The sequence below is a fragment of the Protopterus annectens genome, chromosome 1.part0, assembly GCF_019279795.1.
Source record: "Protopterus annectens isolate FY-2018-M chromosome 1.part0, PAN1.0, whole genome shotgun sequence".
Lineage (NCBI taxonomy): Eukaryota > Metazoa > Chordata > Ceratodontiformes > Protopteridae > Protopterus > Protopterus annectens.
The window spans coordinates 737,515,133-737,587,221 of record NC_056725.1 but is presented as its reverse complement, the minus strand read 5'-3'; positions in this window follow the sequence as shown (position 1 = coordinate 737,587,221).

The following is a 72,089-nucleotide window of genomic DNA, read 5'->3' as shown; positions in this document are numbered from 1 at the left end:
TGACAGTAATTAGAGTTATTGACTTCTTGTGTTTTAATTCACGTTCTCTTATTCTGTCAATATCTCAAGTTAATCATACTAATATTTTAAAAGTGTCCCTGGTTGTCCCTAATTATTTCTGGATTCATCCCCGATTGCATTGAAATGTGTCCCTGATTGGTTCAGTGCTATGTGTGGAACACTACCGCTCATACTGTTGAACAACTTACTAATAGCTTAGTTTCACTGCGGTTAAATGTAGTATACTTTATAAAACATTCCTTTGATGAAATATTATTATTCAGTATTTTTTTTATCATGGATGTCTGCTAAAACATTCCTAATACTGAATGTGCGACAGACCTTTTGGGTAACGAACATGCACTTTTTAAGACTCAGAATGGGGAGCATTCTAAGTAATGAGGTACACTTGAGAGGAATGAGTGGTTGAGTGGGATGAGGATGGCTCATACACATGTTTTACTACAGGAAACTCAACGGTTACAGAACATCATGATGGGGGAGGAGGGCACATGCTTTTCACAGGAAGCTGTGATGATAATATGTTACAGGCTGGTTGGCATCCAATGCCAGCATACCTTATGGCATAGCCGGAGTTAGGCACCAGCGAATCTTGTGGCTGCTGGGGGCCCCTACCCACAGCAAGTTATCTTATTCTGATATTTTGTAACATGTCTGTTAAACCAACAAAGACTAGTACAACAATCTTATATATTTAATAATCCAGGTGGGTTATAACTCTTATTTATATCATCTTAAAATTCAAATATTTCTGGTTGCAGTAACAGTGTTTTATCAAGTAACAGGTGGCATAATTCCATTAAATATTTTGGCACTGACATAGTGCCCCTGGCTTAGTTAAACCCTGCTGTTGGACATTTTCTCCACTAAAACTTACTACATAGCCAGCTTTAAGTCCCTGCAATACCCTTGGCTGCAGAGGCCCCCTTAATCATCCTTGACTGTGTGGGGGCCCCACAAAAGTTGCTGCTGGGTGGGGAAAAATGAGGAAGAAAAAACATATTCATTTCTTAATTATCCCCTTTAACCTAAACAGGGCTATGATATGACCCTGTTAGGATAAAGCTGATAATGAACATGAGCAAAGTAAACACTACAGAGATCAGCAGTCTTGAGTGACTGATCTCCATGCAAACTTTGAATTTTAGGAAGACCTGATGCTTCCTATCATCAGGGATAGTTTTGTCTTTGAGGGAGTTTTATAAATACTAGCAGAACACCAGAGACTATAACTCAATTTATTTGCTTAAAAATTCAGTGCAATGCCAAAAATAATAGAATAAAGGTTCAGAATCAGGAATACATTTAAATATTACTCTAATTCACTTATAAAGTTAAGAGAATAACACCTTTTGAATCAACGTGTATTTTTGGATAATGAGTATAAAACTCAGATGTCTGGATTGATTGACTGTATTCCTGAATGATTTGCTAGGAATTCAAACTTTTTACGAAGGATGAAGAAATGGTATGAAGAAAATCACGGGAGGGTCTATGAAATCAGGGACAGTGACAGGTACACATTACTCCTTAATGAGGTAAACAAAAGTGGCTGCATTGCTGTGTTTTGAACTGCTAAACAGCAGCACTGCACTGGTGGCAATACACACTTACGCACTGCTATTTTGCTGCTGTACTACTATGGCTTATGCTTGTGTCTGCTTGTGTGAAAAATATCACTGATTTTTATCTATGCATGCACCAAATAATGCCAGGACACATACATTATTCTTCTGGATATCAGTAAAAAATGTACCTAGCAAGTAATTATATTTCAAAAGTAAAACAAAAAATATATCAAAGAACATTCAGACACTTAGATCCTCCTGGAGTCTGGTGGCCTCCACTCACCAGAGTGTATAAATGGATACTAGGGGCTCAGTTAATCCTCCTTGACTCTGTGGGGGCCCACAAAAGCTGTTGCTGATTGGAGAAAAATCAAGAGAAAAATTTATCGGTTTGCTGACTGTGCAGTTTAACCTGAACAGTGCTGAGATGTGACCCTTTTGGGATAAAGCTGATAATAGCCTCTGTTTTCAACCACACCCATTCTAACAGCCCTGCTCAGATGTGTGTGTGTCTGTGTGTGTGTGTGTGTGTGTGTGTGTGTGTGTACAGAAAGCTGCTGTAGGTTATGGGGATTGGGGTTATTACGAGTTTAAATTTTCATCACAGCCAAAACTTAAAGCTGTGCACATGAAGTCATTATAGCTTGTGTTAGAGCTGGGGACAGTGTGGTCATTATTTATTTACTATAGCGTGTGTAGGGGCAGTGTACTGTCAGGAGCAACAGAGTAGAATATATTACTGAAATAATTTTCACAATCACATGTCAGGCACATATAGATGTGGCTGCCTTTGAGGGTTAGGGGTGAGGAAGCACGCTATGTATATGTAAATCAGCAGTCACTTGAAATATATGACTAAAGCAAATTGAACCTCTGTTTTCATTCCAGTTTAACACTAGAAGGATGCATAGGCAGTGACTGTCTTTTGTGGGGGGTTAGGGAGGCAGGCAGGTAATATTCCCAGATAAGACCTATGTATAAGATGAAGAGGACAGGAAGAAATGGAAACAGTTGATCTGCTGTGGCGACCCCTAACGGGAGCAGCCGAAAGAAGAAGAAGAAAAAGATTCTCACAACTGTCTTATTATTTATTTATTTGTTTATTTATTTATTTATTTATCTATTTTATTTTACATTTGTTGACCGGGTTAGTCTGGCTGGACATGAACCCTTTTTCAGCAGAGACCTGGGGAGAAGAGCTCCAATACAGTACAAAAATAATAGCATTCAAGTATAGAGATTATACAGCATGGTGTAATAAATAAAGTAATAAAAAGATTTAAACAAACTATTTACAGTAAATTGTAATCACAGCAGTGATAAAAAAACAGCTTTTTACAGTCTAAGCAGTACAATCTGATAAGGCAGGAGTTTTAAATGGACGCTTAAAACATGCAGTACAGAAGTAAGATTTGAAAAGTGGGTAGAAGTAATTTAGAAGTTTGGAAAAGCTATAAAGAAAGAGAGGTGGTTGGAAGTAAGAAGCAGAGGGAAGCAGGGCTAGGTGGAGGGGGCTAGAAAAGGATAGAAATTTAATAAAGGAAAGTAAGATTAGAAAAGGTACAGGAGGTTGATAGTAGAAACATTTTTGTGGAAATACAGGAGAGTGGGTAAGTAAGGTAAGAATGTAAGAATAGCTAGTAGTGGGGGTAAGGGTATAAAATAGATATATATTTTATGGTGGTTGAGTACAGTGGCAGTACCAATGATTTCTGAGGTGTTCCTTTAAAGCTGTTTTGAATAATTTTGTGTTGGTTTGGGACATTACTTCTAGGGGTAGCTTATTCCAGGTTATAGACGGGTGATAACTGTACAGTTTACATCCTGTTTTGGTTTTGGGTTTATGGATTTGGAGTAAGTTTTGATTAGAGCTTCTGAGTTGTCTGGAGGGAGAGTAGTAGGAAATAAATGGTGCGAGTGCTGGACAGTATGATGGCAAGTAAAGGATGGAATGAATAATGGAGAGTTGAGAGAGTAGAAGAAGGTGAGGTACTTCTAACCAGTTCATTTGTTTAAGTGGGATGCAGTGATGGAATCTGTAGTTTTGATTTGCTGCAAATCGAGCTCTTATTGTAAGTGGTATCAAGCTTGGCAAGAAGGGTAGAGTCAAGATTAGTAAGGATCTGGGAGCCATACATAAGACTGGGTAGGAGGTATGACTGTGAGTGTAATTTTGGCATTGGAGGAAAGGAAAGGAATTTCTTTGATCTGTAGAGCAGTCCAAGTTTTTGATGGGTCTTTTTGATACAGTTATTGATATGCATGTCAAACTTTAATTGGTCATCTGTAGTGATTCCTTAGAGTTTGGTGCTGTATTCAACTTGTATGGTAGTGTTGTTAAGGGATAGAACGGAGAAAGTAGATTTGATATAGGACAGAGTTTTAGGGAGAAACAGTAGTAGTTCTGTTTTGTTTTTTTTTTTGATTGAGAATGAGTTGATTGTCAGTAAGCCAAGATTCTGAGTTAAATGCAGTTTGGGTGGCAGAATGGAGCTCTGAGAGGGAGCTGGCTATAGTAGTAATGGTCGAGTCATCAGCATATTGAACTAGGGAAGTTGAGGGGGAAGAGGTGGTACATATTGTTAGTGAAAATATTGAAAAGTAATGGTCCTAAAATGGAGCCTTGAGGGACAGCCATTTAGACTGGTAGAGGTGGTGAGAGTTTGGTCTGCCATTTAACGGATTGGGTTTGATTGGAGAGGTAGTTAGAGAAACAAGAAACGGCTTCAGGGGAGAAGTTTAGTTCTTGTAAATTATTTAAGTGGAGAGGATGAGAGACAGTATCAAATGCCTTGGACATATCCAGAAATAAGCAAGAAACTAGCCTGTGGTCATCCCTGGCATGAGAGACTGTGTGGAGAAAGGATAGGAGTGCAGTGGTAGTGCTATGTCTAGGTCTGAAGCCATGTTGTGTAGGAGGTAGAAGGTTGTGCTTAGAAAGATATTGCATGACCTGTTTATGAACACATTTTGCAAGGACTTTGTAAAGAGGGGACAGGATAGCAATGGGACGGAAGTTAGAGATATCTGGGGAGTTGCCGCCCTTGTGTATTGGAAGGGTATGAAACTGCTTCCAAATGGATGGTACTTCTCCTTCTGAGATGGAGTGATTTATTAGAATGGATACAGGTAGGGCAAGGGTCTCTGATGCAAGTTGTAGAAAGTTTATTGTTAAAGTTATTATTATTATTATTATTATAAAGTTATTATCGTTAAAGTTTATTAGTTTATTGTGAGCTACTATTTTGTCAGCTTTGAACATTAAGCCTTGGGCACAACCTATGCCTTCCTTAAAAAAAAATGGCAAATTCTTTTCTTTCTCATGATTTTTGTTTAGGCCATCATTGTAGTAAAAGGCTGAGAAAATACTGTAAAATGCATCCCAGACCATCTGTAAACCTATAGCTTCTTGGGCCCTGGCTTATTTGAGTTATTTCCTAAATGGTTATTACTGGGCTGTCTTGTTCAGGAAAGGTGTGTTGAAAGGATGCAAGGAAAACTAAAGCTGAACAGCAACAGTGAATTTCTTTCCTTAATCATAATTTCTGTTCAATCCATTATTGGATGAAAAGGTTGTGTAAAAATAAAAAAAAAACTTTAAAATGCACTTCAGAACATATAGAAAGTTATGGTTTCTTAAAAAAGCTGATAGTAATACAAAATGTGAAAAAAGGACAAAAAAAGTAACGTGAATGGTGTGGGGAGTACAAAAAGGGGGCGGGATCAGAGGAGAGGACTGGAGTGTGTGTGTCTGTGTGTGTGTGTGTGTGTGGGGGGCGGTTGAAACAGTAGTCTAGGCATCATTTCACTTAAGTCTAGACCTGTACATAGAGGTGTGTGTGGGGGGGGGGGGTTGAAACAGTAGTCTAGGCATCATTTCACTTAAGTCTAGACCTGTACATAGAGTTGTTGTAATGTATCATTGTTGCAACTAAATGCCAGTATCTAAGTGTGCTTTTGTTAGACAGGTGAACACAGTGGGGTACATAGGCCTGTTGTAATGTAAGAGCATTGTAGCTACAGGTCTGTCTGTGCATACTACTCCTAAAAGTTTGCAGCATGAACTAAAAGGGGGGTGGCATTGAGAGGGTGATATTTATACTGGAAGTATCTGGGAAGCCCCCAACTTGACATTTGCTGGGGGCCCCCAAAATGCTGGTATAACATATTCACCCCACCCCCAGACTTGTAGAGTGGTCTATAAAAAATTACTTGCCAAACCAAGCACTGTCAGGTCCTTACAGTGTTAAACAGGTCTATAAGTCCCTAACTGTCAACCTGCTGACACCAAAGGCTCTTCTTAATCCAGCCAAAAACTCTGGGTGTCTAATTAGCACACAATTTGCATAACAAACAGCACATGACAACCATCACTTCCAAAAGGAGCGTGGAATTCTACTCAGTACGTTTGAAAAAAAATGTAAGTGACAAAAATAAGGCAGGCAAACAAAAATATCATCAAAGACACAGAGAAGAAAATATGTCGATGGCAGCAAATGTTATTGCAAAAATCCACCTTACAAAGTTTTATTTGTACTTTGCTAGGGTTACCATGTGTCCCTCTTTGCAAAAGACTGCCCCTATTAGGGTGCTTGTGTCCTGCAAAAATAAAAAGGGCAAATATCATGAAATTTTATGAGAAAAAAATCATACGCCGACAATAGTTGCATAAAACAATTATTTTGTAATCTAATCATGTAAATATTATATGGAACAACAAAAGCAACTCAAATGCTTAAACATTAGGTTTTTAGTTTGGAAAAAAAAATGTGTTATTTAGTCCTTTGCAGTGGCTGTAGGTAGGATTGTCCTGCAAAATCTCTTGTTTTCACAAAAAAAGTCCCAGGTTAAGCATCTGAAAAGGAGGCAACCCTATTTGTTGACTGAGTGGGTTAATCCCACTAGGCTAATGGCCTCTTCAGTGAAGATATGATGTGGCATTTATACTACTAGGGGAAATTTGGTCAAAGCATCAGGAGCTTCTACCCTTTTTGACAGGTGCCATGTGATCCTTTGCCACCTGAGCTACCACCACCTCAAGCAGATTGGACCACAGTTTGCATACATCTCAAATGTCCCTGATTTGGACTCGGGTTTTAGCTCTGTCCCTCTTAATCCATCCTAAACCTAATGACATTTAGAGTGCCGGTGGTGTATTGCACTTTATAACTATAATTATTGCCAATATTAACTTATTTTACTTCAGAAAACATATACTAATTTACATTCACTTCATAGGTTCATAGGGATTATGAGGCTAACAACTTTAAGGGTCCTTACAAGCCTAATCAATATAACCTGATTTTACACAATATATACCCCTTGGAGCAAGAGGATGGCATGGATTTCTGCCTGTGCATTGAATATCTTACAGATTGCACCTGTCCATAAGAGACATAGGCACTACCCCAGGTGTAGATTTCCGATTCTCTATCCATTGATCTATTTGAAGAGGGCCAGGGAAGGGCTCTGCTTAATGTGAATAGGAAGCCTGTTCCAAAGAAGGGACAATCTCCGAGACACCTATCTGTCTCTCCAGCATGTTTTGTTTGAGTTACTAAGTTTAGATCCCAGATCGGGCGACCCTCATGCTTTTTCACTTGTGGATGTATAGCACCACCATGCATTTGTGAGTGCCTTGTAGTTCGGGCATAAGTCACCGCTTAACAGTCGGGAGGAGACAGAGTTCAGGGATAAGGCTTTTAGCCTATCCACGTGGTTCACATTGTTTACACCTTGTATTTTATTTGTGAGGAAACTCTGAGGTCGCTCCAGCTGCTTAAGTGCCTAATCATGTACATGCCAAATGGCACACTGTACTCTATTTATATTGGTCTAATGTCTCATTTATTATTTATTGACATTTGGTAACCGGGAAAGTCCACTAGATCAATGATCCATTTTCAGTGGAGGCCCGGGGAGAAAAGCTCCAAATACAAGTTACAAAGAAATGGCATATCATGTATCAGCAAGTATATACCGTATATAAAAAGAAACTGAATAGCAGTTACAATGAGACAAAACATAATAATTATATAAGATGAAAATATATATATATACAAAAGGCATGTATTGAATATATTCAGTTTTTTTTTTTTTTTTTGTTAGATCATCCAAGAACAGGGTTAATCTACTAAGCTGCTAAGATAGTCCTAATAGGCTATAGTGAAGTAAGTCTAGGACAAAGCTATAAAATGGGAAGAGTGAAACATTGAATAATTATATAATATTGTTAGGTGGTTTCTATTTAGCTTGTTATGGTCATGGTTGTTTAGGCCAGTTGTTGCAGGAGCATGTTTGATTATCAAGGTAATGGGACTTTAGTGCAGTTTTGAAAGCTCTGATGGAATCAGTTTGAGTAATAGAAGAGGGTAGAGTATTCCAAAGTTTGGCAATGGAAAAGGAACAGAGGCTTTGTCCTGCACATTTGTTGGGTTTTGAAATGCTTAGGAGGAGTTTATTTGAAGACCTGAGATGCCTAGTTGGGGTGTATGTTTGTAGCATGGTTTGAAGAGATGGGCAATAATTAGGATTTAGTAGTTTATGGGTGAGTATTAGTTGAGTACTGTAGGTAATGGGAATATTCGAGACAGTTTAAACGTTTTAAGGCTTGGAAGTGGTGTGTTCGGGTTGGCATAACAGTAGCAAATTTTGCTATTTTGTAGTAGCAGGACTGTAATTTATTCTTGAGAGTTGTGCGTAGGTTAGTGAAAATGGGGGTACCATATAGGAGAGTAGGGAGGAGTAGACTATTAGCCAGTTTTATCTTGGTGGGCCTATTCATAAAGAGTTTGCGCCTATACAGCTTACCAAGTTTGAAATTGGTCTTCTTGATTGTATTATGAATATGATTTTCAAAGGAAAGTTTGTCATCAATTATAATACCCAGAAGTTTTGAAGATTTTACTAGATCAATTTCAGTATTGTTTTGAGAGCAAATCTTAGTCTTGAGTTAGTAGTTTTGATGAAAATATTGAGTTTAGATTTTTTTTTTGGATTGAGTAGAAGTTGGGCATCATTTAGCCAGGATTCAACAGAAGTAAAGGCTTTTTGTGTTAGAAGTTGGAGATCTGACAGGTTGTTGGCAGAGGTGATTATTGCGGAGTCATCTGCGTATTGAATTAGGCTACTAAGATGGGATGCCTTGTGTAGGTTATTAATGAATATGTTAAATAGTAATGGGCCAAGAATGGACCCTTGGGGAACTCCAGTTTTGGTTATGAGATATTTGGATTGCTTGTTTTGCCATTTGGAAAACTGTTTCCTGTCAGAAAGGTAGTTGGAAAACCAAGCAAGTGTGTATGGAGAGCAGTTTAGAGATTTGAGTTGTACTAGTAGTTTAGGGTGTGATATTGTATCGGAAGCCTTATATAGGTCGAGTAGAATAACTGAAGTTAGCAGACCAGCATCTAAGGCTTTGTTTACAGTATTGGTGAAGGACAATAGGGCTGTGGTTGTACTGTGGGCAGGGTGAAAGCCATGTTGGGTGGGGGCAAGTAGGTTATTGTTGGTGAGATACTTTAACAACTGAGTATGAATACACTTCTCTAAGATTTTTGATAAAGGATATAGTATAGAGATAGGTCGATAATTAGAGAAATCATTGGTGTTGCCACCTTTATGTAAGGGTGTTATAATGGAGTTTTTCCAAAGTTGAGGGATGCATGATTCAGAGATGGGACAATTGATGAGAATGCTGACACGGTAAGCAATAGCATCTGCAGCGAGTTTTAGGTATTCTGCAGGAAGTTGATCTGCAGAGGGGGAACATGGTTTCAGTTTAGTTAGCAGTTTATGCACCAGGCAGGTGGGCACAGGTTGTATTGTAAATGTTGGTTAGGGTGGACTACAATTTGTGGTGCCATTAAAGGGGGAAAGTGAGTTACCTTTAAGAGATGAGAGATTTGTGTTGCTTTCTAAACTATTAGAGTTAAAGTTTGAGTAGATAAATCATTGATAAGTTTTTGAATGGTTTCAATAAAGTGAGTGTTAAAGGCTTGGGCAGTTTCTTGTGGGTCTATTTCAGGTGCTGGTGTGGGATTTTGTTGAGTACCCGGGTTGAGGAGTGAGGAAACAGATTTCCAAAAGTTTTTGGGGTTGCTGTTTTGGGAGTCTAGTTGAGTGGAGAAGTAATTTTTCTTGTCAGTAATGACTAGTTTTTTGGCAATGGTATATAGTTGTTCCTACTTTATTGCACTTTGTAGGGTTCTCCGTTTGTACCAATCATTCCAGGCTTTATCCCTGGCAATGAGAAACTGTTTAGTATGTTTTGTAAGCCATGGGGCATGGTTATGCTCAATTCTTTTAGTTCACATGGGAACGAGGCTGCTGAGTGTAGTAAGAAAGACGAAGTAATTTACAGCATCATCCAGAGGAAGAGTTTTAGTAGGGTTTCAATTGTGGGCTTTTAAAGTGTCTATATAAGAGTTCTTTGACTGAAATGGGTAAGATTACTAGAAGTTCTGTATAAATGGGATTTTGTAGTTTGCATGTGGGTTCTATAGGTGAAGGCGGGTAAATGGTTACTTGAGATATTAGGGAGGGTTCCTGTATGGGTATATTTGTGAGAGTGTGTAACAAGTATCCAGTCTAGGGATGATTTGGTTTGTTTGTTTACTATATGAATTGTGGGGGGTGGCTGCGGTGGTGCAGTGGTTAGCATTGCCACCTCACAGCAAGAGGTTCTCCGGTTTGATCCTTGGCTGGGGTGCCTTCTGTGCGGAGTCTGCATGTCCTCCCTGTGGTCGTGTGGGTTTCCTCCGGGTGCTCCGGTTTCCTCCCACATCCCAAAGACATGCTGTAGGCGGATTGGACACTCAAAATTGGCCCTAGGTGTGTGTGTGTGCCCCTTCTGTGGAAGGTTGGGCGCTGGGCTTGCAACTCGACACCGTAAAACTCCACTGCCAATCATGAGCGGACAGGTGATCTGCTGTGGCAACCCCTAACCGGGAAAAAGCCGAAAGAAGAAGACGTTTACTATATGTATTGGGACTGTTATAAGTTTATACTATTTAATGGGTAGTTAGAGATGAGAGGTTGCCACTTTATATTAGTATCACCCAGAATGACGGTTTCCATAACAATGTGCTGGTTTGTCCAGGATAGAAGATCTTCTAGAATAGGTATATTTTGACCTGGGGGAATGTAAAGTATTGACAATACATATTTGCTTTCTTTTGTTGATATGGAGTACAGTTGGTAGGAATTCTATGTTTTCAAAGGTGGGAACAGGTTTGGAGAATGGAGTGATAGTTAAGGAGTCACTGTAAATTAGTCCAACACCTCCACCCTTTTTGTGGAGCCGTCATTTCTAAGTATGTTATATCCTGTAGGGGTTATCTCGGGTCAGATACATGTAGTTTTAACCAGGTTTCTGTAAGTGCCACAGTATGTGGGGAGTATAGAGAAAACCAGGCATGGACTTCCTGATTTTTGTTACAGATACTTTGAACATTTACAGTAGTGATAAATAAGTCATGGGTATTAGATGTTTGAGGGTTGGAAGCAGAATTGCCTGGACCAGGACTGGATTGAATGTCACCACTCTGGGTGAGAAATTGAACAATTGTTTGCATTGTAAAATATAGGGTTGGAAGGTGAGGCCTATGAAGGGGATTAAGAGTAAATTTATGTGTGGAGCTAACTGTGGTGTACTTTAATTTAGTTGGGAGAAAAGTATAGTAGTTAAATAAAGATGGGGAGATGTTGGAGAAGCTGTTGCAGTTATTGTTAAGGTTGTGTGGATAAGGTGGGAGATCTTGGATAGGAAGTATAAGTGTGGGGGATGGAAGTGGAGTAGGATAGGAGTAAGGGAGAGAGAATGCCTTGTCTTATGTTAAAGGGCATCTTACTTATAGTGGGAGAATAGAAAGGAAAAGGGGTTAATTAACTGGTGAAAGATAGGATACACTCTAGATCCCTATCTCCTAAATGAAAGGGAGGGTGCTAGGTTAGAGTTAATTGGCAGAGTCGCTAAAATGGGAGCAGGACTGTGATTGGTAGATAGAGATGGGGATGTGGTGCCAAAGTATGGGTAGGGTAGGGGAGCAGAGTGAGCCCGGAGCAAAGCAGAGGGTGAACAGAGAGGGTAGAGCCCAATTCCTAGAGCGGTTAAAGTCAAGAAAACAATCACCAAGGCAAAAAATCTTTTAGGTAAGTGGAAAAGGTAAGAGTTGTAATCAAGAAAAAGACACTTGAATAAGTAGGCAGGTGATGCAAGGGCTATAAGCAAGAAATACCCCGAATAGGTAAACAGACAAAGCACCAGAGTATAAGAGATAGCTATATCTGGGAGAACAAAACAGCACTAGAAAGCCACTTAAGTGTCCATGCAGCTAGGTTGGAAATGTGCTGTAATGTGGCTGTGTAAGATAAATTAGGGGTGGGAAGAAAAGATGGGCAAGGATAGAGTCAGATAGATAAAAAGTTAGTGGAGGCTGAGGGTCACTAGCATCATGCTTTGTACAATAGCTAAGACATGTTACGATTTTATTTATTTTATTACATTTGTTAACCGAGTAGTGTCTGACTGGGCCAGAAGTCCATTTTCAGCAGATGCCCAGGGAGGAAAGCTCCACATGTAGTAACAAAGCTTACAATAAAAAGAAGTTATGTCTTACCATAACGTTCCATCTGTGTTGTAGATCTTTATTCATTCATTACTGATGGGACTTCAGTTCTGTCCTCGGAACCAACACAGCCATTTCCAAGCTTACGCCAGCCAAAAACTCTCAGCTAAGACCTACCCATAATGCCCCCCTCATAGTCTCTCCAGATCGAGTTTGCTCGCCCCTCTATTTTATAGAGATAGTAAGAGAAAGAGTAGTCTAAGCAAATACCTTAACCAGGAGTTCCTGAAGTCCACCAGGAGTCCAGGCAGGGGTAAGGAGGGGGGAAGTAATGAATGAATAAAGATCTACAACACAGATGGAACGTTATGCTAAGATGTAACTTCTTTATCTGATATTATAAATCTTTATTCATTCCTTACTAATAGGACCGAGTCCCCAGCTACTTGAGTCCTGGGTGGCCCTAAGGAAGGATATTCCTGAGCTCCATAGAACCAAAAGATACTCATCCCCTGGAGGCGAAATCCAGTTTGTAATGACTGATAAAGGTATGAGGTCTTGCCCAAGTGGCTGCTGCACAGATATCATTCATAGAGGCTCTGGAATGAAAAGCCACAGAAGTAGCCATTGATCTAGTAGAATGAGCCTTTATTCTGGAAGGTAAGGATAGTTTATTCTGTTGGTAGATAAAGGTAATTACGTTTCTAAGCCAGGAGGATAGAGTCACTTTGGAGACAGGTTTACCCAATCTGGGTCCCGCAAAGGCTACAAACAATTGGTCCGTTTTCCTGAAAGATTTAGTCCTGCCCAAAAAAAATGAAGCTGCCTATGGACATCAAGGGTGTGCAAAAGATACTCCCCTCTGTTTGAATGCTGAGGGAAGAAAACCGGCAGGTCAACAGATTGGTTAATGGAAAATCGAGAAATTACCTTGGGTAAGAAGGAAGGGTCAGTATGAAGGGACACTCTATCCCTGTGGAAGTTCAAGTAAGGTCTCTTGACACTCAAGGCCTGCTACTCAGATACTCTTCTCGCTAAGGTAAGTGCTACCAGAAGTAGTCTTCCATGATAAAACTTTTATATCGCATGAATCAGAAGGCTCGAAAGGAGGGCTTGTTAATGACTGAAGTACCAAGGTCATGTCCCAGGGTTCTGGGGGGGCTCGACAGGAGGTTTAATGTGTAATACTCCTTTCAAAAAGGTTTTGCACAGACTGCATAACATAACAGAAGAATTATCAAATCCATTATGAAAATTTGCGATAGCTGCTAAATGCACAGTGATTGTCGATGCTGAGGCTCCTGCATGTAGAAGAGTAGTCAGGTATTGTAGGATCTTTTGAATAGGCATGGAGAAAGGGTCTAAGTTGGCTCAAGTAGAGAACCTAGCCCATTTACTAGAATAAATTTTCCTGGTGGAAGGTTTGTGTGAGACCAGAAGAATCTCACGAATGGAAAAGGAGATATTGGGCAGCTTGGCAATCATTGGAAGTGGAGGAACCAAGCTGTGAGCTTGAGGCTGTGGAGATTGGGGTGAATCATTCCCTGAAGATGAGATTGCAGACCTTGGGAATGATCCAGGATCCACGGGCTGTGAATCAAATGAGGCCATAGGAAAGGAAACCAGACTTGACAGGGCCAGTAAGGGGCAATGAGGATCACCTTGCTTCCCAGCCTTTGAGCTTTCTGGAGGAATTTCAAGATGAGGGGAAAAGGGGGGAAAGGCATACATTAGACCCAGGGGCCAATCGTGCATTAGAGCGTCCCTTGGCGATTCCCCCCTGAGGGGGGAATCAGGGCAAAGTAGCTTCTGCATTTGTTGTTTAAAGGGGAAGCAAACAGATTATAACAAGGCCAGCTCCAGCGGCAGAAGAACTGATCCTCTATTACAGGATTGAGGGACCACTCGTGAGGCATCAGGATGTTCCTGCTCAAATTGTCCGCAATAAGGTTGGAACTCCTGGAAATGTACGTTGCTATAAGAAAGTGGTTGGAAGCTATCACCCAGTGCCAAATCCTCATGGCTTCCTGACACAGGGGTAAGACCTGGTTCTGCCTTGTTTGTTGATATACCAGACGACAGACATGTTGTCCAATTGAATTGCAATGGCTTGGGGAGACAGAACGGTTGACACCAAAGATTCGATTCTGGCTTCATCCACCAAAGCATTTCTTTCTTGCAAAGGTTTGTAAGATGTATCACGTGGTTGAGTGGGTGGGTTAAGATCGACCATTGTGAAGAAAGGAGCCACTGTAATATTCTCATGTGCAACCTCACCAGTGGTACTACAGTAATGGCAGCTGCCATGGAGTCTAAGTGTTGCAGTACAAGGCGTGTGGTACAAAGGTCTGTGGAAGGAGGGCTTGGATTTGATGTCTTATTTTCAAAAGCCTGTGAGGAGGGAGGGAAGCTGGACAGGATGTTGTGTCGAATACTGCTCCAATGAATTCCAGTGTGTTTGTTGGGAACATTTGAGATTTGTCCTTGTTGATCATAATCCCCAAGCGGAGAGCGAGGCCTTGAGTGTAAGAGAGGCTGTGGGTTAGAAGATTCCTGGTCCAGGCGGTAAGGAGCCAATCATCTAGATACGGAAACACCCAGGCTCCTTGTAGTCTAAGATGAGCTACTACAACTGCCATACATTTGGTGAATACTCGGGGGGGTTGTCGAGAGACTGAATGGCAGTGCCCTGAACTGGTAGTGATCGGCTCCCAGCCAGAAGCGGAGAAATCTCTGGGAGCGCTGATGCATCATTATGTGGTAGTATGTGTCCTGGAGAGCTATAGAGCACATGCAGTTGGTCCTTCCCTAGAAAGGGGAGAATGGACTGTACCGTGACCATCTGGAACTTTTGAGGATTGATAAATTTGTTCAATAGGCTGAGATCCAGGATTGGTCTCCAGTCCCCTGTCTTTTTTGGCACTAAAAAGAACCTTGAGTAAAACCCAGATCCTCTCTGGTCTGGTGGGACTGGTTGGATGACTCTTTTTCTTATCGGCTTTTCTATTTCTAAGGCTGCTACCTCCCTCTGATTGGGGGTACATCAGGGATTCGTTTGACGGGTCTGGGAGTTAAATCAAATGGTATCTGGTAGCCTCTGGATATTATTCTCTGCACCCAAACATCGGTAGTAAGTTGCCAGGCTGGTAGGTGCAGAGAAAAACAACCCCCGACTCCTTCCAGAGGAAAGCAATCAGGCCGCTGCTCAGGAGCACTGGTAGGGTTGGCCAGAGAAGGAATCTCTAGTGCCCTGGTTATGCATATCCCCTCTTTACCACGAAAGGGGAGTCTTCCAGATGAGTTGCCCCCTCTGCCCTGGGGGAATTGCTCACCACGAGTGTCGCGAAAAGATCCTTGGGATTTCTTGAACCACAACTTCCGTCCCATCTGGTTCCTGGAATAGGACCTCTGGCGGGGGTGGAAAAATGTATGCCCACAGCAGACAAGGTCTTTCCATCTTTCTCACTTTGTGCTAGTGTATCTCGTACTTTGGGACAAAAAAGTGCATATGCGGGACAGGCGCATTGATGAAGGAAGATTTAAAGGGGTCTGCAAAATCACACAAATGCATCCAAGCATGACATCTCATGACAATGCCTGATGTGGCAGCTCGAGTTGCCTCCTCGGTGGTGTGAGATATCAAACACATCGAGGAGCTAGAGATAGATAGATTCAAGGGTAGCTAGCTGCGAGGCGACAGTGTCACACAACTCATCAGGCAGTACCCCCACCAAAGAGGAAGACATTTCAGAAATTAGGTCTCTTTGGAGGCAAGTGAAGTGTGCCAGATAGTTCATCAGCGACTGAATGGCAAAGTTTGCTGAAGCATAGGTCTGCTTCCCTGGTCTGTCCATGGCCCAAGACTCCCTGTTCGAAGGATGGACAGTGGAACTATCTTCTGCCAGTTCCCACTTGGTGGCCGCCGCCACAACCATGGAATCAACTGTCAACTGCTTGGACCAGTTCGGCTGGTCTTCGGGGGTGGATAGGATTTTGTCGAGCCTCTGGGGGACAGGTTCTACGTTGTCTGGGGCCTTCCAGGCACGCTGCACAATCAGCTTTATAAGCTCATCCGCAGGTGGGGTCACCCAGGAAGTAGATGATCGGGCACGGAAAGCTTGCAAGAACACAGATTCCTCCGAAGGGTTAGAGGACTTCCAGTCTCCCCACTGCTTGAGGATTTCGAGAATGTCTCCAAATGAGAAGTCATCTGAGGGAGACCGTGGGTACCCTTCTCACTCTTCGCAATCGGTGTCCTCAGTGATAGATTCCTCAGGGAAATCAAGGTGCTTCCTCTTGTACCATTTCTTCTGGGGTGGCTCCCCAGGTGGATCTTTTGAGGAGGACTCTGGAGAAAGGATTCCCTTCAAAGGAAGCCCAGAACTGAGCAGGACAACCTCAGAACCGGGGTCACACCTGCCCTGAGGAGCCCACCTCCAGGTGAGGAGCTCAGAGGACCAGAAGCTGATGGAGTCGTGGACATAGACGGCGCCAGCAAAAAAATTGGCACCGGGCTAGGTACCAAGTCGCCAACAGTCCAAACACTGCTCAGAGAGTGTACCAGCTCCAATAGAGCCAATGCAGCAAGGGAGATCGATGCCAAAAGGGAAAACTCCACAGTCAGAACCGAGACAGTATGGTCATCGGTACCAAGATGGCCTCGGTAGAGGCCGGAGGAGGATAAACAGGCGAGTATGCTGTGAAGGGTTCCAAGCCAAAGGGGATGGAAGGTCTAGCCAGGGTGGGCAATCCCCTAGCTGCCAGAAGCTGGTCCGCAACCCGCACTACATCTTGTTCAAAAAGGCTCCTGGTGGATGTATAGGAGACTGCTGAAGGAGAGTCAGGTCTTTCAAGAAAGGGGCTAAACTGATGCCCCAAAAAAGCGTCGTAAGTTGGACAGTATCTGGTTCTTGGGAGATGTTCAACCTTGGAAACCGAGGTCAATCTGTGGAGCCGAATAAGCTATCGGCACTATGGCCGGGGATGGTGCCAAAGCGGGTATGGTCTTCAAAGCTGGTGTCAAAACCAAGGAAGGCACTGAACCCGATGGTGCCAAAGCTGGAACCAAAATAGGAGTCAACATCACAGACAGCACCAAGGGGTAAGACATAGGGCCTGGTGCCAAAGACTTCTGAGCCGAGGGTGCTGGAGAAGCTCGGGGCCACCTCAGTTTCGTAACTGTCGGGGATGTAGAAACAGAGTGACTCCGTTTTTCCTTGTGTTTCTTGGTTTTAGGAGGTGGTGTGACCTCTGACCCAGAGAGCCTCCGAAAAAGGCGTTTTGACTAAATCTTTCAAAATTAACTTGTTTTTGGGCCCTGCTAGAGTGCAATTGCTAAAAGGGTCTATTACATTCTCGAAAGCAGACAATGTCAAATCTGACATTGTCGACACGAGAACAGTGAAACTGCAGAACATCGAACAAGTAAACGGAAATCTCCGTAACGGAAGATTTCCATTTACTTCAATGTAGTGCGGTCTCAGAGTTGGTATATTTAAGTAGAGGGGAGTGCAGGGGGGCTTGCCCCCCCCCCACCTACACCATTTAATTTTTTTTGTTTGTTTTTATTTTTTTTTCCTGAACATTCGATGCTTTAACAGTTCGATCACTAAAGGTCGACCTTTAGTGATTCAAACTGTTAAATATTCGATGTTCTAATATAGACCCTTGCTAAAATTACAGCAGATGTCACAAGCAGCATTTATATGGTCCACGCCCAAACAGTAAACACAGCGAGCGTGACCGTTCAAGATGGGCATCTTTCATCCACACTTGTCGCACTGTTTAAACCCCAACTTAACTTTGTCTGACATAGTACTGACAACAAAGAGTTATCCACAAGGAAACAACAAGTGAAGAGAAAAAGGGAGTTTTTTTTTTTTGAGAGGATAAAAAGGAAAAGAAGAGAATACCAACAATGGTATTTAGAAATACAAGTAGTAAGGAGGGCCCTACCAAAGGCAGGAGAGAGGGACAGTACCAACGATGGTAAAAGGTTAACTACCAAAGGTAGAGGGTAGGAATTAGAGGCAGGTTACAGGCGAGGGAAGAAAACAGTGAAACTGACTAGAAAGAACAAAGTTTTGAGAGAAAACTACACAAAATACAAAATTTTCACTTAGCTTGAAAGAGGCTAGGCACGTCTGACGAGGAACGCGGCAAACGAGATCTGGAGAGACTGAGAGGGGCATTATGGATAGGTCTTGGCTGAGAGATTTTGCCTGGCGAGAGCTTGGAAACGGCCGTGTCGGTTCCGAGGACGGAACCGAAGTCCCATCAGTAAGGAATGAATAAAGATTTACATTAGATTACTTATTATACAGTAGACAGTATGAATACAAACAACGGTTTATGCAAGTATACAGAGTCCCAAGTACAAGCATTGCAAACTCACACAGAATATTAATTACAAAGACAGTGTGCGTAAAAGAAATTAAGAGACAGTAAACTAACTGATTCTGTTGAGATCTGGTCTTGAATCACAGCTCTGGTTTAACCTGGCACTGGGTTTAGTTTTCTGTGTACTAAACAGGTTGATGATCACACAAAAGAGCAACTCAAGCTTCACGGCATGAATGTACCACAGATGGCACCGGTAGTATCGCCGCCTCACAGCAAGACATTCTCTGGTTCAATAATCGGCTAGAGTGACTTTGGTGCAGAGTCTGCATGTCCTCCTTTGCCCCTGCAGTCGTGTGCGTTTCCTCCGGGTGCTCCGGTTTCCTCCCATTTTCAAAGACATGCATTTTGCGTTTGGAGCATTTCTCCCCGGACAGCCGCTGAAAACTGGCTTCGTTCCTAGTATGAGTTTCCGGGTTAAGAAATGTTAAATAAATAAATACATAAGCAAATGCGAGTCTCTGGTTAGAGAACTGCGGATTGCAAGCTGTAGTGCTGATGTCATACCATCGACCAATAGTAACATCCCAGGATTCTTAAAGAAATTACATAGTGTAAATCGGGAAAAGGTTATATTATACAGTTTCTAAAGGAAAAAGAAAGGGAAAAGCTGTAATTGCATTCATTGATGGATGTGTTCTTACCTAGGACTTTGGAGTAATGCTAGAAGTAGTTATGGCTAACAGCAATTGAAAAGTTAAAATAACGGAGGGTAATGGTTTAGCTTGCGAGCGAATCTTACGTTGTGTTAGAGTTCGCAATTATAGCGACCATTATTGTTTTGGGTGAGTTGTTAAGAACATCCATTTTGAGTGGTGTAACTAAATTCAAAAAAATTGGTTATTGCTATTCTGAAGTACTTTTTATTAGTTGTACTGCACAAGCAGAAGTAAGCATTGTTTGTGAAATGATTGGTGTTTAGCACTGTTGCTGTGCAACAGTTCTCACGATATCCACGCAGTTTGTGAATCTGATTGTGTTTAAGTCTGTTTGTAAACAGATGTTCAACCAGTGCCTTTGTTTACAAACATTTGCGCATAATAGTTTTTCAGTTTGGGATTGTTACAAAGTAACTGCAGAGTTCTTGATGCTTCATTGTGTTTTGCAACACGGGTAGAAATGGAAAACTAGCTTGATTCTGATTTCCAGAAGTAACTCTGTGTTGCAGCATTTAGTGCTTAGACGCATTCTTTTTGTAGTGCAGAGTCCGTGAATGTGGACATTTTGCCTGTTTACTCAAATTTTCTCCTTTGAGTCCCCATGGAAAGATAATTTGATGAGGATCTGCCAGTTCTGCAAAGTACAATAAATATAATCGTCGTTTAGCTGCAGAAACTTTACTTGACATGTAGATTGACTAGTGGTACAATACCCTTTTCATTCACAACCACGCGGGTCACTGACACATTATAGGGTTTGATAGTAACCTGTCAAATATTGTGAGCGTGGTACCGATATTATTTGTACAGAAAATATTTTGACAGTCCACCTAGAGTAGTTAAGTAATGTGCGCAAGGTATACTCTGCACCGCACCGGTGTTTTTGTGTAGTTCTCAGAACGTCACGGTAGTTGCGTAACACCCTAGAAACCACACAGCTCTCAACTTTACTCAATAAACAGGGCAATCCTAAGGCATAATATTAGACTAGTGCCTCGCAGGAAGCGCAGTAGCAAATCCCGACCCAACCACGCCTCCAGCCCGGCAATGGAGCAGTAGTCAGCAGCTGCATTTCTGGGTCGAAAGTACTATAATGAATATTTATGAGAGAGCCTCTATCTTTTCCACTCCTGACGGAATTGCTAGTTGGGATATTTCTTGTATTACTTCGCAAAAAGCATCAGGAAAGTCCCCATATTAACACAAGAACTATGAGGCATCATTCTTTGTCATTAGCAACCTTCTACTCAATGCATCACATCAACACGTTTTGGATGCCTGTCTAAGGAAGCTTGCTGTATTCTTTTCTCCTTACCTTAATGGCGGCAAGTGTTTTGCTCAATGTAATAATTTTGTCAGTCTACATTATTGTTTAAGTCAGGGGTCTGCAACCTTCACTATCAAAAGAGCCATTTTGGCCTTTTTCCTACCAAGTAAAATTCACCTGGAGCCACAAAACATATTTGACTCGTAAAATAAAGATAACACAGCAACGTTTTATATATAGTTATTACACTATATGTAAAATAACTAAGTTTAAAAGAGCAATATTTAAAATTTGTCCCTATTTTTGTTCCTTTGTTGAGATTTTTATTGGTACTGCGCGACTGATGTGTATGTGTGTGTCATACCTTTCATCCTCTTACAGCAAGAAATCTGGACAAAGCCATAAATAATGGGGAAGACAAAGGCCCAAAAATAGTGACACTTTTCTCTTACAAAATTAGAAAGTTGATAGAACAGGTTTTACATTAGCATTTTCTGAAGAGTATGAAGTCTGAAGCTCAGATGTCTGCCTATATTTTCTGACTTCAGCCCTAAATAATTTGCCAGTGATTTTCCAGAAAACCACAATTTTATAAGAAACAGACCAAAAATATGAGGCAAAAATCAGGACATTCTGCAAATATCTGTACAGTTGACAAGTAACTGTGTGCGTGTTTGTGTGTGGAAAATGCATGTTAACAGAAAGTGTTATTCAAGCAAGTTTCTAGGTTTATAAGAGCAATATTTAAAATCTGTCCCTATTTTTCTTCCTTTGTTCCCCCTTTATTTGTGGTTATGCCCAGATTTTTTGTGGTTAAGAATTTCAGAGGTATGGTGGAGAGGTACGGAAACCGTTCAGGAGATGCTGATGCTGCCAAGGAATTGCTCGATTGCTCTGTGTGGAATGCATGGTAAAATAAACCATGTAATCTAGCAAGTTTCTAAGTTTATAAGAGCAATATTTAAAATCCATCACTCAATCGCTCTGAGTGTTGGTGTCATACTGCAGAGTGGCCATTATTTTTTTTAAAGCTACAGGGAGCCACTGCAGAGGGATGCAAGAGCCACGGGTTGCAGACCCATGGTTTAAGTGTTAATAAAAAACACATACAATATATGCACTCTCATCAACACAGATCAGCAAGTAAGGTGGTGAAAGACCTACACTTTGTAGTGGAATACTTCTTTATTCTAGTAAAGTTATTTATTTTTTTATGGTCTGAACGCTCGCAAATGCAATACCTGTAAATTGAATTATTCCACTTCATTCAGGCTTGCTGCCACATGTTTAGTTGATTACTAGCTCTGGTTTTGATTTGTTTTAACAGTTTTTTGCAATGTCTTGCTAATAATTAGAGGAAGACATATGCAGCTGCATTCCAAGAAGGCAAATTATCTGTAGGGTTTATATTGAATCTGGTCTTTTGTTAGACTCCTTAGACAATAACGCCACTCTACAGTTTTAAACTGAATTACCCACAGCAAATCCATAAGGGATCCATATCATGTTATGCGCATCAAAGTGAGAAGTGCGCTTAGGTTTCCTGAATAACGTAGGTTTTGTTGTCATTCAGGAAATGCACTGCGAGTAGATTACTAAGCGGTTTGTGTCTTACGCTCGCTATTTAAACACTGTGAATGGACCTATTCCCAGCTACACTTACTGTTTGAAAAGGGGAGTGAGTTCAGAGCAGCACTTTGTAATGTTCTGAATGCTCGCTAACCATTATATTGTACAACTGAATGTAAATTGTTTTATGGAGAAACATTTGTAAGCTAATTGGTATTTCCCTGTATAACTCACCTTAAAACCTGGTACCACCCTGTATATGTTTCACAATTAAGAATAGCCTGGATTATTTGCCACTTTTATTTTCTTTCTTTCCCTACTCTCCCTGTTCTCCGTGCTAAAGCCTTGTGTATCCCCTACCCAGCTAATGCTTGTGTTGTTCTGCGCTCTCCTTACAGCTGTCTGTGCTGCTCTCTAACCTAACTACTACAGCCTAGAAATCCTACCCTATAAGGATATCCACTACGGGACCCTGCTAAAACCCACTGAGGAGCTTTTCAACAGATAGCCCCCCTCAAGACTTAAGTGTATGTACTGCTGCATATTGTAACAAGTGCTACTAATATTTAAACTTTCATAGTGCCTGTGCTTCTCCCCGCGCCTGCTAAGCAGCCTACTGCGGTCTATCTCTTTACCCCTTATTTACCCACTAAACTGTACTTCATATGTTTTGCCACTAGTTGGCCCTGCACACCCATTAAAGTTTCAAGTCCATTTCTTTGCCTTTTTCAGTTCTCTCCTGTAGCTATCCCCAACCTCTTAGCATATTGTCCCCACTGGCCTGCTTTGTCCTCTGCATAGTTCAGTTTCCTATCCCCCCCACACTCCCAAGCCTTGACTCACCTTGCTGTTCCTACTTCCTCCAAGCTCCCACTTTTCAGCTACAGCTGGTTGACTGGTTTCTGCCAGCCACCTTCTCTCTAGCTCTTCCCACTCAAGTCCCTATAAACTACTTGCCTACCTCATCTTTATACTTTATCCTGTTTCCCCTACATATTTCTGCCACTAAAATACACATGCACACCAGTACCATGACATGTCTTCTAGCTCAAACAATTCTCACCCCATTTATCTGCTTTCTATTCTTTCTCCCTGTGACGACTGGGGAGAGATGGGCGAAGGCTTCCAGCCTAGTCAAATAGAATTTGATATATAATTCTTGCATTTGTAAATAAATGTAAAATACAGGCATGTTTTCTTGAATGTAAAAGAATATTGTGAATTGTGGAACTGCAGAATATGTGACAACATTGCACTCTACTGGCCCAGTGAAGCATGTTGTATCCTTTCATGTTAGAATTCGGCTCCAGGGCGGCTAGATGAAGGTTTGATGTCCATTGTTTTAAGGCTAAAGTTTGTGACCAGAATTTAGATGTGGAATGTGCTGTATTGCTGTGGTTTGTGCTAGCATGTATATGTGAAATGTCTTCTGTTGTTGTAAAGTTCTGAGCAGGTGTTAGATTGCTAAATAATGCAGTTTGTGGCCTAAGAACTCAGACCAGGTGTTAAAGATGATGCAGTATGAATACTGGGAAAACCTAATGGCTTTAGAGACATGTTTGCTAGTAATGTTTAAATATTATTTCTCACAAGAGATTGAAGCATTTTGATCTTGGATATCCACTTATCAGCACTCTGCCTTATGCTCATATGTAAGTTTTAGCACTGTAATTTCTTGTAGGAATAGTTAAAAGCTAGTAAAGATTAATTAGGTATTTTTCTTTGAAATCAGACCTGTCCTACTGTATTATTTTAAGTTTCTGTGTGATCTCTGAATTCTTAGATATCTCTGTGGTGTAGTAGTTTTGTTTTGTGTTTTAATTATTTATTATTAACTATTTTTAAAACCTTCTACTTGTGGCTGATTTGTGTAGTGATAAGCTCTAGAGCGCATTGCATATTTATAGAGGCTATTGTAATAGGCCACTCTAAAGTAAGCCTTTACTGATAGTCATACTACCATTGGATATTAATATTGCACAGTAATAATTGGACACCCTTTTAAGGGCCTTATAGTAGCTGATATTATTAACTGGGTGGTGGCAGTAATTACTACCGTATAGTCTGGATAAAGGGGCACAGTTGGAGAATCTGCGTCAGCCTTTCCCAGGAGTGGCTGTGAAGTTGTATAAATACTTATCTCAAAGTGTGTGTGTGTTGTGTCAGCTACTTGGCAGGGACACGAAACACTGGTTAGACAGAGAGGGTACTGGAGGTTTTAGCTTGCCCAGTTAGGCTGAGACCTGGACCCTATAGTTGTGCCAGTGGGGAGTCTTATTGGGGACCTAGTGAGCAAGGGAGCAACCTGACTGACTGTGATCTCTGTGTGCACTTAAGGGAAATTGTACTTTACTGTGTGTATTGCTTATCCTTTCCTCTTTTAGGAGACAACCTTCCTGGTGTTAGTGGTGAGGATTAAGGCTCCTTGATTGCTGGGCCAGGGCACGGTCATCACAAGTGTTTGGCAGTGGTGGGTTCTACTTCACATACTAATTGGCTTGTAGTGGTGTGGGTAGAGCAAATTCCTGTAGCTTATGTACAGTGATCTCTAAAACAGCCATGCAGTGTATACTGCGAATTCAGATCACAATTGTTTTATTTCTTTTGTTAGCTTAGTGTTAGTCAGGGTGAGCAGGCTGCATGTCAGCAGAAGAGTATGGAAAGCTGACAAGGAGCCAGCTGGCGGAGATGTGTCAGGCTAGGGGATTGGTGCATGGAAACCTGACTAAAGCAGACCTGATTGCAGCCTTGGTTACAGCTGCATCAGAGAACAGCAGCCTGGAGGACAATCAGACTAACAGTGGAGATACAATATCCTCGGAGAATGGATAGCTCAAACTTTCTGCAGTGGACTTAAAAATCCAGCTGGAGCAAAGGAAACTTGAGTTGGAGGCCAGGCGTATGGAACTAGAAGCAGCCAAGAAAATGAGGAGTCTACAAGCTGAGGCAAATGAATGGCAGAGGAGGCATGACAGGGAAATGCTGACTCTTCGCCAGAGTCATGAAGGTAATGGGGAAGGGAGTAACCGGATCCCAGAAGCACAAAAGGTCAGTAAATTTCTTCCACAGTTTAAAGAGGGGGATAATTTTGATAGCTTCATTCATATGTTTGAGTGGGTATGTAAACAGTATGAAGTTGACCAAGGGCTCTGAGTACGGTTCCTGACCCCCTTACTCCATGGTAAAGCTGTAACTTCTTTAGCAAAAATGCATGACACTGCTGTAAAAAGACATTTATTAGAATGTTTTAAGCTAACACCTGAAATGTATAGGAAAAAGTTTTGTGAGCATAGACGCAAGGCAGATGAAAATGTATGTGAATATGTTGCTGAAGTGAGCACTTATTTTCATAGCTGGGTGAGTGGATGTCCGGTCACCACTTTTGAAGGGCTGGCAGACCTTTTGGTAAGGGAACAAGCCCTTAGCACTTTGCCTGAGGACATGAGGATCTGGTTAGCTGATAGACAGTGTGCTACTTCAGAGGAGTTTGGGAGGAAGGGAGACCTATACCTAGCAAGCAGGGCAGCCCTGCACAGGAAAGGGACCCCCAGTACTGCTCATGGGTCTAAAGGAACCCTTGGTGGGCAGCACATACTGCCCCAACAGAATCTGCCAGTTGCAGGGGAAGCCACTAGTCCAGGTACACGTCCAGGAGCTAGGGTGAAATGTTTTGAATGCAACCAGTGGGGCCATGCGGCATACAGATGTCCACGAAGGCAAGGTGGGGAACAAAAGTTGAAAGAGCCAGTAAGTGGGGAAAGACAAAATGCCAACAGTAAGTTGTCTTGAGACAACAGGGGTATGGAACTACCATCCTGCAGATGTCCTGAGAGGGAAGGATTTGGATGAGGCAGTACTATGTACTTATGCAGTTACATGCAGTGAGGCTAGGAGACAAGCATGCGAGTCTGGTAGCCTGGGGGAGACCCAGACAGACTGCACACTTGCAGCCAGGACTGCTGAAGTGGTTACTTCAGGGAGGGAGCTGCTCTGTAGCAGTGAGACTGAATGTGATCCACAGCTGCTTGTGGGTACTGATGTTCCCTTGGACATGGTAAATGCAAAGGTAGAGGTGAGTAGTAGTACCCAGGCTGACAGTGAGGCACCACTGTCAAGAGGATGCCAGACGTCCTATGGAAGGGGAGCTGGGAAGGGTTACAAGGAGAGACTTCAGACAGGCTCAGCTCTCAGACCCTACATTGCAAGGCCTGAGGCAGGTAGCCAGGGAGGCACCTGATTCTCAAGGGAAGTGGGATCTGTATACTGGAAGAAAGGGTTACTGTACAGAGAGTGGACCCCTGAGGGAGGGCTAGAAGGTGAGAGAGAACAGCAGTTAGTAGTGCCTAGAGCTTACCGTCTGGCGCTTCTAGCCATAGCCCATGATATTCCCTTTGCAGGTCATATGGGCATGTCATATGGGCATACAACGTACAAAGAGGTGTATTATGCGAAACTTCTATTGGCCTGGAATTTCCAGAGATGTAACAGGGTACTGCAGGACCTGTAAGCAGTGCCAAAAGGTAGGCAAGGCAGGAGACAAGGTGAGAGCTCCTTTTATGCCTTTGCCTGTGATTGAGGAGCCATTTCAGAGGGTAGCTATGGATATTATGGGTCCTCTGAGTACTCCAAATTCCACAGGGAAAAAGTATATCCTAGTGATGGTAGGTTGTGCTACATAATACCCTGAGGCAGTGGCTTTGTCCTCCATTGAGGCCGAGAAGGTGGCAAATGCTTTGTTAGAGATTTTCAGCAGGATAGGTTTCCCAAAGGAAATGCTGTCTGACGGAGGTGCCAATTTTATGTCAGACCTGCTGGCATGTCTGTGGAAGTCCTGTGGGGTGAAGCACATGAAGACCACCCCCTACCATCCCCAGACTAATGGTCTTGTTGAGAGGTTAAACTCTAAAATCAAGTCCATGCTAAGGGCATTTGCAGATCAGTTTGAGGGAGTGGGACAAATATTTTCTCCATCTGTTGTTTGCTTACAGAGAGGTTCCCCAGTAATTAACAGATTTTTCACCCTTTGAGTTGCTGTATGGGCATAGGGTGAGGGGACCTCCTAGATTTAATTCGAGATGAGTGGGAAGGTGAGTGTGAGTCTCACAAGGAGTCTGTTGTGGCATATGTCCTGAACCTCAGGACAAGGCTCAGGCAATGCATGGGCCTGGCCCAGGAGAACCTGTCATAAGCCCAACAACAGAAAAAGGTGTGGTATGACAGAAATGCTCGAGCTAGAGAGTATGCTGTAGGGCAGCAGGTGATGGTTCTCATTCCCCTCAGACCCACCAAGTTGCAAGCAGCTTGGGAGGGACCCTACAAGGTGGTAAGAAAGGTAAGTGATGTTAACTACATGGTGGAAGTGCTAGGCAGATGGCAGGGGCACAGATTGTACCATGTTAACATGATGAAACCTTACCATGATAGGGAGGCCCTTGTGCTGAGCATTTGCAGTGGATTGCAGGAGGAGTCTGAGGGAGATCTGGGGGCTGATCTCCTCAGTGAGGCTCGGGCTGACACCTTGCTGGAAGGGGTAGCAATGTCCCAGCAGCTATCTCCTACCCAGGTTCGAGAAATCTGAGCAGTGTTGCAGGAGTTTGGGGGCATGTTCACTGGGAAACCAGGGAACACCCACCTGGTGGATACAGGACACCAAAGGCCTATCAGGCAGGCCTCTTATAGGTTGCCTGGGAGAGTCAAACAGACTCTGAGGGAGGAGGTACAGGAGATGTTGGAACTAGGGGTGATTCAAGAGTCCAACAGTCCCTGGGCCTCACCAGGTGTACTGGTACCAAAGAAGGATGGCAGCACCAGGTACTGTGTGGATTACAGGAAATTAAATAGTCACACAGAGTCAGATGTTTACCTCATGCCTAGGACAGATGAAGCCCTAGAGCAGCTGGGTGGGGCTAAGTATCTTACAACCATTGATCTTACCAAGGGTTACTGGCAGGTGCCCTTGACTCCCAGTGCTAAAGAGAAGTCAGCCTTTGTGGCTCCTTTTGGCTTGTTTGAGTTCACAAAGATGTCCTTTGGGATGAAGAATGCCGTAGTGACTTTTCAGAGGCTGGTAGATCATATCTTAGCAGGAGCAAGTGGGTTTGCCCTTGTGTACATGGGTGATATTGCTATCTACAGCCATTCCTGGCAAGAGCACCTTCAGCATGTCAGGGATGTGCTGGGCAGACTACAGAGGGCAGGGCTGACCATTAAGCCGAGCAAATGTCAGGTGGGTATGGCAAAGGTCTCCTACCTAAGACATAGAGTGGGGAGTGGTAAGATAAGGCCAGAACCTGCCAAAGTGGAAGCTATTCAGGCATGGCCAGCACCTGTTACCAAAAAGCAGGTGAGGGCATTCTTAGGCACAGCAGGGTACTACAGAGAGTTGGTTCCCAGTTATAGTACCATAGCTGCTCCCCTTACAGACCTGACAAGGAAGAATAGGCCAGATAAGGTAGTGTGGACCGCAGTATGTGAGCAGGCATTTCAGAAGCTTAAGGAAGCTTTGGGAGCACCCCCTGTGTTAGCCAGTCCAGACTACAGCAAAGACATTGTTGTGCAGGTGGATGCTTCAAACTATGGGGTGGCGGCTGTACTTAGCCAGATTTCTTCAGAGGGAAAAGAGTACCCAGTGGTTTATCTCAGTCATAGGCTCCAACCCAGGGAGGAATGCTATGCATCAGTAGAAAAGGAATGTCTAGCCATAGTGTGGGCACTACAAAAACTTCAGCCTTATCTGTATGGAAGAAAATTCACTGTGGTGACAGATTACAACCCTCTAACATGGTTAAACAGAGCCAGTCAGCAAAATGCCAAGTTGCTAAGATGGAGTCTGGGGTTGCAAGCATATGATATGTCAGTGCAGCACTGCAGTGGGAGTAGCAATGCCAATGCAGATGGGCTGTCAAGACAGGGAATGGGGTGAGGTACACCCAGGTAGACCTGACACTCTCAAGCAATGTTTCTCAAGGGGCACTTGAAAAACTTGTTGAGTTCCCCGGGGGGGGGGGGGTGATGATTGGGGAGAGATGGGCGAAGGCTGCCAGCCTAGTCAAATAGAATTTGATATATAATTCTTGCATTTGTAAATAAATGTAAAATACAGGCATGTTTTCTTGAATGTAAAAGAATATTGTGAATTGTGGAACTGCAGAATATGTGCCAACGTTGCACTGTACTGGCCCAGTGAAGCATGTTGTATCCTTTCATGTTAGAATTCAGCTCCAGGGTGGCTGGATGAAGGTTTCATGTCCATTGTTTTAAGACTTAATTTATGACCAGAATTTAGATGTGGAATGTACGTTATTGCTCTGGTTTTTGCTAGCATGTATATGAGAAATGTCTTCTATTATTGTAAACTTCTGAGCAGGTGTTAGATTGCTAAATAATGCAGTTTGTGGCCTGAGAACTCAAACCAGGTGTTAAGATGATGCGATATGAATACTGGGAAAACCCAAGTGTCAAAAATGATGTAATTTATGAGGGCCTTAGAGACATGTTTATTAGTAATGTTTAAATGCTATTTCTCACAAGAGACTGAAACATTTTGATCTTGGATATCCACTTCTCAGCACTCTGCCTTATGCTCATATGTAAGTTTTAGCACTGTGATTTCCTGTAGGAATAGTTAAAGCTAGTAAAGATTAATTGGGTATTTTTCTTTTGAAGTCAGGCCTGTCCTACTGTATTATTTTAAGTTGCTGTGTGATCTCTGAACTCTTGGATATCTCTGTGGTGTGATATCTCTGTGGTGTAGTAGTTTTGTCTTGTGTTTTAATTATTTATTATTAAATATTTTTAAAACCTTCTACCTGTGGCTGATTTGTGTAAAGATAAGCTCTAGAGTGCATTGCATATTTATAGAGGTTATTGTAATAGGCCACTCTAAAGTAAGCTTTGACTGTTAGTCATACTACCATTGGATATTAATATTGCACAATAATAATTGGACACCCTTTTAAGGGCCTTTTAGTAGCTGATATTATTAACTGGGTGGTGGCAGTACTTACTAACATATAGTCTGGGTAAAGGGGCACAGTTAGAGAATCTGTGTCAGCCTTTCCCAGGAGTGGCTGTGAAGTTGTATAAATACTTATCTCAAAGTGTGTGTGTGTGTTGTGTCAGCTACTATTCAGGGACACGAAGCACTGGTTGGACAGAGAGGGTACTGGAGGTTTTAGCTTGCCCAGTTAGGCTGAGACCTGGACCCTATAGCTGTGCCAGTGGGGAGTCTTATTGGGGACCTGGTGAGCAAGGGAGCAACCAGCCCCAGACTGACTGTGATCTCTGTGTGCACTTAAGGGAAATTGCACTTTACTGTGTGTATTGGTTATCCTTTCCTCTTCTATTAGACAACCTCCCTGGTGTTAGTGGTGAGGACTGAGGCTCCTTGATTTCTGGGCCAAGGCACGGTCGTCACACTCCCTTTATAACACGGTACCTCCTACTCTTCTAACCCACTCTACCCCTACCTTCATATCCAACCCCCACACTCCCAACCCTCTTCCTCTTCCCACTATGAACCATTTCCACAACATATCAGACTCCCTAGTTCAACCCAACCTCTTCCACTACTTCAAATTAAAGCTCGTCCCCCCTTCCAACTACATACTACAAACATAAATTAATTCCTTACTGTCCACAATTATTAAAGACCAAATCAAACATGTCACTACCCTTCCTCAACTACCTCTGTTTAGCAGGGGACATGCCTTCAAATCCTGGACCAAATACTTTCTCTAGTACCAATCCCCTTGTTACAAACAATAAAACTAACCACAGATACCTCAAATTCTTAACAATGAATGCCCAAAGTCTAAGAAACAAGGTAACCCACTTTTTATGCCAGGCTTAACCATAACCTACCCGACATTATAGCCATCTCCGAAACCAGGTTAAAACCCCATATTTGTGACTCTGAATTCCTCCCTCCTGGATTCCAATCCCTGAGACAGGACCACTTAAATAGAAAAGGGGGTGGGGTACCCTTAATCTACTCTAACTTGCTGTCCATATCTCCTTACCCCAATCCTATCCCTCCATTTAACAATGTAGAACTAGTTATAGGCCTACTAAAACTAAATAACCACAAAAGCATGTGTATCATTGCCCCCAACATCCCCCCTGGCAATAACATCACCACTCTTAAAGAAATCCTCCTCTGGACCTCTACCAATATTAAGCTGGAGACATTCATATTTGGAGATGTAAATATCAGCTGGAATAAAATAAACAACCCAAATCCCACCATATCTGTAAATTTATATAAATATACCCAACTAACTAACTCCATCACCAGACCTAACAAAACAACCCCCCCAGGCACCACTCTAGACTGGATCCTAGTATCCTACCCTAATAAAGTTATAAACTCTGGCATTATTCCTGACTCTATAGGAGACCACGTGTCATCTTTCATCCACAGAGCTACTCACTCCTCTCCTCACCAACACCAATACACCCACACTCGTAACCTCACAAACTTTAACCCCAACTCCTTCTCTGACACCCTAAAACAAACTGAAACCCCCTAAAAAGTCTACCACTTGACAATGCCGTTGAACTCTTCAACTGTACCTTCTTAAGCATCCTCAACTTCCTAGCTCCACCAAGAACAAGAAGGGTAAAAACCAAGACCGCCCCCTGGCTAACAAAAAAACATGCTACAAAGAGATAAATCCTGGAAAACATTCCACCAAAATAAGCAACCAGAAACTCTTCTTGTATATAAACAACTTCACAACCTCGTTAAAAAGCAAATCATCAGAGATGAAAAAAGTCCTACTGTATTAAACTCTAGTCTAACCAATCAAATAACCCCAAACATTTCTGGAATGCCATTAATTCTCTTCTCAAACCAGGCACCAAAAATATCCCCTGCCCTGACTCTGGCAAATCTGATTCTGAAATAGCCTCCCTATTCAACTCCTTCTTTACCAACTCCATAGCAGAACTAACCAAGACCTTCCCTAACAACAACCCATAACCTCAACCTATCCAGTCTTCCTCACCCCCTACACAACCTTCTGCCCCTAATCCCCCCCCCAATATTTGAACTCAAACCATCTCTACTGCCCACATAAAAAATTACTCTCTAAATTAAAACCATGCTCCAATGCCCCTGACAATATCCCATCTTCCTTCCTAAAAATAGCCGCAGACAGTATTGCTGTCCCCATCAGCATCTTGATCAATAGATCCATGCAGGAATCTTATGTGCCCAAATTGTGGCGTGCTACAATTATCCTACCTCTCTGTAAAGGAGGCAAAAACAATAGCAGCTCTAATTTCCGTCCCATAGCTATCCTCTCCCCAATCTCAAAGCTCTTAGGAAAATGCATCAACTTACAGCGCCATTCTTAGCCAATCATCAACTAATTACTCCAACCCAACTTGGTTTCTGACCTGGCCATACTACTATCACCGCTCTTCTCTCTTTCTTAGACACAGTAAATCTTGCCCGTAACTCTGGTAAAATTGTTTCTTGTCCAACGCATTCAATGCTATCTGCCGCACCCACCTCTTAAACCACAAGAAGGGACCAGAGGAGGTGCATTTGTGTACTTGGGAACATACACTGGAATCTGAGGATTAAATAATGAGTCAGAGACTTCACATTTGTCTGACCACAACATTTTAATAAAGGATTTGAATTCTGACCAAAAGGGAAGTACAGTATTACATTTTATAAACATATGTACCCAGTCTGCATATACTGCTTCTTCACATCTCCAACATAATGATGTCTCATTACCTGATATCGATGCTATTTTTGGGGAGTGAAAAAAAACTTCTTTGAATAAATTTCCATGTGTAAATTTCCAAAAGGAAGATGATGTAGTATTACTAACTGATTTAAGTATTACTGATTTCTCTTTTTCTGAAAATCTAGATTTATTAATTTTTTGGAACCCCGTTTGATTCGCACATCTGATAACTTCAAGAAATTTTGAATAGAAACAAATCTATTCCACTTCACTCCATGGCATTCAAGGAAATGGATAAGAAAGCTTTTCTGTTATTATTATTCCAGTTATCATTAACATTCAGCATAGTTTTGAACTTCTTAGTCTATACCCTCTAGCATTGCAGGACAATGCAGTATATATGCCTGTTCTTTGCATTTCTTAATTCCCAAGTGTGATTCATGTATCAAAGGCCTTGGCCAGATCAAGGTAGGCTGTATGAACCACCTTGCCTTCATTCACAGCTCTGGTGACTGACTCAAATAAGTCGACCAAGTTGAGCAGGCATGATCTACTCTTCATAAAACCAAACTGTGTAGGATCCAGAGTTTGGACATTTCCTATACCCTTCTTTATTAGGTCCATGATGATGCATTCCATAGATTTGCATATCAGACTCATCAGGCTAGTGGGGCGATAATTCTCAGGGTATGTAGTCGCTCCTCCTTTGTGGAGAGGGATGACTGTAGCAGTGCGCCATTCGGTAGGGACAAAGCCAGAGGTGAGGCTGTGATTGAACAGGGCACACAGATGAGGTGCCAGTTCACTCAGTAGTTCATGTAGAACTACAGAGTGAACTGGCACCTCACCTGTGTTCCACTTCACTCTGTAGTTCATGTAGAACACAGCCAGGGATATTGTCAGCTCCCACAGAAGCTGTATTCTTAGCCTTTGACAGTGCTGTTTTAACCTGTGCAGCAGTAATACTGGGTGCCTGGCAATCTACTGGTATTGTGATTGGTCCTTTGGGACTTTAGCACTGAATCTGTCAGCCAGTATATTGGCAATGTCTGTTGGCTCGGTGTAGGAAGTACCACTGTGCAGTAACTCAGAGCTTGTGGTTGTCTTTACTATCTGTTGCAATTCTGTTTTCATAGCTAGTTTTAGAGGATTTGATGAGGGATCTCAACCATTTGTTGAGGTTGATAAGGGAGTTTTTTCAGTCTTGGGACTTCGCCTTATTCCAAATCAGTTTCCTCTTTCTGTTGTAGAGTTTGTTTATGGAAGGGGACCACCAGATTGGCTTCCTTTTTTTGAGGAGAGTGTCTTGGTTCTATTGGGTATGGCGAGATCCATGCATTCATACAGTGCATTGGTGTATGATTCGGCAGTCATACAACTATTCTCCATTTGCATGGGTGCCGTGAAGTTAGCCACCTCTGTTTTTAGGAGCCCAAATTAGCTTTGAAGTTTTTCATGGTAGTTACCTTTGTCGGGGTGGGAGGGAGGGATGTGGATTTCCAAGGTGATTAGTTTGTGGTCCGATCTAACCAGGGAGGAGTTGACTATTGGTGTAGAACAATGGTTGCCCATGTTAGTAATGACCAGGTCAAGGATGTTGCTACTTCTAGTGGGGGTAAAAACAAGCTGGACCAGAGCATTGGAATTAATGAATTCCAGAAAGCATTGGCAAGTGTATTGATACATGAGTAGTTTTCCCAGTTAGTGGAGGGGTAGTTGAAGTCTCCCAGTATGAGAGAGTTAGGTTGGACCCTAATATTCCCCAGGGTGCTTAGGAACATGGAGTTTGAGTCTTAGGACATGGTTGGGGACCTATAACAGGCTACAACCTGAATCACTGTCTTGCTCAGTGTTAGCTGCACCTGAAGTATCTCAGATGCGTTATGTTGGGCTACCAGTCTGGAGGTGACTGCATCCTTTATGAGTATGGAAACACCACCACCTTTGGAGCTTCAGTCCAAGTTCTGGGGCTGAAAGGTGTGAAATGTTATAACCTGGTAGTGCAGGGGTGATTTCTGCTGTCTTGAACCAGGTCTCTGTACAGCACAAATGTCGATGTTCTCCATTTTATGGAGTGCTTCGAGCGAGTGCATTTTGAGATTTAGACTTCTAGCATTGAACAGCATGACTCTCAGATTGCATTTGTTTGTAGCTGTTATGGTGGTAATTTTGGTCTTTGGAACACTGCCTAAAAAAGGCACTATAGGGGTGGCAAGAGCCTTGGCTAGTATCCGGAAGCCCAGGGGTGACGTATGCAGGCCATCTCTGGCAAAGCATCGGGGTCTGTCAGTCATGTCATCCCAGGCAGACAGATACTGGATACCCTTAGAATGACACCAGAAACTTACCCAGTTGTTGAAATCAATCATTTTCTGCTTGTACCGTGGTATCATTCTGGGTGATGGTAGGATGCTGCTCAGGGCTAGGGTCATACCCGCCTGAGCTATGTAATCCAAGAGCTCCTCCGTGTCTCTTTTCATGTAGTCCAGGGAGGTACATCTCAGGACATTCACACCCACGTGTACAATGACATGAGTCATATTTGTACCTGTTGTTGAGGGACCTGAGTGCGTGCGTTATGTGGCGGATCCTGGCACCTGACAGGCAGCTGACTGTTACGTTCTCCTTATTCTGCCTAGTGAGGGGGACATCAGCGTGCCTCACTATCGAGTCACCTATGACTAGTGTGTTGAGCATGCTGTTTTGCCTTAGGGGCTTTGGTTGAGTGGCACACTGTTTAGGAGTGTTATGTGTCTCGTGATTAGTGTTATGTTGTGGTGGTTGAGTGCATTTCTGCCTTGGAGGTCTCTGCTGTTTGGGTAGATTTTTATTGAGAGCCTCCACGAAGGTGAGTGTTTGGTTTGTGATTTTATGTGAAGATAGTGCTGGTGTGTGTTCTGGAGGGCTATGTGTTCCATGTGGTGTGGTGCAGGTGCTGACCTTCTCCTCTTGACCAGCTATTCCGTTTTTGTAAAAGCAGCTTCTCTTCTAGGTTCAACTAAAAACACTAACAGAGCAGGTCTTTCAATTAAGATTCTCCTATCCCTTTTCTGTTTGCCTGTACCCTGAGATCAATCCCTGGTATGGAGGGCAGTCTATGACCTGTAGTGTTACGTCTTCTTGGGCTCATCCCACTCAATTACATTTCCAGTTTTCTCCGGTAAGTTCCAGCCCCCTTTTGCCTATTTTCTGTACAACCTAATTACAGTCATCTCTATTGGCAAAATCTTCTTTCCTCATTCTCATGTTGGCTTAGTTCTTAGAATACATTGTTACTTTATGATTCTCCTTAAGGGTCTGCACCCAAAAGCTTTCTCTTGGAATAATATTAAACTATTATCTTTTGTGTAGTCATTCCACACATGTCCTTATGTGCTGTAACAGAAGCCTTTTTTAATCCATGCGCCTAAATACTTCTTTGTATTATGTCCACATAAATGTAGGTGTTGCTGAGCCAATTCCAATGTGAGTGTATAATTTATGGCTGTAGCCTTTGTTTTATCTTCATTAATTTTATATCTCTAAAAGACATGAAACTGTCTGAAAATGTTCCACAACACTGAGATGTCCATTTCTGGATTTATCTTGTACAAAATATCACCTGTAAATAAAGCCAACTTTTTATTACTGTACTAATTATATATTTGCATTTCTTAATCCCTAATTTTTCTTTATTAATAGCTCTCAATATAACACAAATAAAGGAGGAAAGAGGACACTCCTGCCTGGCTGTTTTGTCAAACACAACTTATCTGAGAAGAACTATACCACTTTAATTCTTGACTCTGATAATTAATATATTCTCCTAATTAATCTTATTATTGTATCAGGGAATGCTGCAGTGGTGCAGCGGTTAGTGTTGTCGCCTCACAGCAAGAGATTCTCCGGTTCGATCCTCGGCATGGGTGCCTTCTGTGTGGAGTCTGCATGTCCTCCCTGTGGCCACGTGGGTTTCCACTGGGTGCTCCGGTTTCCTCCCACATCCCAAAACATGCTGTAGGTGGATTGGACACTCTAAATTGGCCCTAGGTGTGAGTGCGTGCATGTGTGTGCCTTCTGTTGAAGGTTGGGTGCCGGGCTGGCAACTCGACACCTTAAAACTCCACTGCCAATCATGAGCAGATAGGTGATCCACTGTGGCGACCCCTAACCGGGAAAAGCTGAAAGAAGAAGAAAATTGTATCAGGGAATACAAATGCTTCCTTTGCTCTACTCATAAAATCCCAGGTTGCTCTGTTGAATGCTTTCCCCTGTCTCACGATCCACTAACAGCAGTATTTTTTTTTTTCGCATTATGCTTCCCTCTGGATCATCGTTGTTCTATTAATGTTGTCTAATGCTTGTCCCCCCTCCCCCCAAAAAAAATAAAACACTGACCCATATCTTTCAATTATGGCAACTCCTTTGCTATCCTTTTAGCTAGTATAGACATGAACACTTTATAATCATCATGGTTTAAAATTGGAATGGGTCTATACTTTATAGATATAATTTGAGCATTTGCATCTATGTATATCAGTATTTTTCTTTGCATTGCATTCCATTCTTTTCTGTGTAATTCTCCCAGATTGAGTTCAAAATGGTCCATTGAGATCCGTGGTCTGTCCCAGCCAATAAATGAGTCTGTGTGTGGTATACTTATGATGTAAATGTTGTTGTCTACCACTTTTTTTCTAACTTGTTTTGACATCTACCATTAGGTGAAGCATGCTTAAGTAGGAATTGGATGAACTTTTCTGATTTGACCTGGCATATGCAGATCCCCCAACGCATATAGCTGTATTCATCTTTTACACAGAAAGGATGATTCATTGCTTGACATATTATGGGGTACAAGGTGAACAAATGGGGTACAATGCTGGTGCTCCTAGTCACTGGATCAGATAAATATTTCCCCAGCATGCTCAGAAGTAGCTGAATTTATTATGATAAAACCATAAAACCTAAGGATTCTAACTTGCTGACTCTCGTGTGTTTGTTAGTACTCGCCCATTCTAATTGTGGGAGATAACACCAAATCATCACATCAGAGTGGAAGTGCTAAGGTAGTACTAAAACAAAGCAATTTAAACAACAGTATTATTCCTACATAACACCATAGCTTTAACATGTTAACTGCCAGAAGAAGTAGATATGTAGAACAAATGTGAAAATGTAAACTATTCAGTGATATGGTGGCTAAGAAACCTATGACTTTAGTTAAATTAATTATGTGTTAAATCATATGAATCCTGCATTTTATGTAAACTGGAGTTAGAACTGATGATACTGATTAAAGGATGAAAGCACTCATTGTTTAATATCTTTTATTTTCAGTAAAGTACCAGGGAACAAAGTATATTGAGAGAGAGCTTCAAGTCTGCCCTGGTATTCCAGGGTCTTAAGCCATTAATCCAGGACTGCTTTATTCCTTCAAGTTAGGGTATTTATCTGGACAGGTATTTAATCAACGGGGGTATTGTACTTTATAACTGGCCTGGTTAAAGCCAAGCATGAGGGGAGTAATATATTTAAATCTGGAGGAGATACCATTATCATTTGTGCTAAGTTGAAGGACTTTCTGAATGCCGATGAAGCAGTGTAGTTGAAGGGGAGGGAGCTGTTCACCAAGGTGCCAAGATCTCTTGTCAGTTTGGAGTATGGTGCTTGTTGTGCTGTATGTTGGGGATGGACATTTTTTACCAAATGTAAAATCATCATCAACCCCCCCTTTTTTTCTTCTTCATGGGGTCAGGGTGTCTCATCAACTGATGCCCTCTGTCTTAGCTCACTGTCACTCCTAACTTTCTCAGTGGTTATCCCTGACTGTTGTAGGTCTTGTCTCTTACAATCCATCCATCTCTTTGCTAGATGCTGTCATTTCTGCTTGCTTTCTTCCCCTCTGTCCAGGTCTAGATTGTCATACTTCAGCTCATCTCAGGCACTTCATTTCAATCACCTGTTTTGCACTTTTTGCATTTGGTTTTAAGCCTTTTCAGTACACCATTGGTTTGTAAGGTTTGGTTCTTGTTTCATAGCCTCCTTATCTAGGGGATGATTTAACAAAGGCATCTAACTTGCAGTTATCAGCAAATTTAGATAGCTGTATAGGTGAGGGTTAGCTGTTTGGAGGTCGGAGAAGCATATTCCAAACAGGAAGGGTCCTAGTATCAATTCCCAAGGCACAGAACATTTTTGCTTTTATAGATAACACCGGCTGCTCTGACTAGGAGTTGGATGGATTTGCATTTACTGTAATATATATATTTTTAATTTACCTACATATGCATACTCAGTGTTGTAGCTCTGATCCCAGTGGGCTATTTTCAGCTTCCACCCAGGGCTTACAACCAAAGTGTACACTGCAAACAAATTATACAAGCTTTTAAAAAGGTATTTGCAATTAATCTTATTAATGTTTGACACCACCAGCTGGTTTGCTTTTGAATTTTCCAGTGTATGTTGTTCATAGAGACTATTTGCTGAATGGATTTTTCCATGTGAGAGATAAGGCTCCAAAGCATGGGTAGCAGCTGTAGTTTGGAGTTAGTGATATTACAAGTGAATGTGAAGGTTTAGAGAATGAGTGGGCTAACTCCATTGAAGTTCTTTAAATTTAAATAAAAAAAAAAAACAAGTAATCTCCGTGGTATCCCCGAAGTTTCAAAACAACCCACTAAACAAGTGTAGTGGGTCCAAAAACAAAGGAAGTTCTCTGTGTGGAACATTTTCAGTCCATATATCTGTAGTTAATCACTGTATATTAATCAGATCAGACAAAAGTAGTAGAAGTAGCAAACTTAAACTCGAGTCAAAAATAAATAAATAAAAATATATAATTGTACAGAATTACTAAGTATTCAAAAGTAATCCAGACAAGGCAGGCAGTCTGTTTCCAGTCAAAAATCCTTTATTAAGTACACAAACGAGATCCAAATAAAACAAAAATAGAGTAATACTTTCCTCACAAACTTTCTAAATATATACACATACATACTTTTTATCAGGCAAGGGAGTGGTTTATTGTGCTGTAAAACAGTGTTATTGGTACACATGTTAAATTCACATCCCTTCCCCCATCATTGAGACATTCGAGCTGGTTCTGCCTACTTAGTAGCTGTCATAATAATATAACCCTCATGTACTTTAAGTAAAATTTATAATGATGTGGTACCTCTTACTTAACCAGATTAAGTAGATTATTAAGTCTGTGATTTTATCAAAGACAATATACTACATTGCTGGAAATATATCAACCTTAGTCCATTTGGCAATCAAAAATACATATAAATATATACCGATACACTTTGCATGTAAAAAAAATCAATTATGAAAATAATATTCTATTTTCATAACCTATTGTTAACAAAGACCGCTTTCATCCTACTAGACTTCAGATCTGGGTACAAGAACCGTAAAAACTATCTATAAAATATGTATAATTAGTATTGTTATTACACATCATTTTGGATAAAGTGGAAAAAAGAGAACCTGAAAGAAAAAAATAAGAAAAAATGTATGATGATGGAAACAAAATATACATTTTAAATTACAACTGATTTTAAATGGTATTTAAAACCAACTGGTAAAATTAGTCATGTAAACAATGTGGAAGTTTTCCAAGTTCCAGTGCACTTTTAATTGAACAGTAGTTTAGTCCAGGCTTCCTAAAATAGTTGTTTTAATTGCCACATGAGTTCATGTTTCTCCAGAATATTCGGAATGTCTCCTTCAAGATCACCCATGTGTATGCGATCCAGGATTTGGAACTTAAAACCTGTGTCTTTTATGAAGAGAAAGGTGTTTGGCTAGTGCATTATTTTTACATCCAGAGCAGATTTCTGACAGATTACATGAAATCCTACTCTTGAGTTTATTTACAGTCTTGCCCACATAGAATGCATCACATTCGTTGCACTGTGCCCTGTAAATTATTTTTGTAGTGTTAGTCACCCCCTGCACTGGTCTTAGTTTTTATTGCCTTTATTTAAAGAAAATCATTATCACCTTGATTTATAAATATACAAAATGTACAATTAGTTTCACATCTTTTAGTGTTTCTCTCATATGGTCTAGGTTTAAATTCAACAAAACTTCTTATGTTCCTGGCCTTCCTATAAATAAAGGATGGGGCTTCACCTAAGATGTTAATCAGAAAAGGGTTTCCTGTGACGATGTCCCAGTTTTCTTCAGTAACATTTTTGATACTGTGATAATCCAAAGTGTATGTCAGGATGCAGCTATTTTTGCATTTGTTATTCTCTGTGGAATTTCTCCTACAGAGGAGGTTGAGTGAAGGTGCTTCAGTCCTTTACAGTTCTATAATGGGTTCCAGGATGTTTTTTTTAACATCTGACATTTGTAGCCTCTCACTAGAAAATCAAAGTTGTTCAGGTTTCTCAAAAATGGTTTCATCTCTGTGGTAATTCTAGCTAATCTATAGCCTTGAGACCTCACTACATTATACTTGTTTTTTGTAGGATGTAGACTCTTACTGTTGGTTGGTTGATCTTTTGGTTTTCTGAATAGATCAGTGGTGATTCTGTTATTGTTGGCGTCTTTGGAAATCTGCATATCTAAGGAAGTGGTTGAAGTATAGCTATAGGAAGAAGTAAACTTCAGGAAGGGGGTTGTTTGATTCAGGTAAGTGATACAATCTCCAAGCTGCAAGGTGTCACCTTCCCACACAATAAAGATGTTGTCAATAAAACGTAAATAGCATGTGATATGCTGCATGTAGTCTGTGTTGTTTAAAACAAAGTCCTCCTTCCACTTGCCCAGGGCTATGTTAGCTATGGTGGGAGCCATGGCAGCCCCTGTTGCTATGCCAGTTTTTTGTTTGTAGTGTTTGCCATTGAAAGTAAATAAATTGAAGTCTAGTGCAAGATTAATAAGCTTGTTTAACTTTTGCAGTTGTGCCTGTGTACCTTGATTATGTTTCTTAAAAGACTCCATAGCTGCTATTGTACAGTAATTGTGAGGGAGCACTGTGTACAAGGATTCCACATCAGTAGTTAATAAAATACTGTCCGCTTCCAATCCATTGAATCTCTTATGTATGACTTATTCTTTTCTGCTAAAGGGTTCAGCAAGTAATCAAGGTAAATGGCTGTGGCTTCAGTAAGGGAACCTCCACTTGCTACCACCGGTCTATAAGGTGGGTCTTCTCTGTTCTTGTGTGGCTTTGGTAAAAAAGTAAGGTAAACATGGGCATGGGCTCCATAAATAATTATAAAGATTTCAGTAATAAGTTTTTCTTCCCATAATGTGGTGAGATCAGTGTTCCATAAATCATATGCTCTTTTTATGTTATCCATGGTAAATAACTCCATAAAAATCTGTTATCCTCTAGCATGTTCTCTATCTTTTGGTTGTACCTAGTTGCATCAGTCACGAGTATACCTCCTCCCTTGTCCGCTGTCATTACACGCCTGGATTTATCATTGCCTAGGTTCATAGTTTCATACTAGGCTATCTGCCCTAGGGCATTTATAAGCCTAGCCAGAGTGTGTGTGGCTTTCACCACCCCTTAGGATGAGAATACTATACCCATTAGTTTGCTGTGCCTCTGTCCAGCAGTGACAGAGATGATTCCCGGGGTAAACCTACGATCTCCCATCCACTCGTCAAGATTTCTCTTGAACAGAGTCAGTGAGGGGCTCTGCCTCACATGGACTGGGATTCTGTTCCATAGTGTAGGGAGTCTCTGGATGATGAATCTGTCCCTCCAGCACATTCTATTTATATCCGTGTTGAGGTTTAAGTCTCTTGCTCTCGTGGCTCTGGTGGATTTGGATTTTTTGAGGTGGAGCATGTCTATTAATTCCGGGTTGGACATGGCCTTGTATGTCAGGCACAGATCACCTCTGAGCAGACGGTATGCGACTGAATAGAGCTGGAGTTTCTTCAGTCGGGCATGGTATGACATATGTTTGAGCCCCTTTATCCTTTTGGTGAGGAACTTTTGGGGTATTTCCAACTGCTGCAGGTGTCTGGTAAGGTACATTCCGAATGGGGCGTTGTACTCCATCATTGGTCTGATAAGTGAAGAGTACAGGGGTACAATGACCTCTCCTGATCTGGATGTGAATCCCTTCATGATCAGGTGGGCAATGTAGAAGGTCTTCCTAACCACTTTGGGAATGTGAGTGTCAAAAGAGAGGTTGCTGTCAACTTGGGTCCCCAGGTCCCTGATAACTTCTTCCGTGTTTAATGGATTACCACCTATGTGGTAATTGGGGGTTACCTTGTTTTTCCCAAAGGGTATGACTATACATTTTTTGGCATTTAGCTTAAGGCCATGGCTCTGGCATCAGTTATCCATTTCTATGAGACCTCTCTGGAGGATGTCTGTGTCTGATGTAGTGTCAATTATGGTGCCCAGTTTGCAGTCATCTGCAAATTTTGTCAGCCACAATCCCTATGTTTGCCTGCACTTCAGAAAAATAAATGCCGAAAAAGAGGGGCCCAGGACTGAGCCCTGTGGGACACCGCTCGTGACCGGCTTAGAGTCTGACATGGCACCAGCAACTCTAACCCTGTGTGTTCTGTCCTTGAGCCAGTTTGCAACCCATCTTGTGACATATGGGTTTACATCTAAGCTGGTGAGCTTTTCTATGATGCCCGAGTGGGGTATTGTGTCGAACGCTTTTGCTAGGTCAAGGTAGGCTGTGTGAACTGCCTTACCCTCATCAATGGCCTTAGTGACTGTTTCGAAAAAGTCGACCAAGTTCAAGAGGCAGGATCTGCCCTTGACAAAGCCAAATTGGGTAGGATCCAGTGTCTGTAGGTCCCCAATGTCTTTATTTATGAGTTCCATTATGATCCTCTCCATAGCTTTGCAGACAAGGCTCGTCAAGCTTATGGGGCTGTAATTTCCAGGGTCCGTAGAAGCACTGCCTTTGTGGAGTGGGACCACAGTTGCCGTACGCCATTCTTTGGGTACGTATACTGTAGTAAGGCTAAGATTAAACAGCAGCCTTATGTGTGGGTTTAGTTCCTCATTGAGTTTGTGTAGCACACAGCCGGGGACACTGTCCGGTCCCATTGATGCTGTGTTTTTTGCTTTAGAGAGAGCAGCTCTCACCTGGGCATCTGAGATGTTTGGGAGGCTAGACTCTGGTGGGATAGATATTTCTCCTTTTGGGAATTTGCACTGAACCTGTCTGCCAGTATGTTGGCAATGTCTGTGATTTCAGTGATTTATTTATCATTTTGGACTAATTCTGAGCATATCTGGGAGTTTCCACCTAGGTTTCTAACATAGCTAAAGAAGGCCTTATGATTGTCTTTTGTGTCATTAGCGATTTTTCTCTCAAAGTTGGCCTTGGATGATTTTATGAGTGATCGTAGTTTTTTGCTAGTATTGATCAGAGATGCCTTCCCTTTTAGGGATTTTGCTCTGTCATGTAGTAGCTTTCTCCTCTTGTTGTAGAGTTTGTTTATGGCTGGGGTCCACCAGACCGGGCGCCTGCCTTTGGTGGAAAGGGTCTTGATTTTATTAGGGATTGCTTGATCCATACATTCCTGGAGGTGCTCGTAGAAGGCATTTGTAAGGGTTTCAGCAGCGTGGGTTGTGGTTTCCACTGACTCGGGGGCCTTGAAGGATACCACTCCAGTCTTAAGAAGTGTGAAGTTTGCATTTGAGAAGTTTTTCACTGTGGTCTTTCATTGCTGGGGGTGGGGGCGGGATGTGGATCTCCAATGAGATTAATTTATGGTCTGATCTCACCAATGAGGGATATACTTCCGGTGTGGAGCATTTTGTCCCCATGTTTGTGATGATCAGGTCTAGTATATTTTCTCCTCTTGTGGGAATGGTGACTAGTTGTTCCATAGCATTTGAGTTTATGAACTCCAGGAACCTTTGGGTTAGGGTGTTGGGGCTTGAGTAATGTTCCCAGTCTATGTTTGGGTAGTTGAAGTCATATGATGGTGTTTGGAGAGACATTCATACTCTCCAGTGTCTTCAGAAAGGCTGTGGGTTTCCTGAGTTTGAGAAGGTGGTCTGTAGCATGCTACAAACTGTAGGGCAGTTTTACCTATGGTTAATTGCACCTGGATGGTCTCCGATGCTTCGTGCGTTGCCACTAACCTGGAGGTGTGGGTATCCTTTATGAATATGGATACTCCCCCTCCTTTTGTGGTTCGGTCCAGATTTTGGGGCCGGAGCGCATGATATGAGGTATAACCTGATAGTGCTGGGGTGCTCTCAGGAGCCTTGAACCAGGTTTCAGTCACAGCACAGACATCGATGTTCTCCATACTGAGGAGGGCTTCGAGGGCATGCATCTTGAGGTTTAGACTTCTGGCATTGAGCAGTATTACCCTTAGTTTTTCTCCATTTTTGTTTTCTAGGGCGGTAGGTTTATCATTTGAGCCTTGCCTAAAAAAGACACTATGGGGGTGGCAAGAGCCTTTGCCAATATCCGGAAGCCCAGGGGTGACAGGTGCAAGCAATGGTTTTCTTTCTCCCTGTGGTAAGTTATAAAGTTTTTTCTTAGGAGGTTTTTAAGGAGTTTCCTGATATCCATCTCTAATTTCACTTCGAAGGCAGGTAATGTTTGATGTAGTGGTGGACAATAGCTGCTAAGCCTTTTTATAGTTTCATCAATAGGCTTATTTTCAATGTCATTACTTTTGCCATGAAACTGTACCCTTAAGTTGAGCTTCCTCACTGATTTTAAGGTCTATCAGTACCTGAGCAACCTCACTCCTGCAGCTTGGTACAAAAGTAAGTCTTTTGGACAACACACTTTTTTATCTTCAGTCAGTGCTTTAACAGAGTGGTTCCAGATAAGTTGATCACCTGTTATTGTTGTTTTGTACCTGGTTCCTCCATCTGAGCCTGGGACCTGGGTTGTAGTTGGGATTGTCCAGATTTTGTATTTCCCTCACCCCTGGCCACTGTTTGGTTCTCCTGTCTCCCTGGGGGTTTGTGGATAGAGTATGAGACCTCTGGAATTCCTCCTCTATTTTTTGGAATCTCGGTGGGTTGTAGTAGTATTCCTCGCTGTGGATGTTCATCGTGCATACAGCTGCAGTCATAACAGATGGGTTCTCCTGCCGTCAGGCGGGTCCTCGGTCGGCCGAATTCCAAAGTCTAGGTCCGGCGTCGGTTATCGCCGCTTCTTCCCTGACGTCAGTGCGACAGGGGTATAAATGAACCAGCCAACGCCATTTTCTTCAGTCTTTCTTGCCACGTGGTGCCCGAAGCAGTTTGCAAGTGCCGGTCGGCCAGCTCCTGAGATTACGAAAATTTGGAAACCGAAGTCTTCTTAAAAGCTAAGTACCCAGTTGGGGAAACTTTTCTTGCCTCAGACCGATGTCAGAGACAAAGTTAATAATTGTATTTCTTGTGGGAAGCAAATACTGCATAAGGATTTCCATTCCCTCTGTATACCTTGTTTGGGCCCAGACCACAACGTCTCGGTCTGTCGCTTTTCTGCTACATTCAACAAACGCACTATTAAGCGTCGGGCGGAGTTCGCCCAGCATTATTTTGGGAATGCATTTAACTATATTATGTCATCGGATTCTCCGACTCCAGTTTTGTCTAAAAAAAACGCAAAGATAAGGACAGACACACGAGGTCCGCGGCCTCTACTGACACCACGCCAAAGCTGACTACACGTGGTCCGGTTCTCAGCGAGGCGCCTACGCAGCCCCTGACTACCGACAACTCTTCTTTGATGGTGTCTCCTGTGCCCGAGGTCGCAGGCTCCTCGGCCCACACCCAGACTACAGATACCGAAGCCACTCTTGGTGTTGAAACTCAGAATGTGGACAGGTCCACCTCCACTCAAGGTGTCTTCAGACCTTCCTCTTCTTTCTCCATCAAGGCTTTCACTAAGTCTAAAGCTACCATGCACTCTGAGACCAGCTACACAGGGCCCATCTCCAGGCCCCGTGCCTAAGAAACAGATGCTTAAAATGGCTGAGGATTTAATTACTCTTATCAGAGGTTCTCGGCCCCCACCGGACAAAAGGCCCAGAGTGGAGGAAGATTCCCCCTCCTCTGATCAGGGCTCCATTATTTCAGAGCACTCTGATGATCAGGAACATTCTTACTCCCCTTTTGAAGACTCAGATGCGGAGGAGTCCATCCCTTCTGTATCCCCCCCCTGAGGATTACTCATTTGGGGAAACTTTGCATACCTTAAGGGAACACTTCCACTGGGAAGGCCAAGATTATTCAGATTCCAAGAAAAGGCTTAGGGAATTTCTCTTGCTACCTCAGCAGAGGCCTCTGGCTATACCTTCTGTCTTGGACATCCTAGATGATGTTTACTCGGAGGCCTGCCTTAACCCGGACTCTCTACCTCCATCTCCAGTTAAGCCTGACAGGTACTACAGGGTTCCTGACTCGCACCAATTTCTATACAAAAGCCATGCTGCTGACCCAGAAACAATCTCACAGGGCCCCAAGGGAGTTAAGGCCTCCATTGCTAAAAATCCATTACCTTCCGAGAGAGATTCCAGATCCTTAGAAAGGTGGGGAAAAAAGGTATATACCTCTGCTACCTTAACCATGAGGGCCTTAAACTGTCAGTTTCATATGCTAAAATACCAACAGTTTTTGTTCTCACAATTGAAAAGTAAAATGTCACAACCTGAACAACCAGACTTGGAGTTGCAGGATTTGATGCATAGTGCAGAACAAGTGGGTAAGCATACCTTACAATGTGGTTTTGATGCTCTAGAGGCCTCATGTAGAGCTGCTGTTACAGGATCAGTCATACGTAGGCATGCCTGGCTCAAGGAACAAGCCTTGCCTGATCATGTCAAAGCTAAATTACTAGACGCCCCTCTTCAAAAGGATGTACTATTTGGTGCTAATGCTGAGGAGGTATTAAGAAAAATGGAGGAAAAGGCTAAATCAATGGAAACTGTGAAAGATTTTCTACAGGTACAACCCCCACATTTTAGTAGAAATTGGCCTTCCAAAAACTGGTCCTTTCCTGCCACGGATAGACCCCAGAGGCAGATACAGGCGCCCGAGGGGCGGAGGACAATCCCAAGGATCGTTTAGAGGCAGATGATGGCAAGCACCTACACAAAGAGGTGGTGAGGATAACTCGCAATCTTTCAGAAAGCAAACCCAATGACTCTCCCCTTTGCATGCCAACCAAGTTTCAAATGGCAGCCCCCTTAGGAGGAAAGCTGGCATTATTTTCAAAAAATTGGCATATTGTCACAAAGGACAAATGGATCCTGGACATTATAAACAGAGGCTACAAATTCCATTTTCACACCCTTCCAAAAATGAAAGGCATGCCAAACCTGCCACACAATCAAAGGGCAGGGGCACAAAGGCAAATTACAGATCTCATAAACATGAAAGCTATTCAAGAGGTACCTACACACGAAGAAGGTCAAGGTTTTTATTCCAGGCTATTTCTGGTACCAAGGAAGGGAAAAGACTGGAGACCTATTTTGGACCTATCCATCCTAAACACATTTCTACTCGTACCAAAATTCAAGATGCTCACTCTACAGCAACTTCTTCCCATGCTGGGCAAGGAGTCTTGGCTGGTAACATTGGACCTCAAGGAGGCATACCTGCATGTCCCAATCAGACAAACTTGCAGAAGGTACCTCAGATTTCTTGCAGGTTCAACTCATTATCAATTCTCTGCATTGCTTTTTGGCTTTTCTACTGCGCCCAGAGTATTCACGAAATGCCTGGCATCAGTAATTGCCTACTGCAGACTTCAAGGGATACAAATGTACCCCTATTTGGACGACTGCCTGATCCAAGCGGACAGCAAGCACATTCTTCTGAAACATCTGGCTTCTGTAATAATGTTGTTGAACTCTCTGGAATACACAGTCAACAAAAAGAAATCAAGGCTAATACCCTCTCGGAAGATAATTTTCCTGGGTGCCAATTTGGACACCAACACCCAGATGGCCTACCTCACGCCAGAGAAGCAGGGGCAACTAATTCAATACTTCAGAACACTAGCAAATTGCACCAGGCTGACTGCAAGGAAAATCCTGCAGGCTCTGGGATTCATGGCATCTTGCATCTTACTAATCCCATGTGCAAAGCTGCATATGAGGAAACTACAATGGTACCTGAAAAACATATGGTCTCAACACAGCCACCGTTTGGAAACAATAATACCACTAATTCCATGTCTGCAAAAGGAATTTCTGTGGTGGGCTCAAGCATGTCAAACAAACACGGGTCTTCCATTCAGCAAGCCTCAAGCAAATCGAGTCATCACAACAGACGCCTCGGACTACGCCTGGGGGGGCACACATGACAGATCCGTGCATTCAGGGCAAATGGTCCCAAAAAGAAAAGCACCTTCACATCAATCAAAAGGAAATGCTAGCAGTAATAAATGCTATTATAGCTTTCAAGGACCTTCTACAACCAGGTCAACTATTGTTAAGAATGGACAACACCACAGTTATGTGGTACATAAACAAACAGGGAGGCACACATTCTTACCCCCTATGCAGACTGGCCATGTCACTTTGGAACATGGCCATGGACTTACAAATGGAACTACAAGCACGGTACTTGCCAGGCAAGGAAAACACGCTGGCAGACTACCTAAGCAGGAATATGACAGATCCACACGAATGGAAATTGCATCCAAAAGTTTTTACAGAAATAATCCAAGAATGGGGAAGGCCAGACATAGATTTCTTTGCCTCCCACAAAAATCATCAATTGACAAAATTCTGCTCAAGGATTTTCCATCCAAAGGCCTGGAGAGTGGACGCTGTCTCTTTCAGTTGGACATCAATGACAGTTTATGCCTTCCCACCTCTTCCTCTGCTGCCCAAAGTTCTATTGAAAACCAAAGCAGACAGACCAAAGATGATTCTCATTGCTCCAGACTGGCCAAGGCAACACTGGTACCCACTCCTGAGGAGCCTGACGCATTACCCACCATGGACCCTGCCTCTAATGCCTCTTCTTCTGACTCTGCACAACTTCAAAACTCTTGACAGCCAGCTAAAAATACTCAATCTAGCCGCATGGAAGAAGATTCCTTAGCATCACAACAGGCCCTACTCTCCAAGGAGGTGCAGGATGTCATTTTGGAGGCCAGAAGGCCATCAACTAGAAAAGCTTACTCCGCAAAATGGAAACTGTTTTGTGTCTGGAATGAGAAAAAGGGTCAGGATCCTGGAAAACTGAATTTACCTCAAATACTACAATATTTGGCTGAGCTGCTAAGCAGTGGACTTTCATTCTCCTCCATCAAAATCCATGCCTCAGCCATTTCTGCAGAATACAACACTGATCCACCTTTATTCTCTCACCCTCTCTTAAGACAGTTCCTCAGAGGGGCTAAGAATTTAAGACCTCCAAGGAAACAACCAATACCTGCTTGGGATCTTAATTTAATTCTGGAAAAACTGACCTTGCCTCACTTTGAGCCAGCTGCCTCATCAGATTTGCAATATTTGTCCTGGAAAACAGCTTTCCTTCTGGCTATCACCTCAGCTCGTAGAGTTTCAGAACTACAGGCTCTCATGGCTGTCCAGCCTTTTATCGTCTTCCATCAGGACAGAGTTTCCTTACGAACCAACCCGTCCTTTATGCCTAAAGTGGTATCCAGGGTAGCTTTAAATCAGGCCATACATTTACCTACTTTTTATCCTAATCCTCAAAACAAAGGGGAGAGATTACTACATTCCTTGGACATCCACAGACAACTGCATTATTTGGACAGAACAAAGCCTTTCAGAAAATCAGAACAGCTCTTTGTGTCCTATGCGGTAGGAGCTCAAGGAAAGCCAATCTCCAAACAGACCGTCTCAAAATGGATAGCCCACTGCATATGCTTTTGCTATTCCTTTCATGGCAAAACTACCTACAGGCATTAGGACTCATTCCACCAGGGCCACAGCCACCTCTGCAGCCTTCCTCAGAGGAGTTCCTACCAAGGATATTTTGGAAGCAGCCACTTGGAGTTCTGTGCATAACTTCTCCAAGCACTACAACCTACCATTATACTCCAAATATAGAGCAGGCTTTGCCACTGCAGTCTTGCAGGGCATTTTGGCTCCTCCTAGTTCCACCTAGTGCCTACCACCCCTTTCTTAGCTTTGGGATTCTACCCATCTGTTATGACTGCAGCTGTATGCACGATGAACATAGTACAGTTTTGTACCTACCATAAATGTAGATGTTCGAGTGCTAATACAGCTGTAGTCCAGGTTTCCCTCCCTCCTTCCCCTATTGGGACAGGCCTATAGGCTAACACATCCTCATACAACCTGATTGGGGTATTCATTTATGATGTATTTGCTTGCAACTACTGTATTTTGATTAAATTGCACTGCATTATTGCACAAATTTATGTATTGCCTTCCTTCTGGGGGCACCTGACATCTGGGGCAAGAAAAACTGAAGAAAATGGCGTCTGCTGGTTTATTTATACCCCTGTCGCACTGACGTCAGGGAAGAAGCGACGACAACTGACGCCAGACCTAGACTTTGGAATTCGGCCGACCGAGGACCCGCCTGACGGCAGGAGAACCCATCTGTTATGACTGCAGCTGTATTGGCACTCTAACATGTACATTTATGGTAGGTACAAAACTGTACTTTGTGGTACCTGGTAAGAGGGACAATCTCTGGTGGTTTCGTCGTTCTTGTACTGGTGCTGGCTTTGGTATTGGTGTGGTGGTCGATGTCTTTGCTGTCAATTATTGCTTTTCCTGAGGAAACTGGTCTCTGTGAAGGTGCTGCTGAACCTGGTAGCTGGATTTTCTGTGGTCCCAATTGTCCTGGTAGTCCTGTAATTCGTCTTGTAGAACTCTGTCTGTTCTGGTTGCCTCTGTGGCTTATGTTCTTGTCCTGATCCTTCTGTGATGTCAAAAACTTCTGCGGAGTGTTGATAGCCAGAGGGGATTGGGATGGTGGGGAATGAGATGTTGGGGGGCAGTCTCCTGGTGGTCCTGTATTGTGCCCCTGTCTGGTTTTGTGCTAGGATCTCCCCTGGGAAAATCCTGTTGAGGTCTACCGGCACAGTTATAATTTCCCTTATATCCCCTGTTATGTCTAAAATCTTGTCTGTTGTTGGTTCTCCTGTTGTGGTTCTCATTTTCCAATGTTGTTTTTAAAGATGTGATGTCAGCCTTTGTAGCTTCCTGCTCACAAAGGTTGTTCCTTACTAGCAGACAAATAAGTTTGTAGCTGGCATACTCTAAAATGTCTTCCCATTCCTTAGAAAGTGAAAGGCAAGGTTCAAATGACAAATTCATCACCGTAACAGATACAAGCAAGCAAAATCTGAGGGTAATGCTACTTGATGCTAGAAGTCTAAACCTCAAAATGCACTCACTTGAGGTACTCCTTAAAATGGAGAACATCGACATCTGTGCAGTGACAGAGACCTGGTTCAAAGCTCCAGAGAGCTCCCCTGCGTTAAGAGACTATAATTTATACCACACCTTTCGGCCACCTAACCCGGAACAAAGCACTAAAGGTGGAGGTGTGTCCATATTCATTAAGGATATCCACACCTCCGGGCTAGTTGCACAGCATAATGCATCCGAGATTATCCAAGTGCAACTAACTCTGGGCAAGACCGCAATCCAAATTGTAGCTTGCTACAGCAGACCCTTCACCATGCACCAGGATTCCCACTCCTCATTTCTTGATACACTGGAAAGTATTAGGGTACAACCCAACACTCTAATAATGGGTGATTTCAACTACCCCACCATTAACTGGGAAAACTACTCGTGTACCAACTCTTTTGCTCACCGTTTTCTGGAATTCATAAATTCCAACACCTTGGATCAACTTAATCACACCCCCACCAGGGGCAGCAATATCCTAGACCAGGTCATTACCAACATGGGCAACCGGTTCCACACTAGAGGTCAATTCCTCGTTGGTCAGATCCGACCACAAGCTAATCACCCAAGACATCCACATCCCACCCCCAATTAAGGAAACCACCATAAAAACTTCTCCAAAGCCAACTTCACACTTAAGACAGAAGTGGCCAACTTCATGACACCCATGCCGACGGACAATAGAGGTACGACTGCTGAATCCTACACAAATGCACTTTATAAGCACTTACATGAGTGCATGGATCATGCTATCCCTAATAAAACCATGATGCTATCCTCCAAAAAAAAAATGAAGCCAATCTGGTGGTCCTCTGCCATAAACAAACTCTACAACAGAAGAAAGAAGCTGTTGCAAAAAAAAAAAAAAAAAAGAGTAAAATCCCGTGACTGGAGGAACTCCCTGGTTAACCTCAGTAAGAAGCTGAGATCCCTCAAAGTCCTCCAAAGCTAGTTACGAAAACAAAATTGTCACTGATTCTAAAGACAGCCACAAAGCATTCTATAGCTATGTCAAGAATCTCAGTGGAAACACTCAGATCTGCTCTGAGTTACAGCACAATGGCACTAAATATACAGAACCAACTGATATTGCCAACATTCTGGCAGATAGGTTCAGTGCTAACTGCAAAGTTCCTGTAATCACGGCTGCACAGGTAAAAAACACACTCTCTGAACTGGCACCCTACCTAAGCACCAGGTTCAATCATAGCCTCACCTCAGGCTTTGTGCCTTCTGAATGGTGCACCACGACGGTTATCCCACTCCACAAAAGGGGAGCCCCGATGGACCCCGGAAACTTCCGCCCCATTAGCCTGATGAGCCTGGTCTGCAAGGCCATGGAATGTATCATGTAACTCATAAACAAAGACATTGGTAATCTCCAAACTCTGGACCCTACCCAGTTTGGGTTTGTAAAAGGCAGATCATGTCTCCTAAACCTGATTGACTACTTTGAAGCAGTCACCAAAGCCATAGATGAGGGTAAGGTAGTTCACACAGCTTATCTAGATCTCGCCAAGGCTTTCAATGCCATCCCCCCACACGAATTATAGATAAGCTCACTAAACTAGGTATAAATCCCTATGTCATAAGATGGGTTGCCAACTGGCTCATGGACAGAACCCACACTGTGAAAGTAGCAGACTCCAAATCTGACTTCAGACCAGTGACAAGTGGAGTACCACAGGGTTCAGTCCTGGGTCCTCTCCTGTTAGCCTGTACTTCAGAGAAGTAGATACCAAACACAGAAGGTCTTTGGCTAACAAAGTTTGCAGATGACTGCAAACTAGGAGCCATAATCGAAACTCCAAACGATGTGGACATACTACAAAAGGGCCTCACTGAGACAGATGCCTGGTGTTAAAGCCATGGCCTGAAGCTCAGTGCCAAAAAGTGTATTGTCATCCCCTTTGGTAAAAATTCTGTACCCATGAACTACCACATAAGTGGTAGTCTACTTAACGCCAAAAGTGTGATAAGAGACCTTGGGACACAGGTGGACAGTAGTCTCTCCTTTGATAATCCTTCTACGTGGCTCACCTCATCACAAAAGGTTTCTCATCCCGAAAAAAAAGGTCATAGTTCCCCTCTACTCATCACTCATTAGACCCTTTATAGAGTACAGTGCCCCTTTTGGTATGTACCTCACAAGACATCTACAACAACTGGAAAGGCCACAGAAATACCTCACAAAGAGGATTACTGGCCTCAAACAGATGCCCTATGCAGACCGTCTCAAAAAACTCCAGCTTTATTCTGTCGCTTATCGCCTACTCAGAGGCGATCACTGCCTAACATACAAAGCTATGTCAAACCCTGAGCTGTTGGACATGCTACACTTAAAGAAATCCCAATCTCTCCGAGCTACACGTTCTAGGGACCTAAATCATGTCACCACAATAAACAGAACATGCTGGAGGGATAGATTCCTGTCCCAGAGACTTCCCATACTCTGGAACAGACTACCTATCTATGTCAAACAGAGCTCCTCATTAGCACTCTTCAAGAAAAATCTTGATGATTGGATGGGAAATAGGAAATTCACCCCAGGGATCACTTCTGTGGCTCTGCTCGACAGGGGCACAGGAAAATAATTTTCTTGGGTGGCGAAAGCCAGGGTACCTTTTTGGCTAGGCTTATATAGGCCCTAGGGCTAATAGCCTAGTACCTACCTATGAACCTATGAATCCATACTTTTCCACATTGGTCTTTTGTTCAGTCTAAGTCCCCTGGGTAGTCTCTTCTTATCTGTGCTTTGTTGTAAGTAAATATGTTCCCAGTAGAGACCCTGCATGCGTTTCAGTTGCTTTTCTAATTTAGAAAAAGTCTCTGAATTCATATTTTCTGGCCCCATTCTTCCCTGTCCATTTTCTGTATCCGTTTGTATCTGTATCTGATCTGCTTCTGTATCATTCCAGAGAGGTATAATTAGTAAATCTTTTAGCCTGTCATTGTCCATGTTTTAAAATGCTGGAATTCCACACCAATTCAGGGATCCTTTGATGGAACAAAAACCTTGGTCTCAGAGACCAAAGTACCAAAAAAAAAAAAAGTAATCTCTGTGGTATCCGCGAAGTCTCAAAACAATCCACTAAATAAGTGTAGTGGATCCAAAAACAAAACAGTGTATGAAACTTCTCTGTGTGGAAGATTTTTAGTCCATATATCTCTAGTTAATCACTGTATATTAATCAGATCAGACAAAAGTAGTAGAAGTAGCAAACTTAAACACGTCTTAAGTAAAAAAAAAAATATATATTATATAATTGTACAGAATTACTAAGTATTCAAAAGTAATCCAAGCAAGGCAGGCAGTGCCTTTAGCAGAAAAGAATGTCATACATAAGAGATTCATTGGATTTTTTGAGGAAAATAAAAAAGATTACAGTGGAAGCTGACAGTATTTTATTAACTATTGATGTGGAATCCTTGTACACAGTGCTCCCTCACAATTACTGTTTAACAGCAGCTATGGAGTTTTTCAAGAAACAGAATCAAGGTACACAGGCACAACTGCAAAAGTTAAGCAAGCTCATTAATCTTGTACTAGACTTCAATTTCTTTGCTTTCAATGGCAAACACTACAAACAAAAAACTGGTATAGCAATGGGGGCTGCCATGCCTCCCAGCATAGCTAACATAGCCCTGGGCAAGTGGGAGGAGGACTTTGTGTTAAACAACACAGACTACATACAGCATATCACATGCTATTTACGTTTTATTGACAACATCTTTATTCTGTGGGAAGGTGACACCTTGCAGCTTGAAGATTTTATCACTTACCTCAATCAAACAACCCCCTTCCTGAAGTTTACCTCTTCCCATAGCTATACTTCAACCACTTTCTTCGATATGCAGATTTCCAAGGACACCAACAGTAACAGAATCACCACTGATCTATTCAGAAAACCAATGAGGGTTAACTTATTACTCCACAGTAAAAGTCTAAATCCTACAAAAACCAAGTATAATGTAGTGAGGTCTCAAGGCTATAGTAGCTAGAATTGCCACAGAGATGGAACCATTTTTGAGAAACCTGAACTTAGAGAATGATTTTCTAGTGAGAAAAGTCAGATGTTAAAAAAACATCCTGGAACCCATTATAGAACTGAAAAGGACTGAAGCACCTTCACTCAAACTCCCCAGTAGGAGAATGTTAAATTCCACAGAGAATAACAAATGCAAAAATAGCTGCATCCTGACATACACTCTGGATTATCACAGTATCAAAAATGTTATTGAAGAAAACTGGGACATTGTCACAGGAAACCCTTTTCTGATTAATATCTTAGGTGAAGCCCTATCCTTTGTTTATAGGAAGGCCAGGAACATAAGAAGTTTTGTTGAATTTAAACCTAGACCATATGAGAAAAGCACTAAAAGATGTGAAACTAATTGTACATTTTGTATATTTATAAAGCAAGGTGATAGATTTTATTACCCTTATTTAAATAAAATCATTAAGACCAGTGCAAATCCGCGGTGGTGGTGCTGCGGTAGCATTGTCGCCTCACAGTAAGACGCTGTCCGGTTTGATTCTTAGCTAGAGCGTCTTCTGCGTGGAGACGTGCGTGAATGGGCATACCTTCGTTGAAGTTTGTGCGTCGGAGCTGGTAACTCTGCATGTAAAAGTCAACTACCAATCATTAGCGGACCGGAGTTCCGCTGTGGCAACCCCTAACCAGGAAAAGCGGAAAGACACAACAACATTAAGACCAGTGCAGGGGGTGACTGTGACACTACAAAAGTAATTGTAAAGTGGTTAATGCTCACCACAGCAAGAGAGGTTCTCGGTTTGATTCTCGGCTGGGGTGCCTTCTGTTACAGGGCACAGTGCAATGAATGTGATGCATTCTATGTGGGCATGACTGTAAATAAACTCAAGCGTAGGATTTCATGTCATCTGTCAGTAATCTGCTCTGGATGTAAAAATAATGCATTAGCCAAATACCTTTCTCTTCATAAAAGACCCACAGGTTTTAAGTTCCAGATCCTGGATCGCATACATATGGGTGATCTTGAAGGAGAAATCCTGAATATTCTGGAGAAACATGAACACATATGGTAATTTAAAGCTGAACTCTTTTAGGAAGCCTGAACTAAACTACTACTGTTCAATTAAAAGTGCACTGGAACTTAGATAATTGCCACATTGTTTACATGACTAATTTTATTTTATTTTATTCTACCAGTTGGTTTTAAATACCATTTTAAATCAGTTGTAATTTAAGTGCATATTTTGTTTCCATCATCATACATTTTTTCTTATTATTTTTTTCTTTTTCTGGTTCTTTTTTACCCCAATTTATTCAAAATGATGTGTAATAATACTAATTCAATAATTATATATATTTTATAGATAGTTTTTACCGTTCTTGTACACAGACCTGAAGAAGTCTAGTAGGACAAAAGTGATCTTTGTTTATGAAAATAGAATATGATTTTTACAATTGATATTTTACATGCAAAGTGTATCTGTATATATTTAGATATATATTTTTGATTGCCAAATGGACTAAGGTTGATAATCTACTTAATAATCTGGTTAAGTAAGAGGTACCACATCATTATAAATTTTATTTAAAGTACATAAGGGTTATATTATTATGACAGCTACTAAGTAGGGCAGGACCAGCCCGAATGTCACACTGATGGGGGAAGGGATGTGAATTTAACATGTGTACCAATAACACTTTGTTTTACAGCACAATAACTCACTCCCTTGCCTGATAAAAAGTGTATATGTTTTATTTTAATGGATGTTTTATTTTAAACAGCAAACCAAACTTAACCCTAAGAAGAGTTCCAAGCAGCCTGGAAAGAAGTTCAATCTCCAACCGACGGGTCAACGCAGACAACAACTCTCTGAATTCATTCAAAAGATCCATGATGATTACTTTATAGATAGCCTGACAGGAGCGGCACGTAACACCGCTATGGCAGTCAGTGAATCCCCTCTGAAAACATCCTTGAGTGGAAGTCAATCCTCAGATCATCAGTGCTCTGATATTGAAACAAATAGTGAAGAAGAGCAGTGCCAAGAGGAAAGCGCCAGTGATGCTTGGCCTGAAGATTTTGAACTAGTAACCGCAAAGCACAGTATTAAGAAAAAGAGAAGGACTAGTCAGGAAGCAAATTTCAGCATCAAGACACACAACCGATTTGAGGCGCTAAATATGGAAGCTAAGGGCAATGAGCCCACCGAGATCTCTGACACTAGGGGTGTAGAGACAGCTGAACTAAATAATGCACCGGAAAACAGGAAAAAACAGGAGGTCCCACCAGTCATTCTCAGTTCTGATAAAAACTGGGTACAAATTTCTAAAACCCTATCAGACCAGGGCAATCTATATCAACAAGGGATGGCATTATGCTGTTACCAGCCTCCGCAACAGACTACAGAGCATTAACCAAATACTTAAGAGATGCCAAGATGGAACACCACACTTGGCTACTGGACTTGGACAAGCCACTTAAAGTGGTTATCAGAGAGATTCCCATCTCAATTCAAGAGAAAGAAGTAGAAGAACTCCTGGAAAGAGGATTCCCAATCAACAGGTTAATTGCATGAAAAGTGGTCTTTCACGTAAGCCCTGCTCTCTCATTCTTGTGCACCTTGACAGGAACGATCCAGGAAAATACATTTTTCAACTCGCTGATTTGCTCTCTCTAAAAGTTAAGGTTGAAACTCTTAACAACAAACCACAAGTAGGTCAATGCCATAGATGCCAAAGATTCAGTCATGCTGCTAACATGTGTTTTAACAAACCCTGATGTGTAAAGTGTGCTGAGGAACACTGGCCCAGAGACCGCAAACAACCAAGAGAGGAAATGCAAATTGTGGTTTGGACCACCCTGCAAACTTTCGAGGTTGTGCTGCACACCCTTCAAATTGCCCCTCTGGCAACAAAAACACAGGATGTTTTGAACCACGCTTGGTCAAACCCGACTTCAGCTACTCTGCAGCAGCTCAAACGGGAACCTGTAGTCCTGTTCCCTCTAGTTCGGAAGATCACGGACCTGGCCACTCAAACATGCTGAGCAATGAAATCACAATGCAGGAACAGAGAAATTATTCTCCTTAAACTCGCTCAAACTCCCTTTGCGGTCTTTCCGCCATTCAAGAAAATAGTGGGTTCACACTATTAGCCAATTTACTATCAAGTTCAAAAATACAGAAGCTCATCAAGATTGCATGCATCTTGTTTCAAAGTACCTGCACTGCAAAGAGTGGGATGGAAATTATAACTAGTGATACCAACTATCCTTTCTACACTCCAAAATGAACCTTAGAAAGTCACGAATCCCCCAAGAAGTTATCATGGCTTTCTGGAATGCCAGTGGCCTCAAGGGAAAGACAGATGAATTACAGATTTTCCTAGACTCACGCTCCATTGATGTAATGCGCATATGCGAAACCCATCTACACCCAGGCACAGAGGTTAAATTTAGAAACTACCATGTTTACCAGCAGGATCGCAATACCAGTAGAGGAGGTGGCACTGCAATCCTCGCAAAGAAAAACGTGGACCGATCAGAACTCTCCAACTCTACTTTTGTCCACTTAGAGGCCAGCATGGTGATCATTAATACTGCAGGGGGCCCACTCAGATTGGTTGCTGCCTATAACCCACCCAAAAAGTGGCTGATACACGAAGATTTGGATTTAAGCTTTCAATCTAATACACCAATGGTTTTGGCTGGGTATCTGAACGCTAAACATCCTACCTGGAACAGCAATACCACTAACTCAAAAGGAAAATCTCTAGCAAGCTTCTTGGACACCAGACAAGTGGTGGTCCTTGGCCCTAACGAACCAACTCACTTTCATCCTCATGATCACTGCCCAGACGTTCTGGACATTGCTCTATTAAAAAACGTGGCCCATATTCCCACCATCTACACCATCAGGGAGTTGAGCTCTGATCACAACCCAGTTATACTTTCCCTAGGCAGTCCAGAAACAATCCCACCCACTGTCAATCCAAATACAATGGGAAAAATCTGCTGGCCGGCTTTCACGGACATTCTGCGATCTAGCCTGCCTCCCTTACCTACCATTCTTACTTTGACCCACCTGGACGAAGCAACAAGCTCCCTCGCTAACTGTATCCAAAGAGCTATTTCCGACGCATCCAGGAAACTTCAGAATCCTGGGAAACATTACTCTTCAGATACCACCCTGGCTGAAGGAAAAGATCAGGGAAAAGAACTGAACTCACAGGAAATGGCAAAAATTCCACAATCCGGAGGATTGTACTAAAAGAAACCACTTAACAGCGGAAATCCAAAAAGTATTGGCAGCTATCAAAAATCATAGATGGACCTTAACCATATCGGAAATGGAAAACCATCCAAATGTCAAATGGAAAGTTTCAAAAGCACTGAGACAAAGCATGGCCCCAATGCCTGCCATCCATGGGCTAAATTGGTTAGTCTTCACTGGTCGGGACAAGGCTGAAGCCATAGTGCAATGCCTTGAATTACAGTGTGCTCCAAATTTCCACGAGGCAGATTTGGATCACATTGAGGAAGTCCACAAATTCACAGAAAAATATCTGCGCAAGCAACACTGTGAAAGTACAGAAGCTGTCAAACCAAGCAAAATTAGGAAAATACTTAAAGTCAACGTTAAGAAGGCAGTGGTTCCAGACAATATTCCATGCAAGGCTCTGTGATATCTACCAAATAAGGCTGTAGTTGCAGTCACCAACATTGCCAACACCACAATGAGAATTTGCTATTTCCTCAAAGTGCTGGAAAAAGGCAGATGTGGTGGTACTACCCAAACCCGGCAAGGACCGAGCCTTCCCACAGAATTATAGGCCCATCAGTCTTCTTAGCACCCTGGGGAAAGTGATAGAAAAAGTAGCAAAGATATGCCTCACTAAAGGAGGTGATCAACAATGAATAGCATGGCTTCAGAGAGAATTATTCCACTACGCATCAGCTATTGAGAGTCGTTGAATACATCACCAAGGGATATAACTCAAACAGGCAACAGGAGCTATTTTCCTAGATATCTCTAAGGCTTTTGATAAGGTGTGGCACGAGGGCCTCATTATACAGATTGATCACCAAAAACTTCCCCTCTTACTTGATCCAACTTGTTTCTCTTATCTTCAAGGTAGAACCTTTAGGGTAAAAACGAATGGAGTCCTATCAAAGGAAAAGGAAATCACAGCTGGAGTCCCACAAGGTTTCAGTCTATCAGCGCTGCTGTTTAACATCTACGTTAGTGATATTCCAAATGCAGGTGGTACCATGCTGGCTCAGTATGCAGACGATACTGCAATACTGTATAAATCCACTCAACCCTGGCTAATTTCCAAAAGACTCCAAGAGGCTGCTGATGCTCTAGAAATCTGGTTCCACACCTGGCATATAGAGATTAACCCTGAAAAAAGCACGGCTATATGGCTAAGTAACCGCTCCTTATACCCTGATGACATGATCACAATGTTCCACAAAGCCATCCCTTGGAAAGAATCTGTAAAATACCTCGGAGTTACAATGGACAAGCGCCTTTCCTGGAAATCACATATAGAAACAAATATGGCGAAAGCAAGGAAAACCTACAATCAGCTTTTACCCACTATTGAACAGGAAAAGTACCCTGAGCATTAAAAACAAATTGCTTCTTTACAGGACTACAATTAGAGCTCAGATGCTCTACGCATCACCAGCATGGGGATGTGCAACCTTCAGTCATATTGAAACCCTCAAGAGACTACAAAATAAAATCCTTAGACTCATCTTAGATGCCCCCTTGGTATGTAACCAACGTACAGCTGCACAGGGATACTCGCTCACCAACCATAAAACAACTCATTCAAGATTCAGCAGCTAAACTATTCACACAGCTGGAAAACCATCCGCAGAGTGACATCAGATCAATGATGAACTACAGTGAATCACACTATGGAAAGCATAAAAGACCCAGAGCAAGCTTGGACAACTATCTATTAAAACTCCCACCTATTGGGTTCATAGATTAGTACAAGGCTGACTGCCCTTTTGGGCCATTTGAAACCTAGCCAGTTTCTCCATGTGAGAATCAAACCCTGTACCTTGTGTCTTTAAGGTAAACACCTTAACCATTATGTCATCCTCCCACCCTATGGTACAGTTCTGATCAACCCTAGATAACACAACAATTTGTCAAAACAAATCTAGGAAGATTAAAATCACAGAGATGAAGGAGAGAGAAAGGCTATGCCTTGAGCCTCCGTTGGAGCAGAAGATTCAAGTAAGAGGAAACTATTACTCTCTCTTTTTGTTTTACTTGGCTCGCTTGTCTGTGTACTTCAAGGATTTTCGACTGGAAACAGACTGCCTGCCTTGCTTGGATTACTTTCAAATACTTAGTAATTCTGTATAGTTATATATTTAATTCTGTATAGTTATATATTTTTTATTATTATTATTTTTTTTTGGACTTAAGACAAGTTTAAGTTTGCTACTTCTACTATTGTTTGTCTGATCTGTTTAATATTCAGTGATTAATTAGAGATATATGGACTGAAAATCTTCCACACAGAGAAGTTTCTTACACTGTTTTAAATTTAGGAATTGGGAGGGGTTTGTAGGCTTAAAGACCATGTTGAAAGCAGTGATGCTGTGTTGAAAGACTTAATGATCCGCAATGCTGTGTCAGAGAAAGACCTAATGATTTTCCACTGGCATCCTTTTGCTTGTTATCATTCAAGTGTGGCAAAACCAAAAATTTTTTTTCAGCGTTTCATGAAAATCCAACATTGGAAACACCCACAAAATACAGAAACTGGAACCAGGCACACTGTTCAATTAGCACGTCCTGATGCAATTAAGGATGCACACCTGGCTTTGTATTGGTGTAGTGCCTCGCATGATGCGCAGTAGCAATTCCTGCCCAAACCCTGCCCACTGTCCAATAGTCGGTGACATCTGAGTAAATGCAAGTAATATTCATACTGATGGCAGCGTGAATATTCATTGTCTAGTGGTAGTTTACCCTTTTCCTGAATGTAGTGCAATCTTGGAGTTGGTCAACGTAGGTGGGGGTGTGGAGGTGCAGGAGGGCTTGCCACCCTGCAAAAACAAAGGAAAAAACTAGCACTACAACTGCAAATATTATTTTTCCTTCGTTTTTGCAGGGGGTAAGCCCCCTGCACCCCCACACCCCCTGCAAATTAAATATACCAACTCCGAGAGTGCACTACAGTACAGAAAATGGTAAAGTACAAATGGACAATGAATATTCATGCCGCATCTGCATGGCTGTCAGTCATGCATGTTTCCCATATGACAACACTCCTCTTTCACTTCTCGCGCACTAAGACCATACCCACATCTGTGCAGAATGGACTGCAAGGTACTACACTAATACAAGTCCGCAACCCTTAATTGTTTAATTAAAAATGTGCACTACGCTTTTGTAAACAATTAGTTATTCGTCAAGTTAACAGCCTTATAATTGTATAATTAATTATACTCATCTTTTCACATGTTGGGAGAGGGGAATGACATTGAGACTTTCAAAAATTGACTGAAAGATTTGCTTTTCTGTACATTGAGAAATTCAAAATATTTTTTTTGGGGGGAAAAAAAATTGACAAAGATTTGTTGGCCCCAAACCACAGTATTAAAATGGACTGAACATCCCCATCAAAAAATACAATGGCAAGCATCCTATCTCTGTTTGGCATTATTTGCTGGATTTTTTAAAATTAAGTTTTTAGATGAAATGATGAGACAAACTCTATTTTTACCAGAAGAATATAGATGCCATCAGGAAAATTATAAGCCTTTTCCTATTGATAGCATTGCCACTGTGAATATGATTTTTAAAGGAAACTGTTACTAATTTATGGTCACCTTTAACCAGTGATCCAAAGGGCAAGCATGTCACATAAACCATTTAGTAAAAACTACAAGATAGCTCCAACAAGGTTAGTTGTTCCTGTGTGATACCTTAAACTTCTGTATTGTGTTGTACTTTTGAACTGCATTTTCTGACTGTACCAGTGACTGAGCTGCTTTTTCTGTTTTGTTGCACTTTAATTGCTGTAGCATAGACTAGATTCAAACCTGCTGAATCTAGTTCTGTTTGGGTAACTTGAGCACTAAATATTTTTTGGAGAGGGTTCCCCTGCATCCTCATGGCAGGAGCGTGCAGTTAGTGCTCATCTGATAGATAGGTTACTGGAATGGGCTCAGTTTTGAGCTTTTTATTGGTTAATTAGTTTAATTCCATTTGCTTACGTTTGCTACATAAGCCCCACATTTGCAACAAAGCGCAGCAGTGTGCACTGCTGCACAGAGGTGGATACCCTTGGCGGTTATAGACTTAAACATTTCTGTCTGCAAATTTTCCCTTAGTACTTAGCTGATGCTCCATCAGTGAGTTTTCGTGAGTGTGCCTCACTGACAGGTGATACATTCAGCAAAGCACCTGGGGTACCAACACAGATCTTACCCACTAGCCCTTCATATTTTTAACCTCTTCTTCTGTCCTCTACTTTACCTAGTCCTCCCTGTCCTCTCCCTGTTTCTGACCACATTAAAACTTACCTAGCATTATGGATGGAGAATTTCCCACAGTTTCTCCAGCCAGCCTGGTCAACATGGGAATCCTGGGGCAATGTACCAATTGCTTCATGCACACAGACAACCAACTTTTTCTAGTTCACGCAAATTCAATATGTGAGAGATGCATCTATATTAAAAACCTAGAAGTCAGGCTCTCTGGCTCACCGGTCAATATGTCTGACACTAAGCAGGTTGTCAGCATGCACACCACACCTCCTGCACCAACCAAACCAACAACACATAAATCCACATATGTGGAGGCCATTAACCAGGAGCTTTCCTAAACACTAGAGACCTCCCAAACACCAGCATGCTTCACATAATACATTCCATGTAGAACATAGTACACTTAACATCTCACACACCAGTGTCTCATCAGAGAAGCCCATAAGGCATAATGCAAAACCAAACATCTTAGTTGTAGATGACTCTATTGTGAGATGCACAGATGTCCCTCTCACCAGGTTGGATAAGGAAAAGGTCATGGTCAGCTGTCTGTCAGGTGTCAGGATCCGCAACATCACACACTCAAGTTTCTCAACAACATGTACTGTTATGACTCCGTCATAGTCCATGTTAGTGTGAACGACTTGAGACATACTTCACTGGACTAAATCAAAGAGCTCAGTCATGTCTCTTTCTTTATAATGTATCTCGGGCAGGTATGTTCCTAGCCTTAAGCAGCATGTTACCCTCACCTAGGATGATGCCGCAGTACAACAATAAATGATTGACTTCAACAATTGGCTAAGTTTCTGGTGTCATTCTAAGGGGATCCAGTGTCTGTCTGCCTGGGATGATATGGTCAACAGACCTCGATGCTTTTAGAGATGGTCTTCATCTGTCACCCCTGGGATTTCGGTTACTGGTTAAGACTCTTGCCACTTCATAGTGCTTTTTTAAGGCAATATCACAAGAACAAAATTCCCGACCTAAAAATACCCTCTAAAAACAACCTCAAGATTATGCTGCTAAACGCTAGGAGTCTAAACCTGAAACTGCACTCACTGGAAGCAGCCCTTACCCTGGAAAATGCTGACATTTGTGCAGTCATAGAGACCTGGTTTAGGGCTACGGAGATGAGCCATACCAGGTTACTTTTCCTTCCTCATGTTCAGACCACAAACTGAAGGCGTGAGAACTAAAGGAGGTAGTGTAGTATTATTCATTAAAAATAGATTGGGTATACAGCACAGTTCCCTGAAATTACTTCAGGTTGCAATTGACTGTTAGTAAGAACCCTACTCAAGTCCTTGCCAGCTATAAGTCCCCCACCATGAATCAGGACATCTCCTCAGCCTACTTGGATCTACTTGTCAATCAAGATGCAGCCAAACACCCTGGTTTTGGGTGACTGTAATTACCCTTGAATTTAGTAAATAATACATGTTCTAACTCACTTGCCCAAAGGTTCCTGGATTTTGTCAACTCCAGTGCCCTGGATCAGCTGGTTGATACCCCCACAAGGGGCTCAAATCTCATGGATCTGGTGCTCACAGACATGGGGGACCGTTGCACCTTCCCCAGTGTACTTCCTTCCCTGGTGAGGTCTGACCACAAATCAATCTTGTTAGAAGTAACTATAACACCAGACCTCCCTCTCCCTAGCAGCAAACAGGAAAAAAAAAACTTTTCCAAGGCCAATTACAACCTCTTATGAGACAGCATAAATAGCTTCTTAGCCCCTCCCCTCACAGATGGAACCGACACCTATGCTGGGTTATACACCAATGCTTTATACAAACATCTGTACAATTGTATTAACTCTGCTGTACCTGACAGGACCAAAGTAAGATCTTCAAGGAAGAACAAACCTGCCCGGTGGACATCTGCCATTAAGTGGCTGTACAATAAGAGAGAGAAATTGCTGTCTTAAGAGTAGGAAGGAAAGGTCTCAAAACTGGAAACACTCCCTCCTCAACTTAAACAAGCAAGTAAGACTCCTTTTAAAGTCCTCCAAAGCTAAGTATGAATCCAAATTAGCTTCCCAAACTAAGGACAACCATAAGGCATTCTTTAATTACATCCATAACCTCAAAGGAAAGTCCCAGATTTGTGCTGAACTTGTAGTCAATGGTACTACATATTCAGAACCTGTGGATATAGCAAACCTGCTGGCTGACAGGTTCAGTGGAAGTTTCCCTCCCCTGTCCCTGCCACACATACCCCTAAGCATTCCTCCCACCTGCCCACCACCTAGCATCTCTAAGTAGCAGGTCTTAAACAGCAACTCCAAGGCCAAAAACACAGCCTGTATGAGACCAGATAACATCCCAGGCTGTGTTCTACATTGGTTAAAACAGGAATTGGCAACAAGCACTGGCTTCATCCCAGAGAAATGGAAATCAGCTCCTGTCATCCCTTTGCACAAAGGGGGTGCATCTACTAACCCCGGGTACTATAGACCCATTAGCTTGACCAGCTTTATCTGCAAGGCCATGGAGTGAATCATCATTGACCTTATCAGTAAAGATAAAGGAAATCTCTAAACACTTGACCCCACCTAATTTGGCTTTGTCAGTGGGAGATCATGTCTGTTAAACTTGGTGGACTTCCTCGAGACAGTCACCAAAGCCCTAGACAAGGGTAAACCTGTGCATATGGCCTAGGCATTCAACTCAGTCACCCAGTCAAGCATCATTGATAAACTCACCCAATCGGGTATTGTCTCATATATTGTCAGGTGGGTTGTGAACTGGCTCACTGACAGAACTCGTACAGTTAAAATAGGGGACTCCACCTCCTCTAGCAAACCCGTAACCAGTGGTGTCCCACAGAATTCAGTTCTGGGACCCCTACTGCTCATAATCTACTTATCTGAAGTTCAGGCAAAAACTAAAGGTCTGTGGCTGACAGAGTTTGCTGATTACTGCAGACTGGGAGCAGTCATTGAGTCCCAGAACGATGTCAACATTCTGGAGGAGGGACTTACACAGAATAATGATTGGTGTCAAAGTAATGGTCCTAAACTAAATGCAAAAAGTATATTATCATTCCCTTCGGCAAGAGAGATGTTCTGCAAACTACCATCAGTAGCAATACCCTAAGCACACATTCAATGGTGAGATATCTGGACACACAGGTTGACGGCAACCTTACCTTCAATCACCATGTCTCCACGGTGGTTAAAAGGGCATTTCATATAGCTCATCTCATATGTAAGGGCATTGCCTCTAGTAAAAAAGAGGCTATAACCCCCCTGTACTTTTCCCTCATCAGGCCAAGAATAGAATACAACACTCCCTTTGGTATGTACCTTTCCAAGCACCTGCAGCAATTGGAGAGACCACAAAGATTCTTTACAAAGAAAATTCAGGGCCTCCAGCATCTGTCATATGTGGACAGACTGAAATCACTGTCACTTTACTCTGTGTCATACAGACTGCTCAGAGGTGAACCGTGCCTTGCATATAAGGCATTCTCTGACCCTGCTTTAATGGAAATGCTGCACATTTGCAAGTCAAATGGCATACAGGTCACTCACTCTAAGGACCTTAACCTGGTATGCAACATCAACAGAACCTGATGGAGGGATAGATTTGTCTCCCAGAGGTTGCCTCATGTTTGGAACAGACTTCCAATTGATGTTAAGCAGAGCCCCTCGTTGACCCTATTTAAGCACAGTTTGGACGATTGGCTGGGTAACCTGAAATTCGCCCAGGGATTCCACCCAACTCCCTCTTGGACAGGGGCAATAGGTACTGACCGGGACAATAGGTACTGATTTTAGTGTCTGCCTTAAGTGGACAGTCTTGGGAACAAGTGATGTGAAGTTGTCCTATCTCGCCTTCATTCTGTACTAATGGGTTCAGAACCAATCCTCATTTCCGACTTTGCCATTTACTAAAGCTAGAGGTCTTCAACTAGCTCATGGCTCACTCCCTATCCCATGGTGCTGTAGGACATTCCCCAGATCTCGTTTGCCTCTGAAACGCACAGAAGGCACCCCAGCCAAGGATCGAACTGGAGAACCACTTGCTGTGAGGCGGCAACGCTAACTGCTGCACCACCGCAGCCACCCAAACAATTGTTTCTTAATTAATAGCTTAAATTCTATTTAGATTTTGCCTTTTTTTATATAGTTATAGTAGTTCGGTAGTTTCCTTCCTCTAAGCATCTTTAAAATGCTTGTTTTCCTTAGTAAAATAGTGTTTGTTACCGTTTGGCCAAGTGTGTTAGGCCTCTTTTTTTCCCCTCTCTCTTTTATTGATTAGTGTGCTTTATCCATTTAGATAGATACTTTTTCGTAGTTTAGTAATAGAGTAGTGTAAAATTTTTAGATAGTTACTTAGGTTTTACCTATTATCAGCCTGTGGTTTAGGCTTGTGTGGTGTTACGTTTTGAGCCCGTTTTAGTTAGAGGGTTCTTCCTTTAATATTGCTAGCATTATATTTTGATAAGAGTGATATTTTTCAGCAAAGTCTGTGTTTGTTTGGTATGAATCTTACCCCTTTTCACTTTTAGCTCCTTTTATTAAAAGAGCTATTTAGTCCACTTAAATTAGAGGGCCTGTTTCTTTCTGAGTGTGTGTGTTTTTTGGATTATAGAGACACTAATCTCTAAAATGTTGAAACAGCCTAAAGAGTCCAAAGTTTCAGGATTTAAAAGGTGCCCCAAGTGTTCACAGAAAATGTCCATTACGGACAGTCACACTGATTTTGTATATTGTTTGGGGGCCCTGCATTTACAGGAATCTTGCTCGGTGTGCCATTTATTCAGTTTGAGAGTCCATGAATGAATGAATTCTTAGGGGCTTACTTAAGTCTTCCTTTTCTTAAGCTCTGGGACAGGGTCAAAGCTCTTCAAAAAAATCATTGTCTCCCTCTCAAAAATCAGACAAGGGCTCGAAAAGACCATCACCTGCATCTTTCTGATGGCGTAGAGCCATCGAACAAAGTTTCAAAAGTGTCAGAGCCAGTCAAACTTGTCGGACCTTCCACCTCGGTTCCATCTGTTGGGACCAATGGTGTTGCAAGTTAGGAGCCGCTCACCTACCTTGGAGCCGGTTTCTCCTATACTTAGGTCACCAGTTCTCCAGTCTGTAGCATCACCAACTCCATCCTCTCGTTCTTCCAGGAGTCTGTCGGACTATGTTATGGACTGTCTCATGCAGAAACTATTGAAGATGCTGGCACTGGCCAAAATTTTGTCAGAATGGAGCCAGTCAGCTTCGGAACCGACCAGACCAATCCTTTCAATGTCTGTTCCTGATCCGTTCCAGACTGCGGCCTTGAGCTGGAATGTGTAGAACCGATAGAGAAGGACCCATTGGGGCCGAGACCTACATTGGCATCTTCGGCTCCGACTGCTCTGATTACCTCGGTGCCATCTGAGGGGTCTAGGGGCTGACACTGTCCAGTTGGGACAGTCGGACCGAGTTTTTTTCGGTTCCGAACTTGCCTCTCGGGGCCTCGCATGGGTGAGCTCAGCTCCTTCCTCCACCTTGGAGCCTTCTCCTGTGGTGCCAGGAGGATCTTCTAGTTCCTCGGAGCCGGAGGTTTCCTCAGGTCACAGAATGGGGGCTCTTGCGGCTATGAGGAGAGCCTTGTTCCCATGGGCATTTACTCTGGATCCTCCTATTCCTCCCCCTAAGGCACCAGTATCTGTTTCTGCACAACCTATCCTACAGTATAGAGACTCAAAGCCTCAGGAAGCCCCAGAGGGTGAACCCCTTTCTTTGGGAACCTCTCTGGAAGCCCCACCTGAAGAGGCATCCTGAAAGAGACTGTATAAGAGGAAACATTTGGACTCCCCAGAGGAGTCACTCACATCAGACACAGACCTCGATGAATCGGAAGGGTCCCCACGGTCACCCTCTGAAAAGTCCTTAAACAGAGAGGTGGCTGGAAGGCCATCACCCCTTCTGACGACTCCATTTCCCTGAAAGCTTTTGGGTCTCAACCTTCTTTTACGTGGGTGTCTCTGCCTTTTGACGAACTTGTGGAATTAGTTTGTCAAAAGGCTTGGGAGTCTCCGGATACAGTGGAACCTGTCCCTAGGAGGCTAAATAAGTTTATAACATCCCCAGAATTTTCTGACCAAAGGTGTCTCTGTAGATACTAGGGTGGTGGCGGCAGCCACCAGAAAGGAGTTATCAGAAACATCCACATCTGTCCATCCCCCAAACAAGGAGTCGCGTATGATGGACAGATACGGTAAGCGCATGTTCTCTTCAGTGACCTTTACACTACGGTCCCTGAATTACCTCACTCACTTCACCAGGTTGCAGAGAGATCTCCTAAAGGAGCTTGGAGATACTCTACAGGGTACTGTAGCTGTGGGAGTGTCAGATAAAGTATCTCCCAGCTCTCTACCCTTAATTCAGTAGTTAACTCATCCATGAGGCCCATCTCCTGTGCAGCTGATGGAGTGAGTAAATCAGCAAGTTCAGGAATTGCCCTTGGGATACATTCCTGGATGCACATGTGTTCATTTGTGGAACCCTTAAAGTCATCCTTCATAAACACCCCCTTCAATGGTTCGTCACTTTTCGGACCTAAAGTCAAAGAAACAATGACCAGGTGTGAACAGGAAGGAAAGACTCTCTCTGCCGTGGGAGTTTTTTTCCATTCCTTCTAGACCCTATCCCATGGGCCAAAGGGGAGGAAAAATGTGGTTTTGAAAATCCCAGAGAGCCTTTCAAATCACACGTGGTGAATCCTCCTCCAGGGGCAGAGGGGGAGGGAATAACATTCTTCGGCAAGCCCTTTCAGCATTCCTGAAAGGAGGCCCATTTGTCCCCCTCTGGAGGCAGTCTGAGGTTGCTTATCTTTGTACCCAGATGCCTGGCTGCAAATAACAAAAGACTAGTGAGTACAAAGGATCATATCCAGAGGTTACTCTGTACCTTTTCAACCCACCCCTACTAATGAAAAGGATTCTGGACGTTCCACCCAGTCACAGGAAGCAAGCAACCATAGAAATTCAAAAGCTACTAGAAGAAAGAGTCATCCAACCGGTCCCTGCAGACCAGATAGGATCTAGATCTTACTCAAGGTTCTTTTTAGTTCCAAAGAAAACAGGGGACTAGAGACCCATACTGGATCTCAGCAATTTAAACAAATCTGTAAAAAAGACAAAGTTCCGGATGGTTACATTGCAGTCGATACTCCCCTTTCTGGGGAAAGACAATTGGATGTGCTCTATAGACCTCCAGAATTGCGTACTGTCACATATAAATAGGCAGGCCATCCAGGAGTCATCTGCGCTTTCAGCTGGGAGCCAGTCATTTCCAATTCAGAGCCCTGCCCTTTGGCCTCACTACAGCTCCCAGATTGTTCACCAAATGTATGGCAGTGGTTACGGCTCACCTGAGATGTTTAGGATTCCGGGTGTTTCCATATCTAGATGACTGGCTCCTAACCGCCACCACCAAGCATCTACTTTTACAAGCAAGAAACACCATTTTGAATACCTGTGCTCAATTAGGAATAACGATAAACTACGAAAAA